Source organism: Muscardinus avellanarius (genome assembly GCF_963383645.1).
Source record: "Muscardinus avellanarius genome assembly, chromosome: 9".
Lineage (NCBI taxonomy): Eukaryota > Metazoa > Chordata > Mammalia > Rodentia > Gliridae > Muscardinus > Muscardinus avellanarius.
This window is the reverse complement of record NC_137795.1, coordinates 112,615,639-112,686,581: the sequence shown is the minus strand read 5'-3', so window position 1 is coordinate 112,686,581 and position 70,943 is coordinate 112,615,639. Positions and strand designations below refer to the sequence as shown.

General features: G+C 55.1%; 1 protein-coding gene across 1 annotated transcript; it reads left to right on the top strand.

Moving 5' to 3' along the window:
• Positions 1-53,562: 53,562 nt before the first annotated feature.
• SHH (sonic hedgehog signaling molecule) lies at positions 53,563-60,728 on the top strand (the record flags this gene model as incomplete). Its single annotated transcript, XM_080701297.1, has 3 exons — positions 53,563-53,871; positions 57,602-57,863; positions 60,028-60,728. 3 exons carry the CDS (start codon positions 53,563-53,565, stop codon positions 60,726-60,728), a joined length of 1,272 nt encoding a protein of 423 aa, XP_080557423.1.
• Between the last annotated feature and the right edge of the window lie 10,215 nt (positions 60,729-70,943).

Below are 70,943 nucleotides of genomic sequence, written 5' to 3'. Positions count from 1 at the left end.
GCTGTCTCCAGAATTTGGGGTATTATATGCAACACTGAAGTTAAAGGTCCTGTGCATAGCTTTTTATTATTTCTTTAGGATAAATTCCTAGGACGTGTTTATTGCTGGGTCAAATGGTTTAAACATTAAGAATCTTGATAAAAAGTAATAAAATTACTTCCAGAAAATTGCACCAATTTACTCATAGCCATAAACAAGAGTGTTTGCATCGTGCCTCTTGTGCCAGCCAGACTGGCTGCTATCCATGATCTTATCTCTGCCAATTTGATCATTGGAGAGTATTTATTACTTTACTGTGAATTATCTGATTATTGCAGGGGTGGAGGTTTTACTTAATTCTCTTGGCTGTCCGACTTCAGGTAAATGTCTATTGACACTGCTCGTGTTTCACTAGGATAGTCAACGTTTTCTTACTGAATTTAAGGGCATTTACATTTAAGGATTTTGACCTTTTGTCTGTCGTGTGCAAGTATTTTTCCCATATCTTCTTTTCATTTTAGCCTAAGATGCTATTTTTTGTACAAGTATTCTAATTTTAGCATAGTCAGTCTATCCGTCTTTGCCTGTTACAAGTTCTCCCTTCCATGCCTTAAAAAATCATCTCTAGCCTAAGAGCAGATAATTATTGCTCTGTTTTAAATAATTTTCCAACATTGGATTTTTAAATCAACATGAAGGTAATTTGGTGCCCTATGGAGAATAGGATAATAGTCCTTCCTTGCCAAAGCCTCAGTGTCCCGGCTCCATTCACAATAACCTGTCCTTTCTCCACTGTCGGCAAAGGTACCTTCTACTGAATACTAAACTATTAAAAGTACTAAATTATTAAAGATCCGGGTCTGTTCTTCGTTTCTTTGTTATATTTCTCTACTTGCTTTGGGTTGATGTATCTTCATAGCTTTAGTCTGGTGGGGCAAATGCCACCACCATAAACTTTCTTTATCAAATGCTATCTCTTTCTACCCATTTGTTATTTCTCTAATTTAGAATAATTTGGTCACATTCCAAAAATATCTCAACATGATTCTGGTTGAAACTACCTCATGTTCTTAGGAAAGTATATCTTTATAATACTGAATCTTTCCATTTGGAAATATAGTCTATGTTTTCATTTGGTTAAATGGAAAATTTTTGTTAGTTAAAACAGTTCTGCACATTTCTTAAATTTATTCTAAGACATTTTGCATACTATATTGAATACCTTTTTTCCTCTTATGTTTTCAAGCTAGTGGTTGCCAATATTTGGAACATCTATTAGCAATATTAATCTACTGGCTAATATTTTATGCTATGACTAGCCAATTTAGTACAAGCTTTTTTAGTGGTTCCAGTAGTGTTTTCAATTTATTCTCTTTAATTTTTTAGGTAGACAACCAAAACATCTACAGATTATAATAATTTATCTGCCTTTCTGCAATATCTACTTTCTTACATTTTTCTTGTCTTATTGCATCGTCTAAAACTGCAGATTGCTGGAAAGTAGACTTTTCTCTGCCTCATCTTGGAGTTTAATATATTAACTGTTTTACACTAATGTCTGATGTTAGGTTTCATTGAAGACAAAATATTTACCAGGTAGAGGAAAATTTATCTATTCCAAACCTGGCAACACTGCTTTTTATCATGAATAAAATCTCTTAAAATTTTGTCAAAAAATGAACATTTTTTCTGTCCATAGGCCTACTGATATGATAAATTATAGAAATAGTATCCTATATTAAGTCAGTATCTCATTTTTATATAAATTTTTAATGAAATCAAGGTGTAATATTCTATCAATATTCTGCTAAATTTGATTAGATAGTATTCTGTTTAAAATTTAATGTACCCACATGCATAAATGAGATTGGTCTGTAATTTTTCATACTATTTTGGTCAAGATTCATAAAATAATTATGCTAACTTTGCAAAATGAATTGGGTAGGATTTTATTTTATATGTGGATGTTTATATAACTTGAAAAGTATTCCCTGAAAATTTAAAAGAACGCACCACTAAAATTGTGTTCTAGACCCATTTTTTTGTTTTGTTTTGGAGGTATTCTTTGATAACTTTTCATTTTTATTCCAATAACATCAGTCTATCCAAGCTTTAAGCAGCTACTGAGCCTGGTTTGCTGTTTCCTCTCTCCCTTTTAGCTCACATGGAATGAGCACCAAGCAGTGCTGCGTAGAGCATTATGACACATACATACAATACAGGTTTACCGACTTCCGGGAAGATGGTGACCGAGAAAAGTGGGGCTTAAGAACCCCGCTAACAACCAATCTCTATTACCACAAAATCAGCACCTTTCATAGCCAGAAAACACCATCACCAAAGAAACAAAAAAATCACCAGCCCCAGAGAGGAGCGGGTCTCAGAACGGAGCTCAGAGCCACAGAGGAGATACGCCAGCCTCATGCCCGAGGATGCGGCAGCAGCGCCATACTGCCAGCGGCAGCGGCGAATTCACTGGATGGCTACGGCTACAGACCAACGCACTCAACAGCCCACCAGGCTCCAGAGAGGAGCGGCGGACAGCGAGCCGAGGTGAGCCACTGCAGAACAGCCCGGCGGGATTCGGCAGATTTTTCGGCGCAGGGAGCATCTAAAGCTCCCAGTGGCTGGGCTCAGCACACGCTGCAGGGACTCAGAGCGGAGCTCAAAACCAGAGAAGAAATACGCCAGTCTCACAGCCGAGGGTGTAGCAGCGGCGCCATATTGCCACCAGCGGCAGCAGCAGCAAATTCACCGAGTTCACTACAGCTCCATCTGCGTACCCAACAACAGTGAGTCAAATTGCGGGCCCCAGAGGATAAATCCAAGTACTGGACTCCCAGGGACTTGACCCAGTGGGGGAGTGGCGGTGGCAGAGATATCACACCATAGGAGAATGTGCAACCTGGCATCCCCCACAGTCTAAAGCAGCCTCTATTGACTCCCTGGGTCTGAGACTATGTGATACAACCCAGTAAAGGAGTAGTGGGGTCTGAGATACCACAGACTCGAGATCCAGAGCACCTTAACTGAAGTCGTAGTGACCCAAGGGAAGAACCCAGAGAAGGTACAAATTTCCGAAATCATGGGAAAGAGAAATAACAATGGAGCAATGAATGCCCATAACCCCACAAAATCAGTACCCAATAAAACAGAAATTCAGAGGTCTCTAGAAGATCAAATCAGGAAAATAACTGTAGAAATAATAGAGGTGCTTTGAAAAGAACTCAGAGAGAGCCAAAAAGAGATAAAGGATGCAATTAATGAAGTAAAGGCCTCAATTCAAAGCACAAACAACCGATTAGACCACATGGAGAACAGAATCTCGCTCTTAGAAGATGATCATTCCAAAAATGAACGCATAGTTTCTAATCTAGAAAAAAATATCCAACAGCAGGAATCTGACATTGAAGAAATATGGGCCCCAGAGAGCTAACCTAAGAATAATTGGAATAGAGGAGGGAAAAGAAAGTGAAACCAAAGGGATCAACAATCTCTTCAAGGAAGTAATAGCAGAAAATTTTCCAAACATAGAGCAAGAGGTCGATACACAGGTCCAGGAAACTTATAGAACTCCCTTTAGACAGGATCGGAGAAGAGGATCCCCACGCCACATAATTGTCAAAATGACCAATGTGGAAGCCAAGCAGAGAATCTTAAAGGCAACAAAAACAAAGGGCCAAGTGACATTCAGAGGCAAACCAATTAGAATCGCTCCAGACTTCCCAAACCAAGTCATGAGAGCCAGAAGGGCTTGGAGTAACATATTCCAAACTCTGAAAGAAAACAACTTCCAGCCAAAAATTTTCTACCCAGCAAAACTTTCTATCAAAGTAGATGAGGAAATAAGAAGCTTCCATGACAAACAGAAACTGAAGGAATTTATGTCTTCAAAACCAGCACTAGAGAAAATACTCAAAGAGATTAACTACAAAGAAGAAATAGGTAACACACACCAGAACCAGAGAAATAAGACTTTCCATCCAACAGACAACTAAGATTGGTTATCTGTGGAGATTCATTATTTATGTTAGTCTTTTACCTATCTCTAAATTGTATTGTTTGCCTTTATTGTTGTTAATTTTTAGGATGTCTAGTTGGAATATTAATATACCTTCAGATATAGCATTTGGAAATATTTTATCCCATTCTACTAGTAACTTTTAACTCTGTTTATATTGTCTTTGGATATACAATATTTTTTTATTTTTTAGGGAGTTTCTATACTCTTCTGTTGCCTGTGCCATAGAAATCATATCCAAGAAATCACTGCCAATTTCAATGTTGTGAGGTTTTATGACCCAGATTTTCTTCTAAAAGTTTGTAGTCTTAAGATTTATATTTAGGTCTTTTATCTATTTTGAGTTAATATTTGTATATGGGATTAGGTAAAGGTCCAATTTTATTCTTTTTCATGTAATTATTATTTTTCAACTATATTTAGTTAAAAGATTATTATTTCCTCCACCAAATGTTCGTGGAAACCTTGTCAAAAATAACTTGACAATATATGGAAGAATGTATCTCTAGGCTTTTATTTAACGCCAATGGTTTATATATCTGCCTTTATAACAGTACTACACTGTTTCAATTATTGTAGCTTTATATGGTTTGAAATTAGAAAATATATATCTTCTAGCTTTGTTCTTTTTCAAGATCGTTTTGGGTATCTAGAGTCCATATTCCACATTAGGATAGATTTTTTCTGAAAAATAAATATATGATAGTTTCACCTAAAAAAAAAAAGAAAAAAAATATTCTCTGGTAAAGAAAGCAAAAAGAAATACTGAAATGTTATCTTTAAGTTATCAAAAGCTTGGTATCAGACAAATGAAACTGTTATGTGAGATTATCATTTTTAATTTTGGATAAATTGCTATAATACTAGATGTCAACCACTAAGCCAAGCATGGGAAGGAGGGATGGGGTGGGGATCGGGTGGGGGCTGACTGGGCGATGTGTGCATGTATGTCTACAAAAGTTATTTTTTTAATCCCATTATGATGTATGAATACAGTGCACCAATAAAAAATTTAAAAACAATACAGTTTTACCAATCTTTATTTTCCCAAAGACTAATCAGTTTTCTCAAAATCTGGTATCGTCACATTCATTCTGCCCTATTTTCATTTGACTTTTGAGATGTCTTCATTTTTTCCAGACAACTCCTGGATTTACACCGCCTTTGGGCCTCCTTTCTCCTTGCACATGACTCCCTGTGTGCTCGCCTGCCCCCTTGTTGCCTTGTGGCGATGCTCACTGTCCTTGGTCCTTCCTTAACTTCCGAGCATCTAGCGCACTTGCTTCCATTTTCTCGTGTATGGTAACTAAAGAATGAGTTGTCACGATACTGTGTTCACCATTCCCACAGGCCGAGACACCGTTTCCTTGGATCCCACCCACATAACAAGTGCCACTCTGGTTCCCTCATTAATGTAACTTACTCTACCGGGTGAGTCTTGATTTTCAAAAAGTTTAGGGTCAGGGCTAACACTTCAGCGAAGGTGGATCTAGCATTTGAGTCAGATCCTGGCCTCAGAGGATGGAGACAGAGGGGAAGGCAAAGGGTATCGATGAACAAAGACAAGGACAGAGTGTCAGAGAGCACATGTCCACTGCCTGCATTCTCAGCCACGAGGATGGCGCCCCAGCATGGGTGAGGATGGCACCCCAGCATGGGTGAGGATGGCACCCCAGCACGGGTCAGCAACTGACTCCCCCGGGTCTCAACCCCAGGCCAGTGCTTCCCGACACTCACAGCAAACTCTGACGCTCCAACGGGTGTTTGTCCTCTCTCCTCCTCTCTTCTCTCTTCTTTCTCTCTCCTTCTTTTTCTCCCTCTCCTTCTTTTTTCTACCTCTCCCCCTCCCTCTCCTCTCTCTTTCCCTCCTTCCTTCTATTTGTCTCTGACTCTGTCTCTCTGTCTATCACCTTTTTTCTACTTCTATAGCAATATCTTCTGAAAAATAAAACAATAAAAAAGAACTTCCTTTTCAAGATGGCCCTGTTAAAAATCTTAAAGCAATGTCCTCAACTATGGAGATTCTCAGACACAAATCTCGTCCCCATCTACACAGTAAAGTGTGTTTTTGGGCGTCTGAGATGCTCAGACTCGGTCACTGGGAGGCTCACTCAGAGCCAACCTCCAACCCGCCAGCAGCTGCCACTGAACTGGCCATCGTGGACACGTGACGCAGGCACAAAAGTCCCCGGGAGCCAAGGCTCACCTTGAGACAAAGCGCATCTCAAAGTCCCCTGCAGGCTGCTTTTCAAGCCCCAGCGCCTCCTCCCCATGGACACGTGTCCTTTTACTCTCGGATCCAGCCCCGCATCACTCATACCCTTGGACCTTGGACCACCTCTGACATGAGGCGCAGCAGCCGGGCGCGTCTGTGGTCTGGGGAGGCAGGGGACGGATCAAAGACACCACGTGCCAGCTGACATTCCCCACGCAGCGGAAGAGGAAGGCCCCGCGCAGGCCTAACCCCACGCAGCCTCTCGCCCCATGTAACGCCGTCCACTGTCCTGCTTGGCAGGCTTAATCATTTCTTAAAAACAATACCAGTGGAAAGCCGAGTTATTTTGACCAGCTCGGAGGCTGAAAGGCCTTGGCTGCTTCATGGCAGATAAAAGAAGAAAAGACTGCAAAGAGATAGTAAAGAAACCCTGACGAGATCACAGAGGTGGCATTAAATCAATAGGAGCCGCGTGGGATCGATACTGCTCTGCTGGGGTAACCGCGGCCGGCTCCTGCGCGCTTTCAGAGTACTCGGACATTGTTTCCTATTGGAGTTGAACAAAGGCCGATTTGGGGGACAGTAAGAGGGAGGGCTGCCATTTTCTTAAATGTCTAATTAGGTTCTTCGAGTGCAGTTCTACTTCTCTTCCTTGATTCAGAAGCTCGGGCCATCAGTTCCAGCCCCGTGCACAGAGGAGACGCCAATACTAATAATAGCACGGGCAGCTGGGTAATGACCAGGCAGAAGTTACTCTGTGCTGACCAACAGAAAACCTCCCGAGCTGCTGGTGGCCGGCGTAGTGACCGTGCACTGGATACCCAGGTCGAGCGACAGTACCCTCTCCGCGCACTGACCTGCATCGCTGAACCCTGGGCAAGGCACCAGAAGCCATCAGACTCCGCCAGTGGACGGCAGCGAGCCACCGATAGGAAGAAACAACAGCAAAAGGGAATTTCCGAGTGGAGGAAGGGGCCCCGGCTCCTGGCGCTGATTCTGCCGTAGCCAGCAGAGGGACCAAGCTCGTTCAGCTCTCTGGGCCTTGCTTCTTTTTACCCCTGCCACGAGGCTGCAGGGGTACGTCTCCTTTAACCTCTACAAAAACTGTGCTAAAATTCCTGTGATTCATTTTTACTTGGAGGAAACTAAAATTGGGGGGGCGGGGCAAGATCTTTTAAACATTGAGCAAATCAGAATTAAAACACACCTAAACAGAGTGTGATCAGCCAAGAAAATCCGCACGCAGCGCAAGCTGCATCCTGCCATCGATCCACACGGAGAAGGGAGGCAGGATATGGCCGTGGGTCTGCATCTGTCATTAAGAGGAAGGCTAAAACTTTCAGGACAAAAATAACATTATCCTGCAAACTAAGGAAATGTGAAGCTGTAAATAATATATATACGATTGACAGCTGAGAGGAGAGTGCACCGCTGTGGCTCTCCAAAAATCTCTGTCTCCTTGGGACTCGGTCTCTGATCCCGGAAGAAAGGGGCTCAATTCTTACCTGGGCTGAGAAGTCAGCCTGGGCTAATTGTCTAGAAACACTGACAAGGGCAAGGGTGCCAGGGCACGGCTCTAGGGAGTGGAGAGGGAGAGGGAGCGTGCGCCCGGCAGGGGCATCAGCGACCAGGCAGGTGTGTCCCTTGGCATCAGAGGAGCAGCCAGGAGGAAGCCCAGGACAATGTAGCCAGCCTGCCTGCCTGGGAAATGGACAGCACGGGAAATGTAGCTCCAGATCCCACCAGAGGGACAAGAAAAAGAGTGGCTAAGCTATGGCCAGAGCCCCAGGCTGGAATCCACACGGTGGTCATGCCCTGGAGGCTGGAGGAGGAGTGAGGGACCCCAGGGAGCTCGCAGGAGCGATGTGGGCAGCCTGAAGGCTGGAAGGCCAGGCAGGGTGTGGACCTTGCAGAGCACCAACCAGAGGGGCAGGAGATCAAGCTCCAGGCCGTGGAGTGGGCGCGGGGATTCCAACCCTGAGCAGCAAAGAGGAGGGTGCTGGGTGCCAGGACTGCACAGGGAGCCAGGACTTCGGGGAGGCCGTGGGAGCACAGGCTGGAGGAGGAGCAGCAAGCTTCCCGGGCAAAGGGCCCCTCGTAGCAAGTGCAGTTCTGCCTGCCATGTGCTCCCCACCCTGGTCCTTCTATGTGTGCCAGCTGTGAATGCAGGGACCTTGCAGTAAGCCTTTATTTACAAATGTTGAAACTTGAATTTCACATAATTTCCACATGTCCCAAACCACTCTTAGGTCAGCAGCTACATAAGCACCAGTGGCCGTCCAGCTGGGCCCTCCTGCGTGACACACAGAGCCCTGCTCCCAGGTGGGGCTGGCCAAGGGACCACGAGGCCCAAGGAGCTTGGTCAGAGAAGGGGGCCAAGCCGGGCGTGATGGCGCACACTTGTAATCCCAGCATTCGGGAGGCTGAGACAGGAGGATCGCAGTTCACAGACAGCCTCAGCTACTTAGTGAGGCCCTTTGCAACTCAGTGAGACACCACAAAAAAAAGAAGGGGGACAAGCTCACTCTCCATCCAGATCCTGAATTCAGGCTGAAGCTGAACCTGTGGCCCTTGGACCAGCACCAGCCCAGCAGCAGCCCGCTGCCCCACAGCTAATGCTGGTGAGAAATGAACTTCTTCACGCCGCTAAGTCCCACTGTGTTTCTAGGACTTTAGGGGCTGTGTGTTACACAGCATAACCGCCTCTCTCCTGGCTGATACAAACTCTATTTATTAAGTCCCAATTTTAGAAACTGTCTGCTACCCAGGCATAGTGGTGCACACCTGTAATCCCAGGACTTGGGGGCTGAGATAGGAGGATGGCAAATTCAAGACCAGCCTCAGCAATTTAGAAATACTCTCAGCAACTTAATGAGACCCTGCTTCAAAAGAGTAAAAAATAAAAATGGCTGGTGGGGTGTAGCTCAGAGGTAGAATGCACCTGGGTTCAGTCCCCAATGCCACCAAAAAAGGAAGAAAGGAATGAAGGAGGGAGTGGTGGCGGGAGGGAAGAAGGCTCTGGACGGCACCTGCAAGTGAAGGTGTCCTCACACTGCCCTCCTCCCCCAGCAGTGTGGCCACAGTTAGTACTGCTGCTGTTTGTCGCAAACGCGGAGGACACCTTTGTTTCTCTGCACTTTAAGGGCAGCCCCAGCTGTGACTGTGCAGGCCGGGAGGCAGCAGCCCCCTCTCCCGCCCCTTCCTCCTCCCTACGCTTCGCACCTCCACCTTCGTCAGCTAGTGTCCCTACTTTTAACTATCAGGATGAAGGATACTGGCCTTCTCCTTTGGAGCCATAGTTACGCATTCTGGTTGGTCCTTATTCCTAGTTTGGTCCTGTAAGAAAAATAAGACGTTTTAAAATGATGAGTGGCTTGTATTATTGTGAGTGCATAGATCGCTGTGTCCGGGGCAGGTGGTGTGGTGACAGGTGACAGGTGACGTGATGCTCCACAGGCCAGCAGCCAGATCCCCGCCCTCCAGGGAGGGCTCTCCAGTGTCGGCCGAGTGGCTTCTCTCTTCCCCTGCTCCGCCAATCGCTGTCTTCCCTTCCTACTCGCAGCAAGGCTTTCTACAGCTCTGTGCTCTTCCTGGCCGTTCTCAGCCCTGACCAGTGGGCTGTCCTGCCTGAGGAGATCCATGGTTTCTGTCCAGTGACATGATGCCCAGCCCAGAAGATGCGCCGTGACCAGTCCAAGTCCGTGGGTCTCACATCTGGTGAGTAAAACCACCTAGACGCTTTTGTCAAACCATATCGCCCAGGTGTCCCCGTGCTGACTGGACCTGAATCCCTGGGGTGGGACTTTGCCTTTCATTTCCTTAAGTTCACCAAGTTGATAAAAACTAGCTGAAACCAATCATAACTATTCTGTTGCCTTCGCCGATACCCAACTTCCCAGCCTGTTGTGCAGCGAGAGAGATGGCATATGAGCCATCTGTGGCAAGAAAGACAAAGGAGCCGGGCGTGGTGGCACACAGACTTGTCATCCCAGCATCCGAGAGGCTGAGACGGGAGGATCATGCTTCGAGGACAGCCTCAGCTACTTAGTGAGGCCCTCTGCAACTTAGTGAGACCCTGTTTCAAAATAAAAAATAGGGCAGGGGGTGTGGCTCAGAGGTAGAATGCCCCTGGGTTCCATCCCCAGACCCACAAAAAATTTAAAAAAAAAAGCAACAGGAAAGATCTACTAGAAAGCTCTGGAAATGGGTTTCCTTCAGGACAAAAGGAAAAGCGTTCCTCAGCCATCTTCCTCGTTCCTATGTCTTGCCAATGAATGCGGTGTAAGCACTCTGACCTGGAACCCAGACAGCTGCTTCACAGCCCTGTGGAGAGAGGCTGGAGAACAAGATGTCCCGGTGCTGAGTGGAGCGGGGAGACCGCGAGCCCGTGAGGACGGCTTTGAGCTTCTAAGCCGACTCACAAATGACCCATCTCCAGAGTGCCCGTTAAGTAAACACCAAATACACTATCCGCTTACCCCACCGTGGGCAGAGTATCTGTTGCTCGCAGATGCTCCTACTGACAGGTCCTTCCATCTTAGAGAAGGAGTCTGATTTCTAAGATCTTCCCACAGCCCTGGCTTCTCGTTCCGACTGGGCTCTACTTCCGACTCCGCGGCTCAGCCTCAGTCTGCCGTGTGTCTTCACGGGACTCCACGCTCAGTGCCTCTGTCGTTTACCTTATTTGCCTTCACTGACCTTCCGGAACACACCCTCAAGTAACATTCTCAGAAAAGGGCCATAGGAGACCAGGTAGGTGAGCCTTTCCTTACACCTGAGCCGTACTTGAGAAAGCAGGGAGCCAGTTTGGTGTCCATCCCTGTGGAGGTGGCCTGGTTGTTCTTTCTTGCAAGTTATTAGGTATTTCTCTTTATCCTTCATGGTCTTTAATTTCACCAAGATATGGAGGTCTCTTTTCACTTGCTGGGTTACACACTCACTGAGTCTCTGGTATTGGGAAACACTGTGTCTGTCTTTGAGTGCTTAAATTTTCATAGAGTATTTCTTTCTTCTCTCAAGAAATATTTCAGTTACTCCTCTGATACAATGCACACTTGTTTTGGCTCGATTTCTGAATCCTTCTCATGGTTTCATAATGTCCATGCTTATTTTTAAATGCAACACTTATGTAAAGGATACTTCGAATGCTTGTTTTGAGATGAGTCTCTGATTCCTGAATCACCCTTTTGTTCCCTGGGGTGGCTACTTTTCGCCCATCATGGCCGTCCTCTTTGTGGGCCGGTGTCCTTGACTGTCGTCTACACTAAGGAGCCGGCTGGACTCCCGAAGCCAGCGTGGCTCACCCCAGCACGAGGTCTGTTTCCCCGCTGTGTTTCCTGCAGGGACCTGTTCAGTGGGCTCCGTGTGCAAGTCTAGGGCTTATGACTGGCCCGCAGGGAGCTCACCTGCAAACTGGGCCCCACACGCCTCAGCGAAAAAGGAGTAATGCAGAAGCTCTGCAAGAAACGCACTCCATGCTGGTATCAAGGAACCAATTCTCGCAAACCTGAGGCTGGGACAGGCGCGGGAGCGATGCTGTAGCTGTGTTCTCACCTCTGCGCCCAGCCTGCTAGCGCTGCCTCACGGCCAATGCTGGACACCTCCGGGCCCTTCATCCAGGTAAGCTGTCCACTGCAGGTCCTGCAGGCACCTGCAGAGTCCCCCATCCTCCATCGGCCCTTGGGGTCCCTCCTCTATGGTGGGAATATTTCTCTTATTTTCTTTCTTTACCACTCTCAGCAGAATCTATCACTGGAGTAGACACACAAACATAACTCGGCAGGTTCCAGACACCAGCTCCTCTTACTCAGAGTCGAGTTCTGCTCCATGACTAAGACATAATTGTGTGGAGTTGTATTTCATATGGAAGATGAACGCCCTTGTGGCGAGAGGCGCAGGAAGCAGAGCCCACAGGTCACCTTCGTTGGCGTGCTTTGCAGGAGCGTGGCTCTCACGCAGCGCGGCCAGCTTCCCGGCGACACTGGACAGCTCCTCCAGGACCCGCCCTTCTTCCCACACCTCCTGCTTCTCCCTGCTCCCTTGCCCAAGGGAAGCCTCATCTGAAAGTGGGGCTCATGGCCCAAGGGCATCCTCTCCCTGCAGGGGAGGCAGCAGCGGGCACCTTCCTTCCTGCCATGGCAGGAACCCAAGAACCACCACCAGCCGAGCCTCCTTCCTGTTCCTCTTCCCTCACTCCTGGTGCCCAGGACCACCTCCTGGACAAATACTTCTCCTCAAATCCTTATCTCAGGTTCTCAGTGGCAGTGGAGCCAAGACAGGTGCGTCCTGTTCACTGGGGAAGGTACGTGCTCACTTGACCAGACGCTGACGTGTTTGGAAGGATGAGGCCAGAAGTCAGACACCAGGGGCGGTAGGGACAGGTCCCAGCAGGAGGGTGTGGAGCGAGGGATGGGGGCCCTGGGGAGGCCCATGTAGCCAGGGTCTGCTAAGGCCTGGTTCCCAGCACGGTCAGGAGGCGTTCAGGAGAGGGGGTCCCACCCAAGGCCCAGGGGAGCCTTTCTGGTCTTTCAGAAAATTAGAGCAGCCTGTTATCAAAGAATGACAGGGCCTGCTTTGCTCCATCACTTCATGGAGAGAGAAGAACCCAGAGCACAGGCTCATCCATTTCCCTTGCAACCACACACGCGCAGGACCCTCTGGTCCAGGGCCAGCACCATGGTCCCTCGGCCAGCGGTGTGTCCCCGGGTATGTGGTCTGGGTGCCCCCAAGCTTTGTGTGTTGCACTTCAATCCCCTCCTGGGGTACTGGGAGGGTGGGGACATCATCTGCAGTGACTATGGGAGGTGACCGCATCAGATAAGGTCATGGGTGCAGCCCACGAGGGAGTCAGGGGGCTTCATAAGTGAGGGAGAGGCCAGAACACACGCATCACAGCCCACCTGTCACTTGCAGTGATGCCCCGCACCACCTCGGACTCTACAGCAAGGTCATCGCCAGATGCGGGTCCTCAAGCTACACAAACCTCTTTTCTTTACAAAGTCACCCAGCCTCGGGTCTGCCATTATAGCCACAGAGAGCAGACCAATGCACCGTGCACCCAGAGCCAGCCTTCGTCAGCGGCTGTATACCTGGGTCAGACCACATGACTACCACCAGCGACCCTGTGAGGAGGACATCAGGCCTGGCCTCCGTACCACTAATGCAGCAGCAGCTGCTGGTCTCTCCTTCCTGTCTCGCCCTCCTCCCTAGGGCAGGCAATGACTGTAGATGAGCCCAGGCCCCAGAGGCAGAGGCACGCTGTGACAACCCAGGCCCTGTGTGTCCCGCGGAGCAGAGCGCCGGTCCTTACTTAGGCAGATGTATTTGGGGGACTTTGTCCCAGCATCACAGTCCCCCGGGGGAGGTAGGGAGCATGGGAGTGTCTGCACAGCCTTCCTGAGGGGCAGCACAGGCTGGCACGGAGGGGAAGGGTGGAGAAGGGCGGAGGAGGCTGGGTTGTGTGTTAGGCCACTACTTGCGAAGGTGAGCCACTGACTCTGCCTTGGGCAGCGACGGGAGGTGGCTGGGGCTGGGGCTGCACCTGCCCTTCTTAGAGCAGACCCCGTGGGAACGGCCTCTGCCCAAGGCAGACGCAGACAGACAGTCCCGAGTGCACCAGTTCATGGTGCGTGCTCCTGTGCTGGGGGAAGGACGCTTCTGCCAGCAGAGCACAGCCATGATCCAGACATGGCAGGGACTGGGAGGGGGCAGCCCTGGACCAGGTACCCATCCCAGCTTGAAAGGAGACGGAGGCCCCGGCTCCAGCCGCCCAGTGGGGAGATGCCAGGGAATTGGCAGCACCAGATTTGCTTTCAGAAAAGAGCTGGATATGTGTTTTTTTAATCCCCCATGACTAGCTGGGGCTCAGGTGGCCAAAGCCACTCTGTGAGTCCCCCGGCCCTGGGGCCATAGGAAGTCCAGGGGCCTGCTGAGTCAGGAACTCTATGGACCCGGAAGTGGCCCTGTGCCCGTGGGCGGGGCTGGAGAAGGCACAGGATGTGTAACAAAACAGAGAGAAGAGGTCTTCCCAACACCCAGGACCAGGCCAAGGCCAGGCAGCAGCCAGCAGTGCAGCCGGGAGCATGGGCAGCATGTGTCTTTGTACCAAAGGAGTCAAGGCCTTGGCATTTCCGATAAAATGCTAAGGATAGAGCTTGAAATACTGGGGTGGGTTGCCTGAGGGGCATTTTAAAACTGTTTTCTGCCAGCGTGGTGGCGCACGCTTGTAATCCCAGCATTGGGGAGGCTGAGACAGGAAGGGTCGCAGTTCGCAGCCAGCCTCCGGTACTTAGTGAGGCCCTTTGCAACTCAGTGAGACCCTGTTTCCAAATAAAGAATAAAAAATAGGCCTGGGGGTGTCGTTTAGAGGTGGAATGCCCCTGGGTTCCATCCCCATTACTGCAAAAAATAAATAAATGAATAAATAAATAAATAAAACTGTTTTCACACTTCAAATAGCCCGATATAAAAGCAAAGCATGTTAAAACTCCAGTGGTAAAGACACTGCCCCCAGCAAGAAGGTAAAGCAAGAAGGCAGTAGGGGAGGGAGACGCCATTGCCCCAGCGGCCGGGCCAGGCCTGCTGTCTGCAACGCGTGGCCCTGGGTGGCTGGGCGGTCGGTCCCCAGACACTGTGCACGAAATCGTTGGCCAGGTGCCTCACCTGTGCAGTCCCGTGTGAGCGCGGTAGCAGGTGGGAACCCCATTCCACAGATAAGGACACTGCCTTCGAGCTGGGATCCGAGGAGGTGGGCGGGGAGGCGGCTGATGTCCTGTGGGGTTTCTTGCATCTTACATCCAAGTCCCAGGACAGCAGCGCCCTGTGAAATATGGAGGCCAAGCGTCCCTGTCCACTAAGTTGGGAAGAGCACAGAGAGTGTGTGCCCGAGGACGCCCCCTTCAGGCGACACTCGGAACCAGGACCAGCGCAGCAACCAGTGAAACCAGCGCCTGCAGGGGCCTCCACCTCCAGAAAGGCAGTGACCCCCTCTGCGCTTTATCATGGCACGAAATCGCAGGCATTATGAGGCCCGGTCTGGTGACGCACGCCTGTAATCTCAGTACCTGGGAGGCTGATACAGGAGGATCATAGGCTTGAGAACAGCCTCAGCAACTCAGCAAGACCCCAGCAACTTAGTGAGACCCTGTTTCAAATTTTTTAAAGGGGGCTGGGGGTATAGCTTAGAGGTAGAACACCCCTGTGTTCAATCCCAGTATGACAAAAAAAAAAAAAGGAGTGATTTTCAAGTTGAAGCTTGCCTTTAACTTTTTTGAAATTGCAAGCTGGAGCTGAGGGTCCAGCAAGAGGGAACCTGTAAATCATCTTCAGAATGCCCCCGTCATGACAGTGACAAGACCATAATCCATGGATGAAGACCAAGAGGCTTCTGCTGGGCCGAGACAACAGCGCAACAAAGCCAATGTTTGCATCCTTTAAGAATAGCATTCTCATGTATAAAGTATGAGTAAAATCAATACTGCTGAAATCGAGAACAGCCGGGCGACCAGATAAGACTGCACTGGGTAAAAATACAGGCCTGAGCTTTCAACATGCTATTTCTAGACATGGTAGGTTTCTTCTCCTTTTTCTTTCATTTTTCCAAAACCTTCTAAGTGAAAGCGAGACACACAATTGTAAGTTTGTGAGAATAATGCCCCTTATTGATCAGCCCCATATCTCAACTATTCACTGTTGAATAAATACACGGGTTAATTGATAATCGCCTTTCCTTTAGGATCCCCTGGACTTGAGTGTGTAAACTGGAATCCTGTGACCTAATTGGGAGCAAAGTCTGTCTGAAAAGCATCCCCACCTGGGCCAGCAAGGACAGGCCTCCCGCACCCTGAAGAAAGGTCACTGTCGGCGACCTGACCCCTGGATGGTGGTGGGATCGGTGCTGGGTCTGCCTGGGGAGGCATGTAAATCACACTCTTCCCAGCCTGCCTGACATGGGGGGGCCCTGTGGAGGACCGGCAGGAACACACATCTAACAGGTCCCTGTTGAGGGCCGTGCAAAGCGGCTGCTCTGGAGGGCAGGCCCACAGGAGATACACTTAGAAAACTGGAAGGACGCCATCGAGCAGGACCGCCACTGTAATCCCCACAGCCATGCGTGGCGATCCGATCACCAGCGACTCAGCTCCCGGGTAAGGTTCTTAGGTTTGCATCTGCCTTGCCCTCCTGGCCAGAGGACCCAGCCCGCTGCAGCCCTGACCAGAGCTCAGGTCGTCCGCATCCGGCTGGCCTCAGGCTCTCCGGTTCCCATCCTTGCCCGCCTCTGCCACGCCCCATGCCAGGGCGTACGTGCCCAGTGAGCGTGACGTGCCCAGATCGTCTTCAGAGGCAATCCTGGTGGCAAGCGCCCCAAGAGCCCTCTCTACGCTGGACAGGGGCCAGGCAGGCTACTTCTCCGGGGTGCTGGGAGTGCAGCCCAGCTGCCCTCGTCCCTGATACCGTCGCCTGTCTCTGAGCCAGAGGCAGCCGGCATCCACCAGAGTCACCCTTGGTAGGCACCTGCTGCTGTCGGCGGGTGCTGAGCAGTGCCCGGGGGTGAGACTCCACCTTGGCAGGCCCATGCGGGGCCGCCTGCCAAATGCTCTTCCGCAGCAGGGGCTGCTTTGCAGAAAATGGTTGCAATTATGAGCAGACGCCAGCGTTCTCTCTCCTGCAGGAGGATGAGGTCACCGTTGCGCCTCTCTCCTCCCTCTCAGTCCCTCCACCCAGGGGTCCCTCAATTCAGTGTGTGCTGGGTTCAGGTCTCCCTGAAGACAGCAGCTGCGCAGGGCTTAGGATCCAGTGGTGGCTCCTCCACTGCCCGCAAGTGCTGAGTGCTTCAGACCGGTCTAAAAATAGCAGCCTCTGAGCGGTGGTGCTCCCCAAGCCAGACACTCTCCACCACAGAGGCTATGACCGCACCGAAGCCTGAGGGACTGCAGAGGGGCCGGGACTGCTCATCTGGCCTGCTGCTGGGGATGCCCACCACTGTGGATGCCAGCGCCTGCCCTCCGTGCAGTCCACCCCGAGGAGGCTGCACAGAAGCAGAAGAAGGGACCCCCTCTTCTGCAGAGAAAGCAGCAAGGTGTCATCCCCAGGACAGCAGGGCAGATACAGCGTCAGGGAGGGCGGCAAGGAGCCGGGGCCCTGATGCTGAACACTGAGACGTGGGTGTAGACAGCGGTGGGTACGGACACAGAGAGGATGTAGACACAGATAGGGACATGGACACCGATGTCAACGATGGAGAGATAGATTGGACGGATGGACAGATGGATGGATGGACAGAGAGATATGACATGGGTACAGATGATACAGATACAGAGAGATATGAATATCTTACAGATGATATTGAGCTAGAGGAGAGAAAATAGACAAAGGATACACAGACTGATGAGAAGATAGGTATGGATGTAGACATGCACATGGATACAGATATGGCTATAGACACACTCACAAGCACACATACTCACAAGCATGCTCTTACACACTCAGAGCACTAACATGGGCACTCACACTCTTACACACTCAAATATCACACTGTTGTGGCCACACTCATGCACACTGACTTATGCATCTACTCACACATACTCCACACGTGTGCACACACATGAACACACTTGTATTCACACAGGTACATGTGTGCAAGTACCAAGACACACTTGTACGTGTATGCTCACAACACCCATGCACACACTCACACCTGCATATGCTTGTGTATACACTTGCACACTCATGCACACCAGCAATAGCACAGTGTTCGGGCACACTGGCTTTCTTTTCACCCTGCAGACTGCCCACCTCATTTTTTCTGCACCACTCCCCGGGGGGACACATGGCCACGTGCTCCATCGTGCAGCTCCAAGCTGGCAAGGACCATTCTGACCCACACACAGCTCTGACTCAGTCGGAGACAGGAGCGGCAAAGCTTGATTTGTCGATGAGACGGAAAAGAAATCCCCCTCCGTGAGCCCTCTGGGCCGTGCGCACCACCACAGCGTCCAGCGCACTCTACCCGGCTGCGGAGCTGGCGAGCTCTGAGGTGCTGTGGCCCTCAGACCACACGGCCAGTGGCCTGGTACAGGGGTCTGATCCTGGTCTACAGCATGGGAGTCCCCCCACCGGGTCTGTGCTCAGAGGCTGAAGCGTTTCCTGTGGCATCACTCCTCGAGATCTGAGCAAAGCCCATTGTGACTTCACGGTGAGAAGGGATTCGTTGGCCTCACCTGGCAGGTGGGGTGGAGCCCCAGAGGGCAGCGGGGCTCCTCAAGCAGGAGTGCCCGGCCCTGCTGTGGGTTGTCAGGGCTGCTGGGCTCAGGGCCACCCCACGCGGAATTGTGGGCATTCTCATGGCTCCTCCCAGCCAATCATCCCCCTTCTTACTTCTTCATCAAGATCGTGGCCTGGCACTGTGAGAACCTTGACTGGGAGATGGCGCATCACACACATCAGGCATATTCCTCCTGTAAATAGAGCACTCCAGGCCAGACCAAATGCTGCCCCGAGAACCCGCAACGGCAAAAACGGGCACGAGGAGTTTGTGCAGCGCCCGGGTGCACATGGGCCAGTGGGAGGCAGCCAGGGCGTGTGAGAGAGCTTGAGAGACACAGGGCCTCGGCCTGGCCGGGCAAACGCAGAGAACCAGAGAGCAAGCTTGAAGGGTGGCGGGCGCTCAGGCACCACCGCAGGAGAGCAGGAGGGAACACCATGGTCCTGATGCTGCCTGACGAGGATGCCTTCTACAGCGGGACTGTCCCAGGAGACCCTGGGAGGCCGCTCGGGCCAGCTGCTCAGGATCATGATGGTGCCCAGCCCTAATGACTGTTCACATGATTGCCAAAGCTCGCAGGCTGCCCACGGATTGCCCAAGTAGCCATTCCTCCCTGGCAGTTCCTTAAGTCCCTCACCAAGTGAAGTAGATGGACTTGCTCTGGAACCTACGGCTCCCCAGAAGGCCTGACACTTTTTCCTTCGCTTCCTCAGCCCAGCTCTGAGCAGTGAAACCCCACAACTGCAGACCCGGCACGATTCCGCCAGGCGTACTGACTCGGGGCTGCCTACGCCAAGCTCGTCGGTGAGCCACGGAGAAGGCCGGGCCATAGCTGGCTGCCTCTGGGCGTCGGGTGCCTGGGTGGGTTTCTGGGCACCTCCTCAGTCTAGATAACCATAGGGGTCATGGAGCCACTTGAGCAAGGGAGGCAAGGAGGCTCGCACGCTCCAGCCTTGAAGAAGAAACACTCGGGCTGTGGTCTGTCCCCAGAAGACCCAGCGGTGTCGCTCCCAGGGAAACATGGTTAATGAATGAGTTTAAACTTGAGTGAGCCCAATAGTTCAATTTGAATTGACATAAAGTACTAATTTAGGAATAGTTTTATGTCTGTCCAGCTTTCTTTGGGTACGCTTGATGAAAATTGTACGCATTTATGGCTCACAATGCAGTATTTGGATACTCACACACAGTGCAGGGTGATGTCCCAAGGAACACACCCGCATCCCTGTTACTATTTTGTGTGTTTGTGTGTGGTGACGCATATATGACAAGCCCACTGCTACCACCAGACTCAGTGAATGGTAAAGCTTTTCCTCTAAGATCAGAAACGAGGAAAGGATGCCCAGCACCGAGCGTCCTAGCCAGAGCAACTGGGCAAGAAAAATAAATAAATGAAAGGCATCCAAATTGGAAAGAAAGAAGTGATACTGTCTCCATTAGCACAGACATGCTCTTATATGTAGAAAACCCTAAAGACTCTCCCAGAAAAATGTTAGAACCAATAAACAAATTCAGCAAAGTTATAGGAGACAAAACCAATATGCATATAATTTAGTTACATTTCTATACACTAACAAGAAACCATCTAAAAATTTTTTAAAACTATATTTACAGTGGCACCAAAAAATAAAATATAGAGAGATAAATTGAACCACATTCTCCACCAGACCTGCATAACTTATTCATCTCATAATTAAAATTTTGTGCCCTTGGACCAAAGTCCCCTCATTTTCCCCAGACTCCAGCCCCAGACAACCACCTTTCTACTGTCTGCTTCTATGAGCCCCTTCTTGAAGATCCCACGTGCAAGTGAATCCTCAGCCCGTCTCTGTGTCCGCTTTGGCTCACGTAGCCTGCTCCCCATGCTCCGCCTGACGCCACACGCGGCAGGATTTCCTTCTTCAGGGCAGGTGCTGTGTCACTGTACATATCATGTGCCCATCTCCTTGGCCGTCCAAGCACACCCGGGGTCTTGGCACTTGTTCACCTGCAGTGAACACGGGCATGAGCTCTCTCGTCAGCACGCTGATTTTAACCCATTTGATGTATACCAAGGAATGCGATTCTTGGATCATATGGTAGTTCTCTCTTTAGTTTTTTGAGGAAACTTTCCATTTTTCTTTGCTGTAATGGCTGCACCAATTTACAACCCCACACACTGTGCAAAGGTTCCCTTTGCTGCACATCTCCAACAGCACTTGTCCTTGTGTGACTTTTGGATGGTATCTAGCAGACAGATGTAAGGCATTGCCTCACTGTGGCTTTCATCTGTTTTCTGTGATGTTGAACATTTTTTCACATATCTGCTGGTCACTTGAGTGTCTTCTTTGGAAAAAAAAAAAGTCTATTTGTGTCCTTTGCCCACGTTAAGTGGGTTGTTACTTTGCTGCTGAGCTGTGTGGATGCCTCTTCTGTGAGGACACTCATTGGTTTGATGTGCTTATTTATTATTATCGTTATCTGCGCTTTGGAGTCTCCGATCCATTTCATGGAGCTTTTCCCTGATTTCTTCTAGGATTTGCATGGTTTCTGGCCTTAGCTCTTTTATCCATTTTGAGTTGATTTTTGTGTGCAGTCTAAGATAAGGATTTGATTTCAGCCTTTCGCACGTGGGTACTTACTTTCACCACCACCACACATTCAAGACACTGTCTCTTCCCACCTCAGTCTCAGATAAGTGTCTCCATGGCTGCTCTTATGCCAGTGCCGCCCTGTGTTGACGACTAGAGCTCTGTAACATAACTGGAGATCAGAAACCCAGGTGCCTATGACTTCACTCTTCTGACTCAGAATTGCTTTGGCTATTCAAGATCTTTTGTAGTTCTGTATGAATTTTAGGATATTTTTTTCTATTTCTATTAACTCCTTTACTGGTATTTTGAGAGGGATTACACTGATCTGTAGATCACCTTAATTAGTAATGATTGTTTTTAATATTCCAATTGTAAAGTTTAATATTTGTCTTTTTCAATTTATTTTAATCAATATTTTATAGTTTTAGGTACACAGATTTTTACCTCCTTAATTAAACTTATTCCTAATTATTTTATTCTTTTGCTACTATTATACATGGGATTGATTTTTTAATTTCTCTTTTAGATTGTTCCTTGTTCCGGTATAGAAATGTAACTGGACTTTGTATGTTGAATCCTGTAATCCTACTGAGTTTATTAGTTCTAACAGTTTTTGGTGGAGTCTTTAGGGTTTTCTACGTATATGATCATGTCTTGTGCAAAGAGAGACAATTTTACTTCTTTTCCAATATAGATGCCTTTTATCTCCTTGTCATTCCCAATTGCTCTGGCCAGGACTTCCAGATCTATGTTGAACAGAAGAGATGGGAGTGTGCATCCTGTCTCACTCCTGATGTCAGTGGTAAACCTTCCAACCTTCACCACCAAGTACCATGGTAGCTGTGCACTTAGCACATATGGCTTTTATTATGTTCAGCCATGTTCCTTTTAGAGCTAATTTGTTGAGAGTTTTTATCTTGAAAAGATGTTGAATTTTGCCAAATACTTTGTCAGCATCTGTTAAAGATTATCATATATTTTTTATCCTACATTCTGTTAATGTGGTATATCTCATTTATTTGTGTATGTTGAACCATCCTTGCATTCCAGCAATCGGTCCCATCACAGTTTATCATCCTCTTAGGCTGCATTGAGTTCAGTTTGCTATTTTTAACATACATTTATTTATTTATTTATTTATTTATTTATTTATTTATTTATTTATGGTACCGGGGTTCCTGGCAACCCTTCTATCTCTAGGTTACACTCCTAGACCTAGTTTATACTTTTTATTTGGAAACAGGGTCTCTTAAGCCAGTGCAGCTGGCTTTGAACCTGCACAATCGATCCTCCTGTCTCTACCTCCCAAGCGCAGGGATTACAAGCGTGCGCCACCACGCCCAGCTTAACCTTTTTATTTTATTGGCCTCGTTTTCTTTCCCATAGTGAGTACCTTTGGCTTTGGTATGGGGTGATGCTGGCCTTGTAAAATGAGTTTAGAATTATTTCCTCCTCTGTAGTTTTGTTTTGGGGAAGAGTTTGGGAAGAATTAGTGCTAATACTTCTTTAAACATTTGGTCAGATTCAGTTGTGAATCCATCAGCTCCTGGGATTTTCTCTGATGGAAGACTTTCATCAGAGAAATTACAGTTTGGATCTAGTAAGTGCCCCCGACAGCCACGTGTTGCCTGTGTTTTCCCAGCTTGTGGTGCTTAGGAGGTGGTGGAAACCTCAGGAGGTAAGGCTGGGCCGAGAGGTGGGTCGCGAGAGGCGTTTCCCCAGCCCCTTTCTCACTCCCACTCGCTGCTTCTGGGCCACCATGAGGTGAGCAGCTCTGCACTGCCACAGGCTCCCTGCCCCAAGGCTCTGCCTCGCCACAGGCCCACAGCAAGGGCCAGGCCACCGTGGACAGAAGCCCTGAAACCACGAGCCAGACACATTCCCATCTCTTTCCTCTTTAAGTTGATATTCCCAGGCATTTTGTCAAAGTAAAAGAAAGCTGACTGACACATTAATTCAAGCTCCTTACTTCTCATTGGTCTGTTCAGATGATCGATTTCTTCCTGACTTAGTCTTTGTAAGTTGCATGCCTCTAGGAACTTGCCCATGTCTTCTAGATTATCCAAGTTATTGGCATATAACTATTCATAGTAGTCTTTTACAATACTTGGTAGTTCTGTGATATCAATTATACTGTCTCCTCTGTCATTTGTAATTTCATTTATTTGAGTCTTTTCTTTTAGTTTAAAATTTTCTCAATTTTTTATCCTTCAAAAAACTCTTAGTTTCATCGATACCCTTTTCTCGTATCTCTATTTCACTAATTTCTGCTCTCAGCTTTTATTATTTTCCTCTTTCTGCTAACTTGGGACTTAGTTCACTTTGCCACATGCAGTTCCTTCAGGTGTTGAGTTGGGTCACCATCTGAGCTCTGCCACTCATCTTAATACAGGTATTTATCACGATGAGCTTCCATCCTACACCTGCTTTCGCTACATCCCCATGTGTTTCAGTATGCCATGCTGTAATTCTTATTTGTCCTGGCATATTTTTTATTTTTCTTTGATTCTTCTTTGCCCATTGGTCATTTATGAGTGTGTTATGTAATGTATTTGTAAGCTTCCCGTGTTCTTTTATTTTGTCTAGTTTCATACTATTGTGGTCAGAAAAAATATACTTGATATGATTTCGAGAATTTTAAATTTGTCAAGATGTACTTTATGCCCTCACACATGGTCTTTTCTGATATATACTTAAGGAAAATGCATGCTCTGCTAGTGTTGGACAGAATCTTCTGTGCATGTCTGTCAGGTTCATTTCATCTAGAGTGTTGTTTAAATCAGCTATTTCCTAATTGATTTTCTGTCTTGATGATTTATCCATTGTTTAAAGTGGGATATTAAAGTCCCCTATTATTACAGTGCCGCTTATCTCTTCTTTCAGTTCTGTTGATACTGACTTTATATATTTAGGTGCTCCGGAGTTGGGCACATAAATATTTAGTATTGTCGTATCTTCTTGATGAATCTACTCCTTTCTCATTATATAATGACCTTCGTTGTCTCCCTTTGGTTACGGTTTGCATGGAGTATCTTTACCATCCCTTCACGTTAGCCCACGTGTCTTTAAAAACTGAGTTTCTTCATTTCAGCGAAATCCATTAATTTACAAAATTAATATGCACTATTATAACTTTTAGAAGAAAAATAAAATGGATTTCTAGTAGGCAGCCTATAGATACTGTTTTTTATTCATTCAGCCACTCTAATTTGATCAAAAATTTAATTTGTTTGGAAGGTAGTTCTTGCTAAGTAAGGACTCACTGTTGCCACTTGTGAATCGTTTTCTGATGGATGATGGATTGTGGTTCCTTTTTCCTTTTTTCTCATGCGATCTACATTTGTGACTCAATAAAATTTTTATGGTGATATACTTTGATCCCTTTTCTCTTTTGAGTATTTACTACACAATTTTTTCTTTGTATTACTCTAAAGACTACTGAAAACCTATTAGTCTACTTTTAATTAATAACAGCTTATTTTCGGTTATTAAAAATGATACTTTTTTGTGGTACTGGGGTTCCTGGAAGCCCTTCTACCTCCGGGCTACACTCCCAGACCTATTTTATATTTTTGAAACAGGGTCTCTTACGCCAGCGAGGCTGGCTTCGAACCTGCGCGATCCTCCTGTCTCTGCCTCCCAAGCACAGGGATTACAAGCGTGCGCCACCATGCAGGGCGTAAAAATTATACTTTTTTGCTCCCAACATTTTATGTTTTAGGGGTCATAATTTAGTCAATATAATTTTTTTTTTTTTTGGTGGTACTGGGGTTCCTGGAAGCCCTTCTACCTCCGGGCTACACTCCCAGACCTATTTTTATATTTCTATTTGTAAACAGGGTCTCTTAAGACAGCGCGGCTGGCTTCAAACCTGCGTGATCCTCCTGTCTCCGCCTCCCAAGCGCGGGGATTACAAGCGTGCCCACCACGCCCATTCTTGATATAAAATTTTATATTAGTATATCCAGTAAGGAAATAGTGAAGCTGTAGTTGCTTCCTATATTTCTGTCTTTTAATCTTTATACTTGTGTCTTATACATTAAAAGTTTTATATACCACATTGCAGTGTAAAGCAATCTGAATTGGACTCTATGTTTACCTTTACCAGTGAATTCTACATACTCATAAGTTTTAATGTTAGTAATTAGTATCCTTTGGTTTCTACTGAAGAATACACTATCATTTCTTTTCTTTTCTTTTCTTTTCTTTTGGTAGTATTGAGGGTGGAACACGGAGGCTTCCTACCTCCGGGCTATACTCCCAGACCTATTTTATATTTTATTTGAAAACAGGGTCTCACTAAGTTGCTGAGAGCCTCACTAAGTAGCTGAGGCTGGCTTCGAACCTTGTGGAGTCCTCCTGTCTCAGCCTCCCAAGCGCTGGGATTACAATCATGTGCCACCACGCCCGGCTTATCATTTCTTGTTAGGTAAATCCAGTGATGATAAAAATCTTTTAGCTTTTATTTGTATGCAAACGTCTTTATCTACCCTTAATTTCTGAGGCACAACTGTGCCAGATAAAATATTCTTTGCTGGCAGGATTTTGTTTTGCTGAAACCATTTGAGTATACGATCTCATTTTCTCCTAGCTGGGGAAGTAAAAATCCTTCTGAAGATATATAATGTATATTTCCTTGCATATGACAAGCTACATGTCTTTTGCTACTTTCAAAATTCTCTTTGTCCTTGACTTTTACCTTTGATTATGGTGTGTCTTGGTGAATCTCTCGGAGCTAAACCACTTTTGAAGTTTGAGCTTCATAGCTCTGGTTATTTGTATCTCTTCTCATGGTCTGGGAAGTTTTCAGCCATCATTTCTTTGAATATGTTTTCTGCCCTTTCTGCTCTTGCGATTTCCATGGTGCTATACTGATTCACTCTGTGGGATCCCACGGCCTCTAGACTTTCTTTGCTCTTTCATTTCTTCCTCCTCTGTGCTGACTGGGTAACTTCAAAAGACCCATCTTCAAGTACACCATTTTTCCTTCTGTATTATGAGACTTTTGCTGAAGGTCTCCAATTTGTTTTATATTTTATTCATTCTATTCCCAACTCCTGTATTTCTGCTTGCCTCTTTTATTTCTATCTGTTGGATTTTTCACATATTTTTTCTTGATTTCACTGAAGTATCTACCTGTGATCTCTTGTATCTTCTGGAATTTTCTTAACATAATCTTTAGAATTCCTCTACAGGCAAGTCAAATTCATTGGAGTCAGTCAGTAGAGCACTGTTGTGTTCACTGGTGGTGTCATAGCTCCCTGATTTTTCGTGTTCCTTGTGGACTTTATGTCTGAGGATTTGATGGAGAAGTCACCTTTTCCAAACTTTGTAGATAGGGAGACTTTACCTGTAGATGATTACAGCGTGCCTATTGGGCGGAGTGTGGCAAATGTGATTTCAGAGGGCACAGTGATGTAGTCTCTATTCTGCTCCACTAACTGAGATCCGTGTTGTTGAAAATTGAGGGGCCTCCGCTGCTAAGGCTACAGGTGCTTTGAGCAGTGAGAGCGGCAGCAAGAGTCTTACACATCCTGCAGGCATCCGTGGCAGTACTGGGTTCCCAGGTGCGGAGGCTCAGAACAGCTGTAGAGCTGGAGTCATGGACTCAGGGACGGGTATAAATAACCACTATGGCACCTAGATCTTACCGACAGGTGTCGCTGCGAAGGTTCAGGTGCCTGCAGATTGCACACAGAGCTGAAGCCCATCTGCACATCCTAGAAAGTTGATCAGTGTTACCCAGGGATAGGGAAGAGGGAATGGAGAGTTGGTGCCTAATGAATATAGAGCTACTGCTTGGGATGGATGAAAATGTTTTAGAAGTAAACAGAAGTAATGGTTGCACAGTGTCATGAGTGTAACATCTCTGAACTGTACACTCAACATGATTTTAAAAGCTAAACTTTAGCCGGGCGTGGTGGCAAACACTTGTAATCCCCGCACTTGGTAGGCAGAGACAGGAGGATCATGCAGGTTGGAAGCCAGCCACGCTGACTTAAGAGACCCTGTTTCCAAATAAAAATATATAAAATAGGTCTGGGAGTGTATCCCAGAGTCAGAAGGGTTTCCAGGAACCCCAGTACCACCAAAAAATAAAAAAATTTAAAAGCTAAACTTTAATGTTGTCTATATATTGCTACACTTTTTATAAGTTAATAAAGTAATATACCAGAAACCACTGAGTTACATGTTTTAAATGGGTAAACTGTATGATATTGTGAATTTGATCTCAAGAAAGAAATAAAAAATTGTTTCAATCAGCATTCTCACTCCGTAATCCAAAATACCTGATAACCACAACTTAGAAGAAGAAAGATCTATTTGCTCACAGTTCTGGAGGTTTCAGACCTTGTTAGGCCAGGTCACACCTGCAGAGCTCAGGGCATGGTTGCAGGAAAGGGGAAGAGAGCAAGGATGGAATTAGGAACATACACAGTCCTCAAGGCCACAGCCCGGCACCGACCTCCTCTAGCCACACCCCCACCCACTTCACCACAACAAACCACTCATCCACAGTGGATATGTCCACTGATGGGGCTAGAACACTCACGACTCAGTCATCTCACCTCTGAATACACAAGCTCCCTCAGGGACACGCTATATCCAAACCGTGATAATGTTGATTAGTCAGCTTTCCATCACTATGAAAAATACTTGAGAAAATCAGCTTACAGAGAGGAATGGCTCTTGGCTCACCATTTGGGAGGCTCACTCCACGGTCAGCTGGCCCCACTAGGCATGTGGTGAGGTGGCACATTACCCGTGGGAGCGCATGATGGAAGAGAAAGCTCACCTGACGGCCCGGGAGCAGCAGGGAGGAAGAAGGGACGGGTCCCACTATTCCCTTTGAGGGCACGTCCCCACAACCTGAAGACCTCCCTGCAGGCCCCACCTCTTAAAGGCCCCACCACCTCCCAGTGCTGCCACGGGCTAGGAACCAAGTCTTCAATACATGGGCCTTTGGGGCCACTTAAGAGAGAAACCATTGCAGAGAGAGACGGAGGGAGGGAAGAAGACAGGAGGAAAACTTAAAACCAACCGTGCTCTGCGGATCCGCACCCACCATCCACACTCCCTGAGCACAGAGCCGTCCAGGGACTCGAGCCACCCTGCAGTGTCATTACTGTAGCATTCTATACACTGTCCTGCCAAATCACAACGCACTCCCTGAGATCAGAGGTTATGCATCCTTCCCTCTGAAATCCCCACATCACCTGCCACGGAACGTCTCCATCCCATACACGGGAGGCTTCAAACCCTGCACAGTGCACCTCCCCCTGAGGGTATCTTGTGAGCAGGAATCCCAGGCCCCACCCCCTCCACCCTCACATCTCCAATGCCAGACTGCCCATCTCCATCCTGCCCCCCGGCTCCGCTGCACATCTGTGCTCCAGGCTGCCCCTGCACTCACCCATGAGTCTGTTCTCCATGAAGCTGCCACAGTGGTCCTGTTATGGCCCAGCCAGACCCTTCCTCTCCAGGCTCCTTCCGAGGACCCCTCCTCTGCAGTAAGGGCAGAGCCCTGTGAGCTCACTGCCCTTGTCTCCCTGCCCCATCTTGCGTCCCACTCCACCCAGGCCACTCCCTCCTGCCATGCTCCCCAGACGGCTGCACGGCCCACGCCACCTCTACTCAGATGGCGGCTTCTCCAGAGGCCCCTCCCGGCACCCAGATTGCACCGAGTCCTCGCCTGGTTCTGTCTTTTCCCAAGCACATGCAGTTGTTCTCCAGCGTACAAGACAGTTCCCCTTACAATGTTTCCAACTTTAGCAGTACATATTCAGTAGAAACCAAACTTTGAATTTTGAACAGTGGTCATTCCAGGGCTGCAGCTGCTGCGGCACCATAATTCTCTCTCAGTGAGATAGGAAGCGGGGGAGGGTCTGCTGCCAGAGCCACTGGGCAGCTTGGTGGCTGGCCCTGCCACCAGGACCTACCAAGACCTGGATCCAGTACAGAATGTTCCAGAACTGGGTAGGGACTCATTAAAGCAATAATTGTGCCTCATAATTCTACAGCTTGGTGCCAATCCAGTGCGCTGAGAGACTGTGGTTCTGAGCCCCCGGAGGAAAGTCCCATGCGGGAAATGTTCTGGCAGCTCTGAAAGCCAATGCCACCAGGCACCAAGCATGCTCCAGGTGTCCCTAAGAAGCGCTGGCTTGCTGGCAGGAGGGAGCTCTGGCCACCAGCCCTGGGTGCAGCAGTGCTGGGGGGCTGGGCCCCCCCACTGAAGCGACCTGGGAGCGGAGCTGCCCTGGGCGCTCCTCCTCGGCCAGCCAGCAGCACCTGCATCCTCGTCTCTTGGTGCTGGGCCTCAGCCCCAGACCCCAGCCCTCTCTGTTCTACACAGAGCCCCATCGCTTGCCCAGGATAGCCCAGAGCGGGTGGGCAGGTAGCCACAACTTGGGAAGCTGAATGGTCTTTCAAAATGCAATAAATCTAATGCGAGGTCCAGGGCTCACCAGGCAGGGAACGGCGTGGTCTCAACCCCTTGGGGATGGCGGGGCTCTTTGAGCAATGTGTGACTCCGTGAGGGTGCCGGCCCCCAGAGCAACTCTGAAGGACCTGATCCTCAGCGAGCTTTGTGCCTGCTCAATTCACGAAGGTTCTCTTGGATAGAGCTCCGGAGCTGCCACCATTGTGCATGCCTCCACGCTGGTGCTGGGCCTGGGATGGCCTGTCCCGCCTCCCCAACCTGCTGTGGGCAGGAATGAGACGCGTCTCAGTCGGCTTGTGCAGCTGTGACAAGCCCCTGAGACACTGCCTTATAAACAGTGGTGGCTTACTTCTCACCACCTGGGGCCTGGAGGCCCAAGATCAAGGGCCGTCAGTGTTGCTGCTGGCCTGGGGAGGGCCTGCCTACTCCCGCAGGGCTCCTCGCTGCCTTGCCGTGTTGGGAGCAGCAGAGAGGGAGCGTGCTCTCTCAAGCCCTTGTATAAGCCAGCCGCAAGGGCTGCCTGCTTCCCAGAAGGCCCCACTTCAGACCACAAAGGGGCTGAGCTTCAGCACGTGGAGACAGCCACGGCTTTGGCCACTACCGGCCCCTCCTTCCCTGGAGAGAGAGGGCAGGTCTGCCTAACTCAGAGAGAGGCTGGAGGGCCCTGGGGTGGGAAGGGGCTGGCGCGAGTCGCTGATGGTACTGGAGAATCCCAGTCTGTCCAGTTGGCAGAGTGGGAGGAGAATGGCCACCAGCTTGACCCAGGCCTAAGGGAGGGGACCTGGGCTTGGACCTCAGGGTCTCGGCTCTCCACTGCCTCAGGAGCTGGAATTGAGGGGCAGGATGCATCCTTGAGACAGATGGCACATGGGCAGGAAGGGAAGGACAGGGCTGGTAAGATCAGCCAACAATGTGAAACATCCACTCCTAAGTGTGGAAGAGAGACACCGCAGCGGGGCCTAACCATAAAGGTCAGGAGGCCTCGAGCCTAAGGGCACGAGTGGTAAGGGTTGGCCTAATAACCTCGCCATCTGTATAAGAGTCAGGTTGTGGGCACTGCAAACCCCGGTGTGGACTCCAGGCAACTCACCAGAGACCCTGGGCAAGCTGGAGGTACCTTGAGCCCTAATTTCTCACCAAATGCTAGCGGCCCCATGGAGTCCATGAGAACAATGTAGGCAAAGTCACAGACAATGGGCAGCCCTGGCCCAGATCTGTGGACTTTCCAACAGCCAAATTCATTCCCAGGTTGCCATGGTGGGGAGCAAACCAGAAAACCTCAGTGGCCGCTGATGAACGAAGGGGCGGGTTGGAGCTGGAGAGGGTCACGCCCAGCCTCCACCTGGCCTAGACACAGAGCCCCATCCTTACCAAGAGGGGCTTCCTTGAAGACGGAGCTGGCCACACCCCCTGGACGCAGGTGCCGCTGCCGACGAGGGCCGAGGCCTTCAATCCCAGCAGGAGAGAGTTCACAGTGCGTGGAGCGCCCCTCAACCTGGACTGTCCTGTCCAAGACAGGCCCACGTGAGCCTAGTGCATCTTCCTGGGGGTGAGCAGAGCCGAGCGGAGGCTCCTACCCAGATGGCACCAGAGGGCAAGGCGCTGCTATGAGGAGCAGCACGGCCACTTCAGCACATCATCCGATGTCCTGGAGGACAAAGCAAAGCCCGGAGCCATCCTTGCCCATGGGCGTCCAGGGCTGAGGTCCCGGAACCCTCCCTGCGACCCTTTGTGAAGGCCGCTCTTTCTCCTGGTGGTTTCTGGGCACGTGCCTCTGGAGGGGAGTTAGGCCTTAAAACGGGGTCATGGTGGGAAAGATTCAGGTGAGCAGGGAACTGGAGTTGAACCCGCTCTGCACCCGGGCCTCAGCCACACCCTCCCACGCCCCTGGCGCCGGCTCAAGAGCAGGTGAGGGGCGGCGGGGGCTCCGGGCTGAGGTTAATCATTGACAGCACCTGTAGCCGGGAAGCAGGTTCACGGAAGTGCAGGGGCCCAGGCAGCCAGGAAGAGGCTCCTCACGCACCAGCGCAGGACGGTGCGGGCCGGGCGCTGCTCCCCGAGGTGGGGGAGAGGGCAGGAGGCCACACAGCGGGGCCAGCAGCTCTCCAGGGAAGACCCCTGCCATCGCCCTTGCCCGAGCCCACTGCCACCCCATGGGTGTCCAGGCCACCTCCACCAGGTGTTCTGGCTTGCAGAGCTCAGCACCAGGATGGCCCCATTACCAACGTCCCACCAGGGGTCAGACCGTATGGGGGTCTTGCAAACCTTGACACCGGGGGTGCAGTCCTTGACCTGAGTCTTCCTCTTCCCCCACCCTCTCCATGACAACACAGCCCTCCCAGAACATGGACAGCTGGCCTGGTCTGTGGCCCCCGGCGGTCCCCTCCCCATCCCCTGTGGCCGCAGCCTGGGAGGGAAGCTAGCATGAAAGGGCGGGCGCCCCTTGGCCCCAGCCTCCCCAGGCCCCAATAGGCACAGGCGTTCAGCCAACCCACAGTTCCTGAGTACCAACAGGACCTATTCCTGTGATGAGACAGGCTTGGCCCTGACCTTAAGGTCATGTGGATTCAAAAGCCACTGGGATCTAAAACGGAGCTTGCAGGAAAAACCATGTCCGGAGACAGGCCACCTGAACTAGGAGGACCTGAATCCTGCCCTGCACAGTAGGGCAGAGAGGGAGCCCCTCCCCGCACAGGCTTCCTCTGGGTCTGCTGGAATAGTCAGCCCCGGGGATATCTCACGTTATCACCATCAGCTCCCAGCCAACTTCAAATAGTGGCTGTGGAAATGGAAGATGGTCCTGACCAGGCATCCTCTGGCAGGTCTGGGGCATTTGCTTGGCCAGCTCACAAAAGGAGCCTTTGGCCGGCCCCCACACCTCTTGGCGCCCTCTCCCTCCAGCCTGGCTCCCTCTCATTGCAGATGAGAGCATCCTTCAAGAGAGTCCCTCTCCTGGCCGCCCTGGGACACCTGCTTTGCCTTGTCCCCGAAGGACTTTACGCCCCTGTGGGATTGCAGCGTTTGGCATCTTCTGACCGTGAGCTGGAGTACGGGGTGAGCTCTGTGGGGGCCGAAATAAAGAAATTACGGTGTGTTTGCATCTCTCCACCCCGCCCCGCCGCAGTGCAGACGGAGCAGACGCTTGGGCAATACTTGTTGATGGAGAAGAAGGAAAAGCTCCGGTGGCTCCGTGGCTTCAGTGGAGAGAGGACATTGCTCCGAGGAGACCCTGCGCACCAAGATAAGGGAGAAAGGCCCGAGTGCCGTGGCGTCTCCTGTTTTATTGCAGACGGTTTAGTATCCCAGTGGGAGGTGGCTGAGGAGGGAATTCTGTTAAGGAGTTACTTCTGGCCCCTCTGTGCGCACACGCTGTTCAGGGCCGACAGCGACAGGACGGCTGAGGTCCTGAGCTGCACTGGGAATCTCCTCTCTCACTTGGTTATTCAGGGGCCAGAAACAAGTGACTCCTCAGCTCCATGGGGCTGGGACAGGTGTGGTGAAGAGGCGTCTGGCGAGGTCGGGAAGGGGTCCTGCTAAACTAAGACCATCACAGGCAGGCAGTGTAAGAGCTCTCGTCGTGGCTGCCATCTCACCAGCGGCCATCCCACCAGGACAGCCCAGGGGCCACCACAGAACCAAGCAACTGCGGGATGGAGGGAGAGACGGCACAGCTCAACTCCTTGTCAGAACAAAAAAGCCAAATGCTGTTTGATGACCTGTCCTCCCTGGAGCTGGCCATCCAGGTGCCGGCTGCACAGTGTACGAGGCTCCGCCGGAGGGAGGCTCAGCACAGGCGCTGTCCACACTGCACACGACACCCACCGAGACACACAGCCTCCAGCCCGGCACAGCACCCACCGAGACACGCGTCGTCCAGGCTCCAGCGTGCTCTCTCTTTTGCACAACGGGGGCTAAGAGGGGACACCTCTGGCCTTTCAGGGAAGAACAGGGCAGAGCCCACACAGCCGGAAACTGAGCCAAAACAAAGCCAGGCCACGCGGGCGAAGATCCAAATTAATAGAGAAGCCAACATGCTAGTTCTGACATAAGAAAGCCTGAGAGTGGGTTAGCTTCAGAGGGTGACTAGTCAAGAGGGGCAGGGATCCAGCAAAGGGCCGTCCAGGAGAGGCCGCGGCTCCTGGGCCAGCCAGCAGCCAGGCGACTGGTGCCCGAGGCCCAGCTGTCCCCGTCAGAGCGACAAGGACCATGTGGAATAGTGTCCCAGGCTGATGGACACAGGGACCTGCACGTCTGTGCCTCTGCCCTGGGCACCCCTGCTGAAGGTGCCCTTCTGACCAGGCTCCTGGCCCACCCTGCATCCAGCAATGTCTCTCTTCAGTCTGAAGCCTGTGGTCCAGATGTCCCCAAAAGTAGCCAAAATATGTCCTGTTGGGGTGAATTGCATCTTTTTTTCCTCTTTTTTGTGATACTGGGGATGGAACCCAGGGCATTCTACCTCCAAGCTACACCCCCTGCCCTATTTTTTATTCTTTATTTTGAAACAGGGTCTCACTGAGTTGCAGAGGCCTCACTAAGTAGGTGAGTCTGTCCACGAACCGCGATCCTCCAGTCTCGGCCTCCCAAGTGCTAGGATTACAAGCGTGCGCCACGACGCCTGGCTGAATTTCATCTTTTGAAACAATCAGAGGTGTTAGATGCCAAATCCTGGCAATGGGATGGGCCGTGCTCAGTGTCTGGGAGCAGCAAGGGCTCGGCTCCCAGGGTGACACTTGCAGGGAAGGCCACATTGTGCCGGGTGTGGCCGTGCCTGCCGGGCGAGAGTGAGTGTGCCTGTGTGCGTGTGTGAAGCTCACTCTTTGTCCTGAAGCCTAAGTGAGTTTATAGACTCACACATGAACACACTGGGGAGGCCGCGCGTGGTGGTGTGCACCTGTAATCCCAGTACTTGGGAGACTGAGAATGGAGGATCGCAGGTTTGAGGCCAGCCTGGGCAACTTAGCAAGACTCTGTTTCAACATAAAAAATAAAAGGTGCTGGGGGGAGGCTCAGTTGTAGAACACTCCTGAGTCCAACACCCGGTACAAAGGACAATGGCATACACACACTGGGGAACCTGTTCCTGAAAGGTGCCCCTGTGGCCTGGACCCGAAGCAATCCCAAAGGCCCTGGTGTTGGAGGCTGGTCCGGGCCCACGGCAGTGTTTGGAGGTGGGGTCATGGGGTGCGAGGACCCTAGCTCCTTCCTGTCTCCACTGCCATAAGGCGAGCAGCCCGGGCCTCACATGCCTCCGCCACAGTGCGTTGTCCTGCCGCAGCCTGAGCAGTGGGGCCAAGGAACCACGGACCCGAACCTCTGAAACCACGGGGGGGGGGGGGCTGGCTGCTTCTCCTTACGCTGATTTTTCTCAGGATTTGTCAGAGCGACAGAAAGCCAGCGATGCGGGCACCTGAGTGCAGGCACACGCCCGCCACAGGCACGCCGCCAACCTGGCAGGTCGAATCTCAGCTCCAGCTCACGCAGGACGCGCCTGAATCAACTGAAATGCACCTGTGCGTAAGACGCGCTGAGTCTGTGACCACCAAGTGGACAACCGGTCACAAACGCCAGTGAATTCCTTGAGTTGTATGAAAAGGGGGAGTCCTTACGGGAAACCACGTGGTCAGGGCAGGCATGGGGCCCACTCCTGCAGAGACCCCCCGGCCACTTGCACTCTCTCCACCGTCAGAACCCCGATTCTCCTCTCTAGAGTGGCGGAGTCCAGAAGCCTGCTGTAGAGACGAGCTGACCAAGGAGGCTGACGCCTGCTGGGGTCTACTGCCTCCTCTGTCTGCAAACAGCCCTAGATGAACTTTGCCTGGGTTCAGGGAAAGCAACCTCAGGCAGGCAGGAGCGCTGGCCAAGTGGGACTCTGGCCCTTGTGTATCTGGAAAGGAGCAAAGATAAGATCCCTTATTTGACGGACGCAATCAGAGCGCCGAGCTGCTCTGGCGGCAGAGGACACCTAAGGGCAACTCCGGCCGGCACGACGCAGGCTTGGCCTGAGGCGACCACAGCCATCTCTCTGACATGGGAGAGGGGAGTACCCCCAGTACCATGGCTGCCAGGCTGCCGAAGCCACAGATCCCCAGGACTCATTTGTGGAGCTTCGCCCAGAAAACTGTCACCCAGAGCCGATGAGCCAAGAATCGCCATCTTCAGAAAAGTCTGGCCCTCCTGCTTCCTGGGTCTTTGCTGTGACTTTGTAACCAGCCGCTGCACACACTCTTGGGGGTTAGCTGGCAGTGCCCAGAGAAATGAGCTCCCATATCGGACCCCAAATGCCTAACCACAGAGTGAGGAGGCCCCCAGCCCCTGCTATCACGGTTCAAGACAGAGTCCTCCCAGTTCCGCAACCTTTGCACAAGAGCTGGGTCTCCGTAGACAATCCCAGGAACTAAAAGGGCTCACTCGTTAAAAGTGTGGCTTTGTACGGGTAGAGATACACCATCGCAACTGTATTCAGGACAGTGCTCCTGGTTACCTGCGTCCACAAAAAAGCAAGTCTCAGAGACGAACGCCACTGTTTCCAGAAAGTCTCGCGACCCTTGTCCTACGCATTCACTCTTTCTGTCACCCAGCCTGACGGGACTCCAGAGGGTCCAGAGAAGTCCGCGGGCAGAAGCTTAACAGGAAGGGGACTGCGTCCAGCACCTGATGGCTCTAATTCAGCCCACTGAGCTTTATTCCTTTATGGCAACTAGAAAGCCAGAAAACAACCAGTCGCCGCTCCACCCGAGGGCCCCTCCGTGCGGCTCACAGGGCGCGCTGCTCCGCATCCTGAGTCTCCCGGCACCTGAGGACTTAACACGGCCTTTGAAATCAGCCCCACTCCACTATGCAGGACAAAAGGAAGGGAAACAATGCTGAGTGTGTGTGAGTGTGACTGTGTGTGAATCAAAACAACACCCACCAAAGACAAACCAGTGGGTGACAATACAGCCAGAACGATCCTGAGTGCGGCCTCCGATCTGAGCCTCTCCCTTCACAATCCTGAGTGCGGCCTCCGATCTGAGCCTCTCCCTTCACAATCCTGAGTGTGGCCTCCGATCTGAGCCTCTCCCTTCACAATCCTGAGTGTGGCCTCCGATCTGAGCCTCTCCCTTCACAATCCTGAGTGCGGCCTCTGATCTGAGCCTCTCCCTTGACAATCCTGAGTGCGGCCTCCATTCTGAGCCTCTCCCTTGACAATCCTGAGTGCGGCCTCTGATCTGAGCCTCTCCCTTGACAATCCATGTTTCTTACCTCACTCAGACGCACCGCCACACATGGCTCAAGCCACCAGCAAGCCCTCACAGAAAAGGCACATCCTCCTTCCCTACAGCTGAGAAAACAGAGCCCAGAGAACGGCTTTCGTGGGTTCTGGAGGTCACGGGAGACCAGGACAGAAGTCACTCCTAGACCCCAGCCCAGTGTTCCTGGAAAGGCCAGGGAAACAGGGGTGGGCCCCTCATGCCCAAGGACAGCCCCAGTGAACATGCTGAGAAGCCCTGGCCTTCCCCCTCCACAGAAGGCCAAGTCGAGAGCCATTACATGGAAAGCTAGCTACCCACGACGCTGGCAAACCTCGGCTCTGTACCTGGGTTTCTCGTGGCTAACACGGCATCGTCACATACACTCCAGGAGCCAGAGCCGCTCTCTGCCAGGCAAGGCTCGGGGAGCCGATGAGGGAGCCGCTCGTGCCCTTGACGGTGCCTGCCCCCCAATGCCGTGGCCTTCGGGCCACGCAGACAGGAAGCCCAACCAGCGACTAATGCCTCCCACAGACGCCTGTACTGGTGAGGCTCCGGGACATCCTTAGGAATTCTTCAACACTTTTTAAGCATTTATTAAGTACCTTTTGTATGCCTACAGGAGCAGGGTGGGGGGATTGAAGGTATATTCATATGTGTAACACAAGGCTCATGCTCTGGAAATCAAATCCTAGGGAGCTCCTGAGGCCAAGTTTCAGAGAGAACATCCCTTCCAGGGCAGCCTCAGCCTGAGGGTCTGCAGAGCCCCCGCACCCCAGACAAGGAGGAACAGACAGCAGCCTCCCACACGGCTGGACTACAGGCAGCTAAAGGCTGGAGCCCACTACCAACAGCCGGGACCCACCCCTGCAAGCCAGCCCCCCAGGCACCAGCGTGGTCCCCTGGTCTGGGCCAGGACTGTGTGCCCAGTCACAGCCTGCAGGGGCTTTGTGGCCAGCCCCTGTGTGCAGGGCCCCGCCCCGCCTGTGTGGCTGAGAGACCCGGGCAGCTCAAGCCATGCTCCAATAAAGCCAGCTGGTTCCCAGAGGGACTTGGGACCAGCAGAGACCGGCGCCGAGGGATCGGGCACCTCGACCTCAGCTGGGGTTTCCCTGCCCGCCGGGGTTGTGGCAGGTGCGAGTGACGCCCACCTGGTTGTGTGGTGCCGAGTTCTGCTCTGGGGGCCCCAGGCACGGGCTCTCTGAGCTCTGTCCTGAGGGTCAGGGCACACAGCTCACCCCAGGCGAGGCCTCCGATGGGACCCGGCCACGCCTTACCCACACAGCGCAACCATTAGCCCTGAGCCTTAGGTGTGTGTCCCAGACAAACTGTGTCCCCACCTGACACAGGGTCTTAACAACTGAGCCGGGGCTCCCAGGCCTGAGAGTTCCATGAAAAGCAAGCTCCCAAGCCCTGCTGCCCGAGTCTGAGAAGCACAGACGGAGGTTGCAGACTGGGGTCTGCCTTAGCCTCCAGACCAGGATTGTAAAGCAGGCAATTCGGGAGAGACAACCCCAGGACGTCACTGAGGGGACAAGGGGCAGGCCACTGCTGAGGACAGCTGAGGCCGTCCCCCGGGGGCTCGGGCAGGCACACAAGACACTGCTGGGCTGACCACCCAGGGGAGGAAGCCCAAGCTCCTCCAACAGCCCGGCCATTGCAAAGGGCCGCTGCTGGGAACACGCCCCAGCCCTGGCCGCCTGCCCACAGGCAAGAAAAGTCCTCTCCACCCAGGCGGGCTCACAGGCACCCAGGGAGGGCTGGGGCAAGGGCCAGAAGCGGGCATCGGCAAGATCGCTCCAATCACAAATGCCAGGGGTGCGGACCTTAGAGCGACCCGGGAAGCTGCTGCTCTATCTCAAAGACAGGGAAACTGAGGCCCGGAGACTAAGCAGCACCGGCGAGCTCCCCAGGAGCTCAGACCAGGGGACCCCGCCCGGGAGGAGCCCGGTCCAGGGCCTGAGCACTCAGCCGGGGAATTGTAGGTCAGGACGCCACGTGTGCCGTCTGTGGCCTCTGGTCAGCCTGCGCGTGCCTGAGGCTCAGAAGTCTGTGCTTGGGTGAGATTCTGCCCATCATTTCTGAAGATAAGAAGTGGCGAAGTACTGAGGATTGCAGGAAATTCTACAGAGGAGTCATTTCCTATACACGGTTTCTACACATATCGATCACATGTACTTTTTGCTATATTTAGAAAGCATAATGATAAGAAAGAACGGAGAGACCTCCAGAGACACTCCGGCTACTCCCCCAGGACGGGAGCCCTCAAGGAAGCTCTCTAGAGGGCAAGCTGAGGACAGCCAAGAACAGCGCCCTGGGCCCTGCTCCTCCCGGACTCCCGGCCCTGCCCGGGCTCTCCTCGAGTCCATCCACGACTCGTCCAAAATGGGAAATCCGTAGACAGCAGATTAGGGCTGCATGGGAGGGGGCAGCAAGAGGTGAGCCTTGGGGTCACGAAGATGTCCTAAAGTCAGGTGACGGCTACGTATGAGCATGATAAAACCTTACGAGTTCCACACTTCCCATGCATGGACGTATGATAAGTGAATTGTATCTCAATAAAATTGTTTGGGGCTCTTTTCAAGGTCTTCTGAAATTGGAAAGCATGCCTCCAACTCTTGCCCTGGGCTTAAGGACTCAGGTAATCCACAACCAGGTGTGGGTGCACAGGCACCCCTGGCCCCCATCTTCCCGACAGGTGGATCTCAGCCCCCCTGAAATGCCCCAGCTTTTGTGGAAATCAAGCTCTCCACAGGGGTGGGAGCAGGGGGCTGCACAGAGGACGCAGCTGGCGGCCCCTGTACCCCAGCGGCCCCACTGTGTGAGTTCCCCCATTTGCACCTGCAGATCCTGGGCAGAAGCAGGAACTTTCTGGGCAGCAGAACAGGGGCCATGGGGTCTTTCAGGGGCAGGAGGTGCCCACGCGCTTTCCGCTTACTCCTCAGAGGCGCTGCTGCAGGTGCCAGGATCAGGCTGTCTCCAAGCTCTCCACAATGTGGGGCCAGCCCACCAGCTGTCACCACCCACCCGGGGCCAGCCGGCGGGTTCCCGGGGCGCTGCTGGAGAATCCTGCCCTGGAGAAGCGCCGCGGGTTCCCAGCCAGGCCGTGGGCAGCGGGTCAAGGGCAGGAGGACACACCAATGCCACGGGCCCACAGGAGGGTCCCGTCAGACGTCAAAGTGCGGTGAGCCGTCCTGAAAAGAAGCCGTATCTCAGTTAGCAAAGATCTCCGACGCCTCCAATCTTAAGCCAAACCCTACGAGCTGCGGGCTGCTGCGGAGATGCCTGTGTGCAAGGTGCTCGGAGGCAGTCCTCGCAGACTCAGCACCTGCGGCCGGGTCTTTTTAAATGACACCCCAAAGTGCCTCGGGAGGCTGAGGCGGCAGGACTGCAATTCAAGGTCAGCCACGCCGAAATGAAATAAAAAGGGGCCAGGCGCAGTGGTACACACTTGCAATCCCAGTACTTGGGAGGCTGAGACAGGAGGACTGCAGGTTCACAGCCAGCCCCAGCCACTGAGCAAGGTCCTCAGCAACCTAGTGAGACCCTGTTTCAAAATAAAAAATAAAAGAAGTCTAGGAGGTGTATCTCAGAGGTAGAATGCCTCTGGGTTCAATCCCCAGTGCCCACACACACAGAAATGATGGTGATGATGATGATGATGATGGTGATGATGGTGATGATGATGGTGATGGTGATGGTGGTGATGATGATGGTGATGATGATGATGGTGATAATGGTGATGGTGATGATGATGGTGATGATGGTGATGATGATGGTGATGATGGTGATGATGGTGATGATGATGGTGATGATGGTGATGATGGTGATAATGGTGATGGTGATGATGATGGTGATGATGGTGATGGTGATGATGGTGATGATGGTGATGATGGTGATGATGGTGATGATGATGGGATGTGACGCAGTGGTAGCGAGCCCCCAAGTTCAATTCCCAGTACCACCAACACCACCAAAAAAAAAAAAATTCTCCATAGTCTAAAATATGTCCTCTGAGAAGGAGAGAGCCTGAGGGCGGGTGAGGCCTGGCCAGGAGCCTTGCGCTGGGCCTCCAGCGCTGTCCCTTGCTGTCGCTGGCTCCCTGCTCTCCGAGGCCGCGTGACCTGTGAGAAGCACGGGTTCCAACTCCAGATGAAGCAGACGACCGTTTGTGGAAGCAAGGCTCGCAGAGGCAATTTTCTAGAACTTTCCAGGTGACTCTAACATGAAACAATTGTTGAGCCTCCCAGCTGAGACATCCTTTGGTACTTCTCTGCTGGTCTAGAAGATTCTCTGCCCTCAAAGCACGTGAACACAGGGCCAGGGCACAGGTACACCTGTCACGGTTGCAGCAAGGTCACAGAGCAGGCCGAGCCGCTGGACCACCAAACAGCTGGCCACTCCAGGCCCTCAATCTGTCGCAGGGGCCAGCCGGCCACAGAGAGCACTGAGGCAGGGGTCCAGGTGGGTGCTCCAGGGTGGGCCAGGTGGAAAGAGTAAACCAGGAGAAGGGGCACTTGAGAGAAAGCACCATGGCCCTCAGGACCTCCCCCCAGGAAACCCCTCTCCTGCAGATAGTGCTTATTGCCTGGGTGTTCTGAGCCATGACGGAGCATCACTGGTGCCAGGTCACCTTCTCATGGCGTCCCTAGTCCCCCAAATCCACCAGCACGCAATTCTCTACTCCTGGATGTCCAGAACCTGGAGGGCACATGAGAAATCAGATTGTGACCCGAAACATTTCCAGAATGTTCTTCCTGGGCTCTGGCTCAGAGGCTCAGAAGTCCAGACAGAGGCCCCACTCATGGGCTCCCCTTGTATTTGGTGAGCAAGGCCTTGCCAGGACTATCCCCCCAACTTACTATAAGAAAACACCCACACGCAGCACGTGAAGCCAGCAGTCCTGGGCTGTGGAACGGGAGCAATAATTCCCATCCTGGACACAGTGGGCCATCCCACCCTACCCCAGGAAGAGGCCAAGGGGCGGACCAGAGCAAGGCAGAAGCATCACCCCGGAGCTCTGCCCTGACACTCCACCCATGGCCATGTCCTTACCCATCATGCTGTGAGTCACTCCTTCCGAGCACCACATCCCCAGAGGGTATGCCAGGCTCTTGCTGACACTCTCGGACTCTGCTGCAGCACCGCTCCCCTCACGACAGGATGCAGTCACCCTTGAAGGGCAGGGCCGGAAAGCTGCACCACTCAGATTTGGTGAGAAAGCGGCCGCCTGCACCCCCTCCTGGGGCCTCGCGCCAGAAAGAGCATCTGAAGGCAAGGCGGCCCCAGAGGGAGAGTGGGGCCCATGAAAACTGCTCAGTGCCGGGCAGTTACCTGTCAAGCAAGAAGGATGCGCAGGGGTGAGACGGGGCCCGGCGCAGGCCCAGAGCCAGCCTCCTTTTCATTCTGGCTCTGTAAAGGGATGATTGACAAAATTGTGTGTATTGAGGGTATACAGTGCGTCCACTGTAAAACGATTACACCCACGGCAATCAGCAGACCCAGGGACTCACCTGCTCCCTTGTCTTCTGTCTTGAGAACGCCTGAGGTCTTCCTCGCAGCATCGTCAAGGAGTCGATGCACTGAGACCCCGTTACCGCTCTGTGACATGCCGCTGTCTGGTCATCTCGGTGCCCATTCCCCACCCCAGGTCCCGTAACCACTGTTTTACTCCGTCGCTATGAGTTTGACGTTTTTGGTGGGGGAGGGGATTCCATGTCTAAGTGAGAAACTGCTGCGTTTGTCTGTCTGGGCCTGGTTGACTTAGATCCATGCCCTCCAGGTTTGCCTGTTGATAGAAGTGGCAGGAGTCTCTTCTTGCTTGAGGCCACTACCCCACTGTGTGCATGGACCACGTGTCCTGTGTCCATCGTCTCTTGGTGATGCGTTGTCATTCCTATAGCTCTGCTGCCGAGAGCAGTGCCCAAGTGGACGTTCACACCAGGTGTCCCTTTGACTCCGGTTCTGTCTGGCTGGAGACTGCCCGGGAGCGGGGGTGTTTCCATACAGTTCTCCAGATGGCTGTACAGTAGACGCTCCCCTTCGTATGTTGAAAACCCCACAATGTAAGAGCTCTAGCCTATCCAACAGCATTTCCTCTTCTGCTTATAAAGCCCCTCTAGCCACCTGTTACATACACATTCTGCCCAGACTGGAAGGTCAGAGCGCCCTACCCTCTGTCACCACGGCTGGTGCGGAGTTGGGCGTGTGGGGTATGCTTTCAGGGGGCTTATGGGGGAAGCTGAGGACAAGATGAACCAGGAGCTGCCACCAGCCATCTTTGCCACCAAATGGAGAGCTCCAGGAAACAGGCTTGACGGAGATCAGGTTGTAGCACCGTGGTGATTGTGCCAAGCTGGGATCATAGAACCCACAACAAAAAAAATGAGATGCTGGAACATGTTGTTTTCTGAAGTCCCAGTGCACAGCTGAAGGATAAAGCTCCAGAGGTCTAAAAATAGAAAGAATCTAGAGTCGGACCCTGAGACTTGTTGCTGGGGCCCCCACGCTGGTTTGGACTCAGCGACTGGCCTCGGCCCCTGGAGGTGGGGATGCAGCCCCGAGGCTGAGCTGAGCACGGAGAGCGGCTGACAGGGTGAAGATCTGGAGAGGGGAGGAGAAAACTCTGCCACGGAACCCGAGAAGCAGCAAATGGCCTGGCTCTACCCAAGACTCTGGGTCAGGAAAACAGGAACAGAAAACCCTCCAAGAGAGACAGACCCAGCGGTGTCTGCCCGGCAGCACATCCCTCAGCTGCGCAGGTCCTCTGCCCCATCAAGCAGAAGCAAGGTGACATGCCACACCTCCACTGGGGTCCTGGAGCTCTTCTGTGGCGTTCATTGAAGGGGCCTCCGGTGACTCCGTCAAGCACAGGATGGGTCTCAGGTTGGTACTCGGGGATACGCCTGGCCTGGTCTTAGCGCACCGGGCTAATTAAATGTACGTGGCCTCGATGGATGTGTGACTAGGTGGCAAGCAGGCTCCCCCATGTCCCCGGTCCCCTCGATTCATGGCGGGACCCAGAGTCTGAGGGAGCCCACCCGGGTGGGACCTGAGCACCACAGCCTCGCTCGTCGCCCCGGTTCTGAGCCCCACGCTGCTCTCCAGAGGCAAGGCGCCATGCTTTTTTTTTCTTTCCCTTTTTTGATGAGTCATAAGTGCAGAGGTTTCCTGGGCTGCCTGGGCCCAAGCCACACTCGGACGAGACCGCACGGCTCCAGCCCGCACCCCCTTTCACAGTGTTTTGATTTTTCACCTTCACTCTCCGAAGGATGATTTATCTGGCTTTCAGAACAGAAGGCTGAAAGGGCTGATGTGCAAGTGGCTTCGAGGTGGTTTAGATGTATAAATATTTTAATAGGATTTTTAGCCCCTCGTAACAAACGTCTTAGAAACCTTTGTACCAGGAACAAATGCCACATATTTTATATTAAGAAAGAAAGATTGCTTTTCCTTCTCTACCTTGAGAGAGAGAGAAAAGAAGACAACTATGACAACGTTAAATGCCCCAAGGAGGGCATGGTCGCCTCGCTCTGAGCCAGCTCCCTGCTGCGCTGATGGCATTTCCCTCATTCATTTCCCTCATTCCTGCAGAGCTCTGCCCCTCCCCAGCACCCAAGGCGACAGTCAAGAACAGAAATCCCTTATCTGTTTCCTTTGATTCTGGGACTTGAACCCAGGGGCGTTCAACTTCTGAGCTACACCCCAGCCTATTTTATTTCTTATTTTGGAACAGGGTCCGGCTACATTGCTGAGAGCCTCACTAAGTTGCTGAGGCTGGCCTCGAACCTGCAATCCTCTTGTCTCAGCCTCCCGAGTACTGAGATAATAGACATGCACCACCATGCCCGGCTAAAAACAGCTATCTCTTAGCTTAATTGGGCTTTTTAAAGAATGCATTTTTGTGCAAGTAAGACTCCTGAGTATTTCGTCCTCTCATGCGAGAAGTTAGAAGGCCCAGTGAGAAGACAAGGCATCCTGAGCTGAGGGTAGAACATCCACTTGACCGCGCACGCCAGAGCCGGCCAGGCAGGGTCCCCGGCACAGCCACCCCTGCCGGCCTTGGCGTCCTGCCCTCCCCACGTGGCATCCTGCCCTCCCCACGTGGGTTTGCTCCGCAGCTCTCTGCAGAAGCTTCTTGGTTTGCCTCTGACCTCCTGCCCACTTTCTCGGTCAGCCCTTCCTCTTGCACTGCATCTAATACCTTATTAAGCCTCCCCCAAATCACTGCACAATCCCAGGGTCTGTCCACACCACACCAGAGGCTGCTCTGAAATCCAAGAAAGGTGATCCGCCCCGGGCTCCAGTGTGGGACCCGCCCCAGGCACGAGCTCCTGCACACACTTCTCTTCTGTACACTGGGATGAAGAAGAAAGTGTGGAACTGCACACGGTGTAGTGACCCAATGGTTAAGCACAAACAGAAACGCGCTCCGGCCTCGACAACCGGAACAGTGAAGGCTCGCTGCCCCCGGAGCCGCGCAGATGATGCTCCGGTGCCGGGAGCCAAACGATGACAGCAGAGTTGAACTACTGCCCAAATGCAATTACTGATTAGAATTGATTATTTCTACAAAGAAAGGTGACCGATGGATTAGTTGTCACATTGCAGCAGGTTTGGGCACAGCTGCTGTAACTGTTGAGGGACGGGCTACCTGTCACCGTGGCAGTAGGGAGCACCCAGCTCCCCGGAGCGCCGGCCGCAGCTCCCCACCCTGGTCAGTGGGTGCAGCCTCGGGCCTTCCAGGGGCATCCTTGACACGACCTATGCTTGTCCTTCCCCTTCCTTCTGTCGGATGGAATTGTGCCGTCCCTGTCATCACGCCCTGGGATGTGGACGAGGAATATTTAAAAGCAAACCATTCTCCTGCCATTGCTTTTACTTTAACAGGCCTCGTTTAAGACCTCATTTAAGCACCTAGTAAATTAATGGGAAATGACATGTGACTAAATATCCGAACGTCGTTGCCAGGCCTTCTTTGATTTGCCTAATTACACGTTTTACTGCCTCCTTTATGGCACGGTTGCCTACGGTATCTCGAGCTTTTATACCTCCCGCTTCGGTAATAGCTGGGGTCAGAATGCCGCGTGATCACGTTGGCATGCAATTGGAAAATCGCTTCCAAGTCCATTGACGCGTGCGTCCCGGACAGAGCCTTTCGGCGGCAGAATCCTGGGGCCCGCAGGCCGGCGTTCTGCACCGAGGACCTCCTGGCCACACCATCACCACCCCTCCTCCACCCGGCAAAACAAAACCAAACCAAACGAGGGTATAAATATGTCAGGATAAGAAAGAAAACATGGACACGGCATTCAAACACTGTCTTCCAGTGGAAGGAAGAAGAGACTCGGGGACAATCGTGCACATACTTGGGCCGCTACCATGGCCAGAGCATACAGTGGTTACCATGGCGGGAGGAGCCCCAAGGAGGGCTCCCGAGGGCAGGCTTTGTCTGGGCGCTGCTCAAACAGACTTGGGATTCAGTCTGTTGGTTTGTGTACTTTGGGGTGAGCCATCCCTGTGCTGAAAAGGAAGGCGAGAGGAGAAGTTCTGAGACAGGCTGGGTCTCATGCCCTTGGGTCTCTTGGCATCCGCCCACCCCGGCCCGACCTCCCCGCCTCCTCCACCTCCCCATCTGTGGAAACGAGCGGACGGGAGCACTCTCAGGGGAAGATGCTCGTGAGGACAGGCTCCTGGGAGGAACAGACAGATGCCAGGGCCCGTGCATCCGTGCAGAGACCGAAGGAAAGCTCTTCAGTGGGTCAAGGAAGCACACCAGACTGTGTGGCGCAGGGCCCGGGGCCCGGACGCTGCTGGCAGCGCGCCCCTCAGATTAAAAGGGTTGAGTTCAAAGTCGCCACGCACTAGGGTCAGCTCTCACACTGCCAGGAGAGGCGTGGGGAAGGTGGCTGGAGAGTGGAGCCTGAGCTGAGAGACTCCAGGGAATTCCCTTCATCTCCCGTCACACCCAAACCTCCTCCTGTGCCATGGAGGTGACGGCATGCTCCGCCTAGCAGGACCGCCGCGAGGTGCCAGTGCCCCCTTGAAAGTACGTCATGATCAGGGACTCCCTCCACATGCCTTGGGAGTTTGCAAAACCTGGAGGTGCCTTCCTAGAGCACCGCCTCTCCCCAGGGGCACGCCTGCACAAGTGAGTCCGAGCCCTAGGATGTCCGTGCACCTGAGGACTTCACTGGGCTCGTCCCATCTGCGGTTTAGAAGAGGCCCAGAGAGACCACCTGAGTACTTAAATGAACTCAATCCGCCTGAACGTCCCTTGTCATCAAACTGAAGAAGTGACCGTCTTTAGGCCTCGTCTGTGAAAACAACAGGAGTATTTTACACCAAGTTGCCTACGACCATAAGTGTGTTCGTCCCAATGGATCTGGGGTTCTAGCCCCATTTTCCTGGTTGTTGTTGTTTGTTTGCTCTGGGCTGGTGTATCTCTCTGTAAATAGCTACTATCAAAGCGCCTCCACAGCACGCCGCCAGTTTAGCTGCTAACTAACAGGAGCATCTGTCGAGTGACAAGCACTCATTTGTGTCCTCTAGCTCAGAGCTGTGGACCTGCACGGACCTCTCTGACAGTCAGCAGACAGGCTGAGGGTGGAAAGAATGATCCCAACCTCAAAAACAAGTAAACCCCAGAGGAAAATATGGATCTGAACAGTGACACAGACGCCACCCGTCCCTGCCCACCGTGTGACAAGGGCAGGATGGGGCACTGCGGGGGTATGGAGCCGCGGATGTGCCAATGGGCCGAGTCGACGGATCGCAGAGGCCAGGGTTCTCGGCCCATGGGCTGGGGATCCGCGTTCAAGGGACGAAGCACGGGGAGAAGAAGAGATCGGGAAGTGCCCGCCTTCACACAATCAAAAGCTTATGAGTAAAGATCCAGAACCAGGGGCTGCGATTCAACCCGACACCAAAGGGCGCCGGGGAGGCCGAGGCGCCGGGTCCGCCCCCTGCCCCCTAATAAGGACCTGGGAGCCCTCCACTCTCCAGCTTCCATCTCACGTCAGAGGTGTGCGCCCCTCACAGGGCTGCGGTGGACCCTGTGAGAGCACCATGGGACAGTGAGCCGCAAACCATGCAACCCTGCGCAGCCGAGTCTCCTAACACCTGAGACTAGGTGGGGATGCAAAAGAAATCTAAGACTCAGGCTCAAACGAACTCCAGACATGCAGAGGACTCTCATCCCAGCCGTAGCGACTACAGGGTGCGCAGGGCAGAGCCAAGTAAACCCACTCAGAGGCCCGAGGCAGAAATGATGGGAAATGGCTTCCTAGAGGGACAGGGCCGGGGGAGAGCCAGGCTGGACTGGGCTGCGGGCAGTCACTGCCTGCTTGGATTTGCATAGCAGACTCCCAGGGCCAAAAATCTGCTTGGAAAACATGAGGTGACTTCCTAAGACTGGGATCAGCCACACAGACCACACACCTGTCTCACTCTGCATCTCAGTCTCGTAGGATCACAGTGGACCAACAAAAAAGGTATATATTAAAAAAAGAAAGAAAGAAGCTGGGCGTGGTGGCCCACACTTGTAATCCCGGTACACGGGAGGCTGAGACAGGAGGACTGCGGCCAGCCTCAGAAACTTATGAGGCCCTCTTCACTTTAGTGAAACCCTGTTTCAAAATAAAGAATGAAACAGGGCTGGGGAACAGCCTGGAGGGGGAAGGCCCCTGGGTTCCATCCCCAGTGCCACAAAAAAAGAAAGAAATTAGCCAAGCCACAACCCGCAAAGTGAAGGGAAGAGGGGTGTCCTGGCCGCGGTGACCACCGACATGTTGCTCCTTTCTGCACTGTGGCAGGCGTGACCCGAGTGTGGGACGCGCGGGCTCGCGAAGCCTGCCTGGGAGCTGTAGCACACGGCCTAAGGCGCTGGTACCTACAGCGCTGTCCGACCACTCCTTTCTTCCTGAGGCGATGGGCCTGCGTGGGTCCCACTGTGGTGCCCGGCCCTGGATCAGAGATGTCTCCCTGAAAACCAGCAGAGGCGGCTGCTCTCCTGACATCTGAGAAGTGATAGGGAATCCCAGAAACTCACCAACCGGGTGCTCTTGGCCATGTGGCCTCGCTGGCTTCTCTCCCGCACTCAGGAGGGTGGAGCTCGGACCAGGAGCCACTGCCCACTCCTGGAAAGCACCCGGGCAAGGCCACCTGCTCTGCATGACAAGGCAGGTCCCGCTGGGCCCGGCCAACACCCACCTTCCCTTCCAGCCTCTGCAGGTGCCGTGGAAGGTGGGTGGCAGAGGAGCCTCTGGCCCCATGACGCCTTCCCACCAGATACTGCTGCTCACCATACCCCATCTGGGGCCACTCTCCCCAGACACCCAGAAGGTGTCAGAGTGGGGCCCCAGCTTCCAGTCTGTACCTGGGAAGGGCGGAGGCCAGGCCCCTCTGGAGCAGCCACGGCAATGGACGGGTAAGTTCTAGGTAAATTAGGATGCTCTGAACAGATCCTTTACCCTGTGGTCCAGGCCAGTGAATGGAGACAAGTTCAGGAGCGAGGCCTGGGCGTTGTCTGCTGTTCCCGGCTCCCTGCTCCCGGCTCCCAGGTGGTCCCGACGCACCCGAGGTTAATGGACCACCCTTCCCGTGGCGTCTGCATCTTAAATAGCTCAAGACTGGTCGGTTGATGGTTGCATGGACCTGTTCCAGAACAGCACACAGACCAGGAGCAGGCGCACCAGGTCTGGGACCCCACTCCCCTGCTCCTGCTCAGCGGGCCACCACCCAGACTGTGCTCCTGTGTCCACTCACACAGAGGCGGCTGCGGGTGGCCGACTGCGAGGAGAAGCCACTCTGAGACCGTGCGAGGTGCACCTGCAGCCGAAGCCCAGTGCCTCATGAGGGCGGGCGAGGGCCTAGGGCAGAAGCGGCACCACGCCACGGGGCGGCAGCTCGGCGGGCATCCCCTGGAAGCTCCTTTCTGCTCTAGACAGTCTACTTGCTAGGCAGTAGCTTCCCTCTCCCCTCGCTGGCCCTGTGGCTTCGGAGAAGCTGCACATCTGTTCCTCTTCCGTGAAGCCCAGTACGGATGCCTGCTCAGCCACTTGCGGAGAGCAGTGGACCCGGGTGTGAGTCCTGGGAGGGGCTCCCTGTCGGCTGAGAGGAAAGGGTGGAAAGGTCAGCCCCTGGTGCAAGCTCAGCCCCTGGTCTGCAGCTTCTCCAGCTACAGGCGCTCCACCCACCTGGGGAGCAGAGCTGAGCGCAGGAGGGTGCAGCCAGTCCTCAGACATCACCTGTGCCCCGCTGCCGAGAGCGACAGATGCCAAGAAGAATCCTGGTCCTACCACCGTCGTGGGCCAGAGGGCAGTGGGCCCCAGGGAGACCTAGCAGGCATAAACCAGCAGCAGGACCAGCGTGTGCTGGCCAGAACCCCGGAGCCCTGTGCCTGGCAGCGGCTGCTTGCCTACTCTGAGCTGCAGCGTAGGGCAGGGATGCAGGCAGCCCAGGGCTGCCCAGGCCCTCGCTCCACCACGCTCTCATGGGGAGTGAAGCTGCTGCCCCCAGCCACCGGCTTCCATGCTGCAGACTTGGCCAGCCAGGACCCAAGCTCTCAGGATCTGGGCCAGGGATGGAGAATGCGGCTCGGGGGAGCAGCAGAAACTCAATTTGCCAAAATGGGAAAGAGCAAGAAAGCCAAACTGAATGACGGACAGAAAGCCACTGTGTAGCAGTCTGATGAGGAAGAGATCAGAGAGAGAGGGTGCCGGGAAGAGAACAGCCCAAGCTCCCGCTGGGGGCAGGCTGGGCGCGGGTGGAGCTGGAGTCACAGGCCCCTGCTTCAAGTGGGAGGAGTGGGGTGGGGCCGACACTGGCGGACAGGAAAAGGGGTACAAGAACCAGAGAGGCCAGCCCTGCTTCCGGGTCCTTCCAGCCTGGGACTGCGGGGATTTCCCAAACCTGCCAGGCTGGCTGAAGGCAGAGGGAGGAGGCCATCTAGCGGCGGGGGCCAGAACGGAGGGGAGGGGAGGGAGCCCAGGACGGTGCCTCCTGGGGGCGGGGGCAGAAGACACAGCTGCACCTGCGCTCAGCAGGGATGCTGGTGGGAGCCAGCCGGGTTGGTGGGAAGGGAGGGAGGGAGGCATGAGCGTGGTCACTATTGGAACTGGGTCCTGAGGGTGATGCCGGCTGTCTGGCTCTGCCAGGCAGAGGCTGGGGCTTGAAACCTCTGACTGGCACTGGGAGGGGCCCAAACTGTCTAGAGGGGAAAGGCAACGAGAGGGAGCCATCTGGTGTCTGGAGGTGGAAGGTGGCCTGTGTCTGGGGTCTGGGAAACGGGGAGCCTGCGGAAGGACCATGAAGGGGGAGGAGAGGGCAGGGACCCAGCTTCTCTGCGTGACTCAGCCCAGCACCCTTGTTTCTAAGACAATAAATACAAACTGCGAGGGCTTGTCCAGGCCCCCACACACTCTCGCCACCTGCCGTGGTAGGCAGCAAGCCCTCCCAAATCAGGCTGCGGGTCTTACCCTGCTTCGTTATTTTGTCCTTGCGGATCCAGCCAGTCCCCCCAGATATGCCAGCGGCTGACCACGTCCCTGGGCACCCGGGGCTGACCAGAGATGGAGGATGGAGAAGCCCCCCTGGCCGGCCAGCACAGTGCCAAGACACATCCTCTCCTCCCAGCCCTCTGTCGCGGGCGCTGGCTGAGCTCTGGAGGCCCAGGCACAGCTGTGCCTGCACCCAGCTCTGTGCGGTGCAGGCTTCGACGTCCTGGGCAAACCCCAGCCACGCTGCAGGACGAGGAGGGGCCGCGTGCAGGCGCAAACGCCCTGCCCAGCCCGCCACCCAGGATCCCAGGGGTACAAGGTCACACTGGTGCACAGGCCGCTGCACTTACATGTTTGTAAGAAAGGGGTGAGGGTGACGAAGAGCTCCTGAGAAGCCAGGTGGCCGGGGCCTCCTGCCCAGCCTGCACCGCCCCATGATCTGACATCCACGCACTGTGCATGGCCATGTCAGACAGGCCCACCCTCCCCAGCAGAGGCGGGGGCTTTGGTACTTGTGAGAGTACAGGGACAGAGGGGCCCATGACGCTCTGTCCAGCTCTCTGGAGACCCCAGCTCTCTGTCCAGCTGCCCGGGTGAGGCTGGGGGCTGCTCTTCTACCTGGCCCAGGGTCCGCATTCTCCCAAGGACTCTGTTCACAAATCATAACACAGAGAAGGCAGAGAGGCAGGGTGGGAGGCCGGAGGCCAGACCACCTGGAGGGACCTGGACAGTGAGGCTATCCTCATGTGCCTCTCCTCTCCCACCAGGAAAAAACACCAAGTCCACCTGTAAGAGCAGGGCTGAACAGTCCCAGGGTTGGAGGTCTGAGCTGCCAGCAGTCTGGGCTGGGCGGGGGTCAGAGGAAAGCATTTAACCCCACTGGACCCCATCCTTCCCGGGGGGCAGGATCACTCTCCCATGGGTGACCCTCAGCCCCTTGTCCGCCCTGGGCCCAGGACTGACCATGTGAGGTGGGGGAGGGGCACGGGCCATAGACCGCAGCTTTTCGGGGCTCATCTTTCTGGTTTAGCTGGGACTCTTTCTGGAAGAAGCGGGGGGGGGGGGGCGTCGGGGGCTCCAGTATTGTTAAGCCCTGGGTTTGGGGCCCTTTGCACCTTCCCCCCTCTTTAGCCCCAGCAACTGGCTGGCCCAGGTTCTTGAGGACCAGCAGGAACCTGGATTCCACCTTCCGCTCATCCTCAGCCCTGCACTTTGCTGGACGGATCCCAGGATGGTGTGTGCCTGCTTATCGCCTGGCTTGCTCCCTGCTGCCCAGGCCCCATGACCTCCACCCAACACACCTCCAGCCCCGCCGGGGCTCCCTTCTCTGTGCCCACTGGGCTGTCCACGCTGCCTGGCTGAGCTCACCCTGGCCTGCCCCTGAGCACCTGCACCCCCTCTGCAGAGACAGCAATGCACGGTGCTGATGGAAACACAGGCTAGGAGCAGCGTGTTTGCTGCTCTAACTGGCTTAATGCATTTCAAATCACAACGCTTTAAGTTGTGGCCACTGGTAATTACCCCTGTCCAAACATGGTAAATATTCAGGAGAAAGCTCTGGGCCTTTCTTTCACAACACGGGGACACCTACCATCTACCATCCAGTCTCTGGGGTAAACAATTCTAACAGAGCTCGATAGCTTTGTCCCTCAAATACCTGATAGGTTATTTGATGGCTGAAACTGAGGAGGGGTCCTAGACTGTCCTTTAAAAACTTATGCTGGTTTTAACTGAAGCACCTACCATTCCAGAGAAAGTAAAGGGGAGTGCAGACACATCCACGGACAGGCAGGAGTTGATGTCATCCTAAGAAGCCTGCGGCCTCCCTCCCGCCCACCTTTATCTTAGCAAAGACCTTTATATTTTTTTTTTAAACTGGAAGCCTTCAGGTGAAAATAAAGCAACAGCAGCAACGGCGGAAAAAAATGTAGCCTTCTTCAGGGTTAACATCAGAAGACAAGCTTGTGCGGCTTTGGCCAATCAGATGCGCCCCTGCCAGCTATAATATAGTGCGAAAGGCAGCCTGTCTCACAAGCTCGCCAGGCTTGCTACCATTTAAAATCAGACTCTTTTTGTCTTTTGATTGCCGCCTCGAGACCCAACTCCCCCAACTCCGATGTGTTCCGTTATCAGCGACCGGCAGCCTGCCCTTGCAGCCCCCGTCTGGGTGGGGATCGGCGGCCAGTCCCCCGCAGCAGCGGCGGGCAAGGTTATATAGGAAGAGAAAGAGCCAGGCAGCAGCGCCGAGCCAGCCAGCGAGCCAGGCAGGAGAGCGCACACGCACACACCCGCGCGCACCCGCTCGCGCAGACCCGCGGGGACGGCTCCAAGTCACCGGCGCGTCCATGGGCGAGATGCTGCTGCTGGCGAGATGTCTGCTGGTGGTCCTGGCCTCCTCTCTGCTCGTGTGCTCAGGGCTGGCCTGCGGACCTGGCCGGGGATTTGGAAAGAGGCGACACCCCAAAAAGCTGACCCCTTTAGCCTACAAGCAGTTTATCCCCAACGTGGCCGAGAAGACTCTGGGGGCCAGCGGCAGATACGAAGGGAAGATCTCCAGAAACTCCGAGCGGTTTAAGGAACTCACCCCCAATTACAACCCCGACATCATCTTTAAGGATGAAGAAAACACCGGCGCGGACCGGCTGATGACTCAGGTATAAACCCTCCGCGGGGCGTGGAGTGTGCTCCTTCCCAGGGGCTGCGGCGGGGCAGGCGGGCAGGCATGAGTGCGGCGGGCAGGCGGGACTCACGCTGTTTGCTCTGGGGCAGACCCAGGGCAGCCTCGCCCTCTCCTTCCCCAGCCACCTGCCTACTAGCCCCGCGCCTCTCTTCCGGGCTGGTGGAGAATGGAGGTGAAGGGTCCAGCGCGGAAGTTTAAGGCGTGGGTGGGGTGAGAGGCAGGGAATGTGGTCCTCCATGGCCCTGATCTGATTCGCCTTGCTGGGCCGGCCTCCCCTATCTGGCCTCCTCTCTGGCTGGTAACTCGGGGTGCCCGTCCTTCCTGCGATCAGGTGGAGCTGGAGTGGAGGGTGAGGATGTCCTCATAAGATTAAAGTGGCTTCCAGGCCACTGTGCAAAGCCAGCCAGCCCTGGTGCTCAGAGCTTACTGGGTTTCCTTCCCTCTGAGGTCTTCCTGCCCATGACCACCTTTTCCCCCCTGCACCCCCAAGGAATCCTAACTCCAAAGGCCAGGGGTGGCTCTGACAAAAGGCGGGGGCTCCAGAGGCACTCAGGTGGTCCCCACTGCATGGCACAGCTGGAATTGAACTTCTGCCCCCATAGCGCCCACCCCGGGTGCGGGGTGTCTTCAGGGATACTCTGTGCTTCCCTGCCTCGGTACCTAAGGGGAGGGACTTACAACTTACCGACACTGCACCACTAGAGTTTCTAACCTGCTAGCCTAAGAATCAGAGCGAATAAATATTAGTGTCGGGTGGGGGGAGCGGAGAAAGAAGGCAAAACACGAATTCCTCTCTGCCCGGCCACCTCCTTTGAGACTTCTGGGCTGCCAATCTCCCAGCCAATTCCAGACTGTCTTAAACTCCATGCCCTACGACTGGAGCTGGAAATGGGGTTCCCTGCAAATATAGGTCAACATCCTTTTTATTGCCCTATTAAAATATTCAAGTCCTACCTTTAGGGCTAGGTGCGCTCGGCGGCCGCGCGGGCGGGGAGCGAGCGCGGGGAGGGCGCGGGCGGGGCGGGCGAGCCGCTTCCAGGCCGCGCAGCCCCCGCCCGCCCGGCTAGCTGGGGGTCTGAGCCGGCGCCCGGGTGGATCGGAGCGGGAACCGGGAAAGGCGCTTCCTCCCCCTCCCCCATCTGCCCCCCACCCCCTAGAATCTGGCCCGAGTGTGGACGCGCGCCCGGGCGGAGAGCCGCGCGAGGCACGGGCAACGCGGCTCGGCCTGGGGCGCGCGGAGGGAGCTCTCGGTGCACCGGGCGCCTCCCGGGTCCTCGGCCCGAGGACGGGCCTCCTCCGGCCCTCTCCCCGGAGGACGTCCAGAAGAAAGGGCCCGCGGGGCGCCCCCAGGCTCCCCGGCCGGCTCCAGCGCGCCGCGGCGCCCACCCCGCCGTCCGGCCCGCCGCAGCGCGGAGGCGGCGTTTGAACTTCTGACCTTCTGTCAACTTCCCGCAGACGAACCAAACGAAAACAAATACTTTCCCCCTTGGGCAGTGGCCATTCCCGCTTCCAACACAAAAGGAGGGCGGCGCGCCGAATGGGGGTGGGTGCGGGAGCAGCCGGGACCCCGCCGCCCTCGAGGTCCCCGCGCCGCGGCGGGGCCGCGCCGAGGACCCCCGCCGAGGACCCCCGCCGAGGACCCCCGCCCAGGACCCCGCCGCCCGCCCGCGCAGCCACCTGCCCCGGCGCGCCTCCCTGCGTCGCCCTAAGGTGACTGCCGCCCGAGTCCCTCAAGCATGGCGAGACCGTCCCCGTGGAACTTTCGGAGCAGTCTGGAACGCAGGAGCCCCGGGTTAATATTAACCCGGGAGGGGGGCCGCGGTGCGGGCGGCGGGCGGCGGGCAGGGAGTTGCGGGAGGGCGGGTCCCGCGGCCCGGGCGGTGGGCAGGGCTCGGGGCTCCCCGGGGCGCACGGGGCCGGGCTCGATTCGCGGCCCCGACCGTGAACTGCCCGCCGGCCAGGCTCCCGGCCGCCCGGGGTCCAGCGGGCGGGGGTCGGCCGGGCCGCCCGCCCAGCCGCCGGGCCTGCGGAGCTCGGCCGCCCCGCGGCGCAGCTCTGGGTGCGGGGCCGGGGCGCCCCCCGCCCGCCTCCCCTGCGGGCGGCCGGGAGGGAAGCAGTTCAGAGCCTCGGCGGCTCCCCACTCCCAGGAGAGAGCCGCCCGGGCGGTGGGGGGCTGGAAGGGGGTGGCGGCCGTGTGCGTGCGCGTACCGCGCTGTGCGCCTGCGCGCCCGGCTTCGGCGCCGGCTCTAGACTGACCCTGGTTTACTGATTGATTTTCATGTAAAACGCGTTCAGTCTTAAGATGACCTCACTCAAACCGTGCCCTTCCTAGTTTTTTCCCCCCTCCCTAAGAAAACTGCTGGCAGGCCCAGAAACCTGCAAGCGAGGACCTGTTACCAGGGCCGCTTCAGCCCCCCGCCCCACCCCCATTCGTTGTATGTTTAACTCTACAACCATATTACTGGTTTTTATTGCTGCCAGATACACAGGACTTTTCCTGTTGCGCAATTTGCCAACCCCAGGAAGCCCGGGCCGCGGTCCTTGCAGAGTTCCCGGGCCTTTGCAAGAGTCCCCCTCAGGCCCTGGATATGGGGCCCCATCCTAGTAACCCGCTTCCAAGCCAACCATCCCTCCCCTTCTGGGGGAGAGGGGGTCGGACCAACCCTAACCTCTGCAGAAGTCAACCCGAATGGCTTCTCCTGCCTCCACTTGGGTCCGCTTCTCTTGGGGATGCACCCATCCTGTTCTCCCCAGTCCCCCCTTTCAAATCCGAATCCCACCAGCAGCAGTACAACCCGACCGTGGTGCGTTAGCCCCCACCCCCACCCCCACAGACGGAATGCGACCCAAGCCTGGTGGAGGGAGCCCAAGTTCCATGTTGCCCCGCTGGCGGGCGGAGAGGGGCAGAGGGGCCACTCCTGAAGGGGGAGCAGGGCCGGGGCTCCAGGCCGGGGCTCCAGGGCCGGGGCTCCAGGGCCGGGGCTCCAGGGCCGGGGCTCCAGGCCTCCTGCCGGCCCATCCCCCACCCACCCTTAAGTTTGCTCTTTAAACTGGCCAGACGGCGTCCAAGAGAACAAGGAAGGAGGGAGGGAACAGGTTAAAGAAAACAGGAACGCAGTGCCATCAGACCACAGAGCCGAGGGCCGAGGAGCTCCTCGAGGAATGTGGCTACGGAGCAGGAATGTTTGTCCTTCGGCCCTGCCTGTCCTGGACACTGGAGCTCCCTCCCGCTCCCCTCACACTTGGGCCCCCCTGCTGAAGCCAAGCCTCAGCCACAGCACCCTGGGCTTCATTCCCACCTCAGACAAAGGTCCAGAGGTAGCGGGGGCCTTGGGCGCTGCACAGGTGCGAGGGCCTCTCTGGCCCAAGGACCTCTGCCCAGGGAGTGGAGCCCGCGCGGGAGTGGCTGAGGGTGCTCCTGGAAGATTCTAGAGGGGGGTATCTGACACTCACTGGTTTACCTGTTCCAGAGAAACTGCATCCTCCCAGGCCACGGTAGTTTTAGGATTGGAGAAAGGCCCTCAGCTGGGCCCTGGGAGAACTCGCTCCTCCCCACCTCAGTGCCCACCCCAGTGCCCTCTGGAGTCTCTGGTCCTCTCCACACTCCCTGCCCCCGCCAGGCAGGACGGCTCGTGGAGGGGGCTGGGCGGTGATGGCTGCGGAGCTGACCTGCCTGTCTGTTGGGGTGTCCCGTCTCTCCACAGAGGTGTAAGGACAAACTAAATGCCCTCGCCATCTCCGTGATGAACCAGTGGCCAGGAGTGAAGCTGCGGGTGACCGAGGGCTGGGACGAGGACGGCCACCACTCGGAGGAGTCTCTGCACTATGAGGGCCGTGCCGTGGACATCACCACCTCGGACCGCGACCGCAGCAAGTACGGCATGCTGGCGCGCCTGGCCGTGGAGGCGGGCTTCGACTGGGTCTACTACGAGTCCAAGGCGCACATCCACTGCTCTGTGAAAGCAGGTGAGCCCCCCCACCGGCATCTAGCCTCTGACCCCACACCCATGCCGCACCCCAACTCCAGCTCTGCCCACCAGCTCAGCAGTGCCCCCCCCCGTGGTGTGGGAAGGGGAAGGAAAATGGGGGAGAGCCAGGGAGCGAGGGAGGGGAGCTGGGTGCTGTCTGCGTTCTTCTTGTGGGGACAAACCCTCCGGGCCACGGAGGGCAGAGCTTTAGGTTTTCCAAGGCCAGGCACCACCACTGAGGGCCTGTGGCTTTGTAAAAGTCCTGGCTGCAGGTACAAACAGGGGAGGGGTCTCTTCCTATGTGCTTTCTCTCACTTAGGGCATAAGAACCTGCCCCCACGCCCCCCAGTGCGGGAAGGTCTGCCCAGGGCCGAAGCCCGCAGCCGGCTCCTCCCAGCTGGGCGCCTGTGGATTCTAAACTAACTGAACTCACTTGCTAGTCTTTGGGGAGGTCGCCAACCCAGTAGTTACCACTCCAACATCTGGAGGCGCGGACCCAGAGCGTCCGTTCTTGCCCGGAGTCAAGCTGGGACCGAGGAAAAGGCAGCCGGGCTCCCGGGCTGCCCGGGGCTGGCTTTCCTGGGCCTGCAACGCCACTTGGTGTAGCGGGGAGGAACAGCCAGGACCCGAAGGCCTCCGCCGCGGGGGCTGTCTGCGCCTCTCTCGGGACAAGCTGACACTTGGGCGAGGCGGGGCCGCCGTCTTCCGTGCACCCCCTCCGTTTCCTAAACTCTTACTTGTACGTGGGAGTTAGAGACGCTTTTCAAGTGTCAAGCCACGCGATACATATAGGTAAAAGAAAATAGTGGCTTCTCGGGAGGCGAAGGCCTGGGAGCCAGGGTGGGGCGGGCCGGTTTGAGCCCCAGGGGAAGGTCTCGGCTCGGGGCGCCAGGGAGGCGGCGGCTCCGGCCAGAGCCTGGTGCCGGGGTTCCTTTCTCCGGTGCGGACGAGAAGAGGGAGCCGGGAGGCCGCCAGCCCCGCGCCCTTCCCGGACCCCGGCCCCGCTCTCGGCCCCTGTCCGCGGGGTCCCCCTGGCGGAGGTCCCTAGAGGCGTCTTCCCCCGGGGCAGGGCCCGCGGGCGAGGGTCGGGGCAGCCCGCCGGGGAGCCGCTCATTGGCATTCCGCGCACGCGGCCGGGGGCGGCGCGGTGCTGTCAAGCAGGGTCGTGCGACTGGGCGACGGGGGCTCGCCAGCCCCGGGGTCGCATTCCGGGGGGCTGCGGAGGGCCTCCGGCGGCCAGCCCGCACTTCATGACGGAGAAACCGATGAGAAGATTAAAACGCTCCTGTAATTCCGGCAGGAAGATTCTTTCTTGCAATCTCTATTTGCAAAAAGCATGATCCCGGAGATTGGAATGCAAAGGGCCGGGTCCCTCCCCGCCCCTCCTCGGCGGCCCCCGCGCCCGCCCCGGCCTCAATCATTGTCCTCGGCCCGCGCGCCTCCGAGAGCGACGAAAGCCCCGAGAGCGGTAGTCAAGGGGCCTCGGGGCGCGGCGCTTCCAGCGCTCGAGCAGGCCGGCCATTTAAAATTCAAATACGCTCTCGAGTGCTTCCAAGAGCGGCCTGGCTGAGCAAATAGCGCCGGGGGGGGGGGGGGGGGGCGGGCTGCTGGAGGGCCCGAGTGTGAATTGCACGCGGGGGGGGGGGGTGCACCTGAGCAAATAGGGCGGGGGCGGCCCGCGCGCTGGGGAGAGGGCGAGCTGAGCGCGGGGAGGGGAGCCGTGGAAGTGTCCCCCTGTCCGAGAGTGGCTCCTGCGTCGGCCACAAGTCACAAGGACAATGGCGGGCCCTTTATTGGGTTTTAGTTAGAAAACCCACGCGGACCTCGGGTTTTCACACCTCGGGCAGTTCTCTGGAGTGTCTGTCCAGTTGCTACAACGACTCCAGCGATTTCCACCGGCCCGCCCCCCTCTGGGGAGGCGTCCGCAGGGGGCGGGCGGGCGCGCGCAGGGCCCGCGGGGGCGCGCAGGGGAGCGCGCCGGGCGCTGGGGAGGCGTCCGCGCGGGGCGGGCGGGCGCGCGCAGGGCGCTGGGGAGGCTCCCGGGGCGTCCGCGCGGGGCCCGCGGGGGCGCGCAGACCACGCGGGGGCGCGCGGGGCGCTGGGGAGGCGTCCGCGCGGGGCCCGCGGGCGCGCGCCTCACCGCCGCCTCCCTCTCCCCGCAGAGAACTCGGTGGCCGCCAAGTCCGGCGGCTGCTTCCCCGGCTCGGCCACCGTGCGCCTGGAGCGCGGCGGCACGAAGCGCGTCAAGGACCTGCGGCCCGGCGACCGCGTGCTGGCGGCCGACGAGCAGGGCCGGCTGCTCTACAGCGACTTCCTCACCTTCCTGGACCGCGACGACGGCGCCACCAAGGAGTTCTACGCCGTGGAGACGCGCGCGCCGCGCGGCCGCCTGCTGCTCACCGCCGCGCACCTGCTGTTCGTGGCGCCGCGCAACGGCTCGGGGCCCGCGCCGCGCGCGCTCTTCGCCAGCCGCGTGCGCCCCGGCCAGCGCGTGTACGTGGCCGCGCCGGGCGGCCGCCGCCTGCTGCCCGCCGCCGTGCGCCGCGTGAGCCTGCGCCAGGAGGCGGCGGGCGCCTACGCCCCGCTCACGGCGCACGGCACCATCCTGGTGGACCGCGTGCTGGCGTCGTGCTACGCCGTGGTGGAGGAGCACGGCTGGGCGCACCGCGCCTTCGCGCCGCTGCGCCTGGCGCACGCGCTGCTGGCCGCGCTGGCCCCGCGCGCGCCCGCGGCCCCGCGCGCGCCCGCGCCGCCCGAGCCCGCGCCCGCGCCGGGCGTGCACTGGTACGCCGCGCTGCTGCACCGCCTGGGCGCCTGGCTGCTGGACGGCGACGCGCTGCACCCGCGCGGCCTGGCGCGCTGAGCCCGCCTGCTCCCCGGCTATTTATTGGTCTGGTACTATGAATAGACGTTTTAAGTCATACGGACGGACCTGCAGAGCCTTAACTAGTTCGTGTCTTGGGTAATTTATTGCCACGTGAGCTGCACTCACAGGGGGAAAGAGTATTTTGTGAGGCCCAGCATCCCGCTCAGAGTCTATTTTTCTACATGTCCAGAGTGTCAGAAAGCAGAGTCCCGTACGCGCCGTCCCTCCCCGGCTGTGCTCCCGCTTTTCCGGCAAGTGTAAACTAAAGCCTGCTTCACGGGGGTCCACAAATTATATTTTTATACACAGAATTGTAAATTAGATTTTTTGAGAGATCAATGCTTAACTGAATGACATTTCATTTTTTGAAATAGTGTAAGATATGAAATATATTATTTTAATTTAACTAGTTTCCGATGTAACGGCTGTCTCCTGTACTGTCTTCATGGTTTAATATTTGCGTTGTGATCATCATTGTGGCTGAGTTCTCCAGAGCCAAGACTGTTATACACATGCGCGCGTGCACACACACACACACACGCGCACACACACACACACACTTTTCTTTCTTTCTTTCTCTTTTTTTGGACAAACTGGAAAAATTCTGTTATTTTTAACGTCAAAGAATTTATTAGAAAATAATATTTTTTAAAAACGCACACAGTGATGAACCCACCACGATGGAGCCTGTAGTTTGTACAGAGAAAAAACAAAGGATGTTTTTGCATTAATAAATTGAGAAATAACTGCTGTAAATTTACTAAAATGTATTTTTGAATATTTTGTAATAGTTTTTATAGAAATAAAATGTGCCACGCACAGACCGGCTAGTGTACAATAACTAAAAGCTCCCGCTGCAACCCCTTCTCCTGTTGGCTGCTTGCTTTGGGGAACCTCGAGCTCCAGGATCTTCCCACACGGCCCCTACCCTGTGAGTTCAGACTGGCGCAGGTGAGCAAAGCAGGAAACACGTCCTCAGCCCCATGGTATTTATTGTGTAAAGTTCCTTCCACACTCCCAAAGGCTAGGAGTGCCGCGTGTGGGGACGGGCCTTTCTCCTAGCCCACACCCCTTAACTAGCCAGCCCAGCTCGTAGGCCCATCCCGGGCGCCTTCTCCTTGGGTAATGGTCAGGCGACTCTATGCCTTCCCCCTTCCCGTCCTGCTGTCTCTGGTTTGTAGGGAGGAGGGCCACAGCTGCCTCCTGGGGTCTTGCTATGACCTCTCCAGAGGGGACCCCTGAGGAAAGGCAAGTGTCCCCCTCCACGAACCCCCATCCTCAGAATCCTGCACAACCCGCCTTGGGACACACCCCCACCTCTTCTCGGGGCACTGGCCACTGGAGTCTGGGTGGCCCCGCCAGGGGTCTCCCTGTGGCGTCCCTGGGCCACAGTCTGTGCACACTGACTGCTGGGCCTGGGGAAGGGTCTTCCAAGCTTAATACTGCAAAGCAAGCTGGTGAAGGCCGCTGCCCTTGGCCCTAGCCAGGGACCCTGGCTGCTGAGGGTCCTTTGCCGTAGTGGAGGTAACGGCCCTGCTTTCGCGTGGAGCAGAAGTGAACAGGCTGGACTTTGGAGTTGAGCTGCATGGGCTTGGGGCCCCTGGGCAGACAAAGCCCGTCCAGAGGTGGCCTCCGTGTAGGACGCGGGGCTCAGCCTCCCTTGGTCCCCCCGGGTGGGTCTGGCTCCCAGGCAAGGCCTGGGTGGGGCGTCCACAGCAGGAGTCACCTTAGGGGCTTCGGTGATGAGGATCTGGCCTCAGTGCTGTCCGGGAGGCTGGGCCGTCTGAAGGGCACTGAGGAAGGGTTCCGGCTTCTACAGGGCCAGGCCTCCAGGCGGGAGCTGCCTGGGCTTTCCCCAAGACTTTCCTCTGCTCTTCCAGGCAGTGACACTTCCAGATCCAGGACCGGTGGGGCTGGTGGCTTCTGTCCTTTGGGCTGATCCAGTCTAAGTTGGCCAAAGGAGAACCAGAAACCTGGGGACACCGACTCCTGGTCAGATGGGGACTCTGGTGTAGACAGAGCCAGAGGTGCCTGGGTGCTGCTGGGTTCAGGCTTCCTGCAGAGAGCAGCGACCCTCCTGGAAGGGCCAGACGGCAGTGCCCCCACTGCCAGCTTCCTTGGGCCCCTCTGTCCCCCCTTTAAATACCTTTCCACAGTGTTACATTCCCGAAGCCGCTGCAGGACGCGCCATGCAGCAGGTGCAGCCCCTCCCGCCACGTAGGCACCCCCCTCTCTTTGGGTTGGTGGTGCCAAGGGCCTGTGCAAAGTGTACCCATGGCGGCGGCCAGCCCCTCGTGACTAAATGCATATCTATTCCTGTCAAAAATGTGCATCAGAGTATACTTGAAACTGGTATCTTTGCACTCTGTTGTTTGAATAAATAAAGAACTTGCAGAGAGTTCCTGCAATGTCTGTTATGTGGCAGAATTCCTATCCCATTCCATCACCCAGGTTTCTCATTGCCTCCAGGACGCTGCGCTGGACAGTGACAGAGAAAGCCCCATGGAGAGGGCAGCCTCCGCTCCCTCAATGGCGGGCTGGGTCAGGCTGTGGGAACTGCTCCCGCTCAGCGAGACACGTGACCGTGTCTGCCCGGTTGACATAGCATGTCCCCGGTCCACTCGCCTTGCCCTCTGTGCCACGCCACGTGGGCAGTAACGGATGGATGTGTGCGGGTGCCAGCGGGGCACAAGCCATAGCAGGAGGGCAACTGCGGGCGAGGGAACCAGCTGGCGTAGGGCTGGCTCTCCACTGACACTCGGGGCTCTGTGAAGACACAGGAAAGCCGCCCGCCCGTGGCTCCCTAGGCGTGCCCAGAGAAGTGGCCCCCGTGAGACTTCTGAGGGACAAACCACAGAGCACGTCGCTGGTGGAGAGCCCGCCCGCCCCGCCAGGGCAGGTGGGCAAGCCGGCCTCCGGGACAAATCTGACCCAAGGTGTATTTTTACACAGCCCATGAGCTGACATGGATTTTTTTACCTTTTTAAGCATCTGAAACAAAGAGAAAATCTAAAGAATACCATTTCCTGACATGAGAAGACTTCCTGAACCCTCATTGGGAGGGGGAGGGTAATACACCTGCAATCCCAGCGCTTGGGAGGCTGAGACGGGAAGATGGCAGCTTCCGGGCCAGCCTCAGGAACTCAGCAAGACCCTGTTTCGAAGAAAAAAGGCTAGGGGTGTAGCTCAAAGGTCGAATGCCCCAGGACTCCCCCCAACACACACAGAGGAGACTCGAGTGTCAGTGTCGACACATCGATAAAGTTTTATCGCGACACGCCCGCACACATGCATACACTTGTCCCTGGAAGCTTTCCCCCAAACCACAGAGCTGAGTGGTAGCAGCTGAGACCATGTGGCCAGCCAAGCCCCGATGGCCTCTGTCTGGCTCCTGACGGACAGCCTTCCAACCCTCTTCTAGGCTCTGACGTTGAAACCAAACTTGGCTTTGGGGCTGGGGCTCCGGGCTCGCTGGCATCAGCGGCTTGTGTACCATCAAGGCAAACCTCCCCCTGGACTCACATTCCGTCTGTTTCTCACTCAGAGCAGAGGCGCCTCGTGGGTCTGGGGGGCAGGACCCCCCCCCCCCGGGCTGTAACAGCGAGCTGAATATCAGTCAAGGGTAGCTGGACCAGGAAGACAGGTTTGTGCTCAGAGACTGCAATCCACTGGCCCAGGGGACCCAGGCAGACCCTGGGGACCAGGCGCAGGCAGAGGAGCCTCTGGGTGGACACCCGCCTTCCTGCGAAGCACCCCAACGTGAGCCAATAGGAAGCTGGGACTCGGAGGTAAATCCCTCTTCTGTTCTGGCTGAGCTCGGTTCTCTCAAATTGAGAAGGGCGTGTATAAAGTTCATGTTTTACTGCACACAGGAGCGCTGGCGCAGTGCTGGAGGAGGAGGCATTCCCGGGGCGCTCTGGTGTGGGGAGGCAGCTGCATTGCCAAGAGCAGAACTGGTTCAAAGAGGACAGCTAAGAAACCCGGAGGCTGAAGGTAGAGTGGAGGAGACCGCGTACCAAAACTCAGTCAGAGAACCCGCTCGGCACAGACATCAGGAGTGGAGTCCTATGCCCAAGGCAAGGGCCTGAGTGTGGCTTCCAGGGGAAACTGACTCCCTCCCCTGGACGCACCCTCAACCCAGTGGGGAACTCCTTTCTCCAGACGTAGGCAGAACTCAGATTCTCTTCCAGATCCCTGTAGTTAAAGGTACTGAGTAGCCAGCACCGCCAAGAGGACCTGCAAGGCCCAGCCTGGGTCCGTGTCTGCCGGCCCTCCGGCCCCAGGCTCAAGTCAGCAAAGCCCTGACCAGCAGGGGCTGCCCTGACCCTACCAGGGCACTGGGGCAGTCAACAGGCACTCCAGGACAGCGCTGACCCCGGTGCCCTGTGCAAGGCAGCAGGGTGCAGGAGGCCCCAGCCGTGCCTGAGGCCGCACCCCACAGCGGAGCATGGGGTTGGCTCCCTGGCCAGCCAGGGAACCAGCGGCCCAGGGGGGTCTCCACTGCCATGGCGCCTCCCTGGCTGTCCAGCTAAATCAGCGGCCTCCGCCTGCGCCCTCTGCAGCTGCCCAGGCACACGCCAGGCTGGTCTTTCCTGGGCAGCGCTTCGGGCGCGGGGGTTCCTACGGTCCTGCGGCGTCCGCGAGGGGAAAGCCCGCGGGGCGGCCTCTGCTCACCGCAGCCGGGCGCTCCGTCCTCGCCTCTAGGCCCTGTCCTCAGGAAGGCGGGGCTTGGGGAGGGGGCCCTCGCGGATGCACAGGTGCCGTCCTGGCTGCTCCGAGGGACGGAACTTGGCTCCGGCTCGCCTGCGTGGAGGCCGGGCGCCCTCTGGTGGCCAAAGGGAGACGGTGGCTTGCCGCAGCCCAAGGCCCGAAAGCGGCGCTCACTGAGTTAGTGGCAAAGGGCCTCAGAGGCTGTCCCGGGACCTCCACGCGCCTGTCTCAGCCTCCCCAGTGCTTAAGGTAGGAGGACCACGGACCTGTATGGCGCCGACTGCAGGAGCGGGCTGGGCGTCCGCCGCCTCTCCTCCTGCCTCAGTACCCCAGGCCTGGGTTGGGGGCCTAGCGGGTACATTGATTTTTTAATGCAGTGAGAAATGACCGCAGTAGGAAAGTAGAACCCCAGAAATACGGTTTGGGAACACTTGCACTGGGCTGGGTGCTGGAGCCAGATGAGGGCCGGGCACCTGGGCTGCAGGGTCCATCCTCAACGGTGCTGCGGTGCCTGGGCCCCGCCCTGGGCAGGCCATGTCCCGGGCACGGATAGTGGCCACAGGAACCAGGGGGATGGAACCTCCCCAAGGGCCGCTCAGCGTATGACTCCTCAGCTGCTCTTGCCCGTCTTCCGCGCAGGGTCCTGCCCTGCCCGGGTATTCTCTCAAGCCACATTTGGGTTGAGTGAGGGACCCTGGGAAAAGTGTCCCTTCCTTTAAGTCCAGGGCTAGTGGGCAGTCGAGCAGAGTTCTGTGGTGCTTGTCAGAAATACTTGTGTCCTGCTGCACATCCAGCCAGAAAGCCCTTTCCTCCTCGCTGGTCCTGACTGGACAGAGACAGACATTGGAAAACAAATGTGGCCCAGGAGCCCTCTCCTCCCCTCCCTGAGGATCAGGTCACCCCGGGGGCTGTGGGCCTGGCCAGCGACAGTCTCACACCAAGTCCCGGGACTGCACAACGCCTTGGTAGAAGACTCTGAGCAGGGAGCATGGGTTGGATCTGAAATGTTCCCTCCAGGCTCACGTGTTAAAGCCTGGTCCCCAGTGCGGCGAGGCTCAGGGGCGGGCCGCTAGGCAGCTTCCGCCTTTCAGCAAACCAACCCACGTCGTGGATTGCTCATTTGAGCAGACGTACTGGGTGGTGACTGTGGCAGGTGGGGCGTGCTGGAGGAGGGGTCTCTGGGGCGTGGCCCCGTGGGCTACACCTGCCCCTGGTCCCTTCTTGTTCTCTCTGCCTTCTGACTGCCACAGAGAGCTGAGTAACTTCACCCCACCACACCCTGCCACCATGATGTTTCTGCCTCCCATGGACTAACTCTGAAACCGTGAGCCAAAATAAATGGTCACTCCTTTAAGTCATTCTTGTTCAGTGCTGTGGTCACAGCAGCGAGACGCTGACTCCACCAGCAGTGAGGCTCCCTGAGGGCAGAGGGCAAAGGCTTCTGCAAACGTCTGCCGGTGATAGCCGATGTTCATGGAAGGCCCAGAATCCTCCTAAGCAGCTTTCACACGAGGACTCACCACTCGATGCTATGATGCCACGGGCCATCATAGCATCATAGCTGTGGGCGCTCTGGTCATTCCCTTCATGCAGAGGGGAACACAGCTGGGGACAGGTGCGCAAGGTCACACAGAGGGCAGGGGCGGGCACGCCCAGGCAGTCATGCGCAGGGTTCACCCCTGGAGCTGTCCGTCAGCAGCCTCCCCTCAGTTAGTATCCATGCAGCTGACCCCACCTCCAGGACCCAGATCCGCAGCAGCCGCACTGGCAGAAGCATTCAGGACCCAGGGCAGAGCTCCTTCTGCACCGGGGCGGCCATGAGCACAGAGGAGAGAGGCGCTGGTGGGAAAGGTCCAGGCACTGAGAGTCATCAGCCGGGGCAGAGGGCACAGGGAGAGGGACAGACTGATGTGCACATGATCACAGTCCCTGTGCAGAGCATTCTGGAAGGCACGCCAAGCCAGGGGAGAGATGGAATTGGAGGCAAGTGTTCGCTGGCCCCAGGGGAAGCTGCTCAGGGATGGAGGCTGTGAATCACAGAATGGCCGTCCCACAGCAGAAGCCCCCATCCCTGGAGGCAGGCAGCAACCTGGGGCCCACCTGAAGAGGCCTTGGGCGTGGGAAAGGCTGCCCGGGGAGGGGATCGCGGCCCTGCGGAAGGCTCTTCTGGTCCCGAGCTTGCTCTAGACTCAAGCGACCCGGCTGCCCAACCCCAGTGTGGCCTTGGCGGGAGCTCCCCACCCTGGGGCTGGCTGTGAGGACTAGCTTTCCTTTCGGCCCCTCCTCTCTCTCAATGAGGCCATTTCAGAAATAAAAATCAAATGGACAAATGCTTCATGACATGGCCAGAGACACTTTAGGCTGGCATTTGTGCAAACTCCATTAACCGCAGACTCACATCTGAGTCTCTACCGTGTCACATGAGGACAAAGTGGTGCTCACACGTGGCCCTTCCTGCCGCCTCACCTCCCGGGCTGCCCGTTCACGCCAGGTGTGGCTCAGTGACTCGGGACCCGCTTGCGGCAGCAGGTGGGGCTCTGCACACACCAGCTTCCAGCAGGCCGGCCCACTCCACCTCCTTCCTACGGTTGCAAGTGGGCCCTGCGCTGGGGCTGGGGGTCCTGAGCCCCGGCCACCACAGAGCTTTCCAATGGGCTCTGGCTCTGCGCTCCCTGCCTCCTGCAGGCCTGTTTACAGGCCACGTTCTGGAACCGGTCCTCACAGGTCAAGGGCTTCGGCAGCAGCCACAGCAGAGACCCTCTTTAGGTCAGGGAAGTGAATTTAAAGGATGCTGCCTCTCTCTTCCAGCATGCAGGCCAGAGACGGAGGCCTCTGCTGTCCTGGGCAGGCTGGGTCTCTCCCAGGTGGACTCTCTCCATGGGCAGCCAGCTTGCCCGGCACCAGCCTGAAGCCCACCGGGCACACCCAGCACCCTGTCCTGTTGTGCCCACAGCTGGACACTGGCTCCCCTCAGAAGCCGAGCTCGTGCAGGCCCTGGGCAGGCTCCCAGCCGGCTCCTGTGTCCACTGTGACTCTTAAGGCTGTGACCTCTGCGTCCACAGAGGGTCAAGCAAGGCCAGAGACCCTCAGGAGATGCTGGACCCCACTGCTTCCTCCCCACACCAGAGACGCAGACCACAGAGGACCACGTGGGCCTGTGAGTTGGTGTGTGAGGGGGAGGCTCTGTGTGTGTGTCTGTGTACAACTGTCTCAGTGTGTGAGCGTGTATGAGGAATATACCTCCTGGTGCTGTGTGTGGATAACTGCACGTGTCAGTGAGTGTTATCTGTGAGCCTCTCTGCCGGGTGGTGGTCTGTGTATAGCTGTCATGTGCATGTGTGCACATGTGTGTGTGTGTCTGACAGTCACAGAATGTGTTTATCTATATGAGTATATGCATGTGTGTGTCTCTGCCTGTGAGTGTGTGCTGTTCACGCATCTGTGGGACTGTTGTGAACACACATGTGGGAGAGACGAGGGCAGGAGCTGCAGCTGTGTGTCGGTCACCCCTGTGCGCAGGCTCCAGCAGGCAGGACGACTCTGGCACACCGACCGGCCACTTTGCTTATTTACTTATTTATTGTGGTCCTGGGGGTGGAACCCAAGGGCTTTTCTATCTCTGGGCTGTACTCCCAGACCTATTTTATACTTTATTTGGAAACAGGGTCTCACTAAGTTGCTGAGAGCCTCACTCAGTAGCTGAGGCTGGCTTCGAACCTGCGCGATCCTCCTGTCTCAGCCTCCCGAGTGCGGGGATGACAAGCGTGCCACCACCACGCCCGGCAGTGACAGGCCACTTTAGCCACAGAACTGCAGGCTGGCCCAGGGTTCCTTTCTGCTCTGGGTGGGGGTGGGAGAACACAGGCATGAGGCCACGGTTGGCTTCAGCGGGGTCAGTCAGACAATCGGGCACCAAGTAACTACCAAGAACTGCTGCTGAGAGTCTAACCTATCCCCACTCCGAAGGGGGCGTAGAGTTCGCCCGTTCTACTTGCTTCTCAGGGTCTCCAGGGAACACGAGGTCTTTACACAGGGAAGGGCCACCCGTGCCTCCCGTCCCCTGGCCCCAGCAGTGTCACCAGGTCTGGCTGCAGGGCTAATTCTGGATTCCCCGCCTCACAGAGAAACTAAACTTTGAGAGAGTGAATGGTTTCCCCAAGACTGCCCAGCTAGGAGGAGCTGAGCAGGAGAGCACGGGTTCTGTGGTTTCGTGGCCACATGGGTGGCTCAATGATCACCGCAGGCACTGCACGCAGACCCTGACCACCCTCCGCGCTCTGAGGGTCACCCCATGCCTGCCCCTCTCCCACCCTGCAGGGCACCCCTTCTCCGGCTCTTCAAATCCCCTGTGCCCAGGGCCAGCCCTGGAGCTCTCACAGATGAATGGCAATCAGAGAAAGAGGAGAGAAGAGGATTTTTAACGGGAAAATATTAAGTGTCTACATGGAAGTGAGGACGGGCATTCTCCAGACCTGGAGTTAGATGGGGTAAAAATTAATGTACCCTTCTTTCACAAGTTGTTAATATGTTATCAAAGCCTTGGGATTTCTGATATCCACTGCTCAGTAATTCCACTTACTTAGAATGTATACCAAGAAAATGATTAGGGATTTTTCACATAGCAACTATGATGTTTTCTGCAGTGATATTTGTAATACTGCAAGTTCAGCAGCCTGAATGTCCATCACTAAGGATCTAGTTAAAGAAGCAATGGTCCATTGGCGAATGACTACGCAGCTGTGTAAGATGACCCTGGAGGGGAATACTTGACCTCATGAGCACACATCTACAATCTTTTATAGTGAAGCAGCTTGCTTCCAGGGCATAACAAGCAGTTTGGTCTCTGTTGTAGCTGGCTATAGAATGTCCCCTGAAAGAGCTCTGTACTGATTGGCAAAGGTGTTCACAATGGCGTAACTGAATCCCGTGGGTTCTGCTCTCATCGGCGGATGGCTCGTGGCAAGGCAGGGAGGTAGGTGTGGTTGGACGTGGCAGGTCGCTGAGGGTGTGGCCCAGGGGTCCACACACATGCCCCTCCCCTCCCCTCGCTCTGCTTCACACAGCCACCCCCTTAGCACTGCAGAAGTGACCCAGCCGACATGGACTGAAAACTCCAGAACTGTGAGCAAATACATCTTCCTTGATTTCAGTTGTGGCCATCAGGTACTTGGGGCCACAGCAGCGAGACTATGGAAAGAAACAATCCCATCTGCATGAACTTATATGTATATGATCTGCTTATTTGGGCTCTTAAGTGTCCCCCAAAGGACCATGTACTATAGGGCTGATCCCAGGGTGGCTCTACTGGTAAAGCCTTCAAAAGGGGAAGGCCACTGGGGGCCCTTAGGTCATGAGGCATGTTTCTAAGACGTGGGACCCTGGGTCCCGCCTCACTCCCTTGCTTCCTGGGCATGAGGCGGGTTTTTTGCTCCAACACACACACTGCCATCATGACATGCTATCTTGCCACAGGCCCAAAGCAACAAGGCCAACCAGTTATGG